We start from the raw sequence: 68,309 nt of genomic DNA on the forward strand, positions 1-68,309 counted from the left end.
TGTTCTACATATTCGTATTGAGAAAAAAAGAGATTTTTCCCCATTACTAGGAAGTGAAAAGAGTTAAGACATCGTATTTCGATGACGTTTGCTTTTCTCTTAATTTCTGGATTTGCATTCCAGGTTTTGATTTGTGCATGAAACACTGAGCCTACTTACTCTTCAACAATCTGCTTCCTCATCCTCCCCTGCCGCCCCAAACTCTCTTCCTCTACCCTACAGCCCTGCCTGACATGCAAATTCTCTATCATTGTTCTTCTTGGTTCAGATTTGCTTTGTAAAATAACATGAAAATAAAAATAGAATAGCTGATTAATATATTTCCTTTGGGGGGAAAATAAGGATGTTTTAAGAAGTGTAAAAGAGACAACCCAAAAAACAAACTGCATTCTGAAAATACCATGAAACGCCAACATAGCATTTTTGTACTTCAAAAAAAGTCTTCGACTTTTATGCCAAAATTGACTTTAAAATTGAAGCTGTTAAAAATACACGCTTTATTTAGTAGCTTTTAATTCACAGGGCTTTTTCATGGGTGGGGCTGCTAAGTGGTGAGTTGATTTTTGCCACAGAGGAGTGTACTGCCTCTGTAAAAGTCAGACTTTTTTCTAAGAATAGCCTTGTGGGCTACAGGATAATTAAAAAGTGCTTGGCATAATTGAAGTTCTGGTGAGGAAATGATTAAAGTCATGGCCTTGCATATGCTGGGTGTATACGAGCTACTTTAAAACTTGCATATTGGAATGTATGGCCTTAAAAGGATTTTATGAAGTGAAAAACACTTAAAATACCACTGATAAACATTATTTTTCATTTTTAAATAGAACTAGAACTACTAAAATTATATATTGATCTGATATGGATAGCAAAAGTTGTTATATCTATTAGAAATAAAGAAAATCATCTTTTAAAAAGTGCAATCCAAGAGACAATGGAAAATAAACTACAGGAAAGCGTGTACTTGATCATTTCAGCACCAGACATTGTTTTTAGAGTTAATAATTTCAAGCATTTTCAGTATTATTCAGTATCTCATGATTTGTGAGTTACTAAAATGTAAAGGTATTACAACTTAGTTCCTGTCACTTGAAAGAGAACTAGATTCTGTCTCTTCTCTTGACTAAATGATTTAAAGTTAAGGAATGGGCTTTCTCTTAAAGGTTAAACAGTATGGCGAGGCAACCATGAACAAGGTTAATATGGGAAATAGAGTCTGGGATGAGAAGCAGCTGAAGAAATGACTTTCCACATCTTTGGTATTGCTTGAATTTATTTTTAATGAAAATATTACTTTCACAATTAAATTGTTAGTGACAAAATGAAGTTGAAAGGCTTGTGAGATCTAAAATGATTGAAAAAAATAAAAACTAGTCACAAAAATAAGAATAGTCTGTATTGAAACTTGAAAAGTAGCTTCACATGTGCTATGAATAAATACATTTCAAAACAATAAAATCCAACCCTAGGATCTTATTAAGTGAGAACAGGAAAACTTTCAAGGATTGCATATTATTTTATGTTGTAGTTATTTTAAAAAAACCTTAAAATCAAGAACCCCAAAATTACTTCTCATTAAATACCAGTTGACTTGGAAAAAACTGGAAAAATACCTTTAACTTTCATAATGAAATCTCATTAATGTGCTTTTATTATCAGGCTCAAGAGTTCCAAGGACAGGTGTGGGCCCTTCCTATAGTTTACAGATGTGTTAAGTTTGTCAATAAAATTATGACAAATTACATATATTTCAAATTTGACTAATACCATTTACGTCTTAGTTGATTCACAGTATTTTGGAAATTTTTTTCTTGATTAACTTAGAGCCTTACCTAATTTCAAGGTTTTGATTATCCTTTAATTAAATATTAGCTTGTACACTCATTTTGAAATGTAAAAGTTGCTGATGTTCTGAGTTTTCTAATTTTTTAAATTGGCCTCCTTCTCAACAAACAAAACACAAATACACTGGAAAATAAAATGATTTACTTGAAAAATCCATCAGTTAAAAATAGGCAAAACAAAAACAAAAATGGTGTCCAAAAAGAGTCCAAAATTAAATTGGTCTCTTTCTCTCAGCCCCAATTCTTCCTCCTGTACTTTACTTGATGGCACTGACAGGTACCTGATCAGTAACGATCCTTCCCCACAAAAGCCAGTGAGTCATCAAACCACTGACTTTTACATTATAGTATTTCAGAACTTCACCTCCTTTCCCTATTCCTACCACTACTGCTCTATTATTTTACTAAACTATGACATAGTTTTTCACCAGGTCTCCCAGCCTCCAACCATCCCTTCTCCCTCCTTGCCCATTCTTACCTTTCCCTACATTGTTGTCACCAGAATGGTCTATAAAAAAATTAAAATTTGACCATATTATACACCTACTTGAAAGAATCCTGGACAAAATGATGCCAGGAGTACAGCCATGACATTTGCTCCTTCTAAAATTCAGTTTAACAAGGGAAAAACATGCATAGTGAAATATTAGGATCTTCATTCAAAGGTGGGCATCATCTAGACAGATGACTTAATGCCATTGATTTAGCAATGATACTGGGTTAAAGGGACCCCAGTTGTGGTTAGGGGAATTCATCAAAAAACGTAGGTTACCCACAAAGGAAGAAGAATCTGAAGCCTTTCAGACATCACCTCTATGAGCTAAATGTTAGAAGACAGAAAGCAAAATCTATAGAACTTTGGAGAAAACAGTTCTGACTCTGAGACTTTAACCCCACTCAAGTTTCTGCTAAGGTTCTGATTTGTGAATGATGACAGGAAGAAAATTCCGGAATGTCAGAATATATACCAAATAGGGATAATTACTGAATAAAATGCTTAAAGCATAACCTAGAAAAATTAGGTTATTTTTGATTAACCAAAAATAACAACTGGTGTTGATAATAGAAGAACTGGCTTTAAGTATGAAATCAACTACCAATAAAAATATAAAAGTAATGATTTTACATGTGACCACAAAAACTAACTTTCATAAAAACAAATAATAATTTATAATATCAGACTGGGAAGAGAGGATAGGAAAAACAACAAATTCCTTATCTTTGGAAAAGCCACTGCAACAAAAAATGAAACAGGCATAATTTACCAGGAAAATGAGAAAAATGTGGAAGTGGCAAAATTTATACTATGAAATTATAATTCAAGATAAAAAAAGCATAAAATAAGGCAATAAAGCCTATTTTAAATATTATATCTTACAATTTGTAATGATAACCTATACCTCAAATTTGTGGTGACCCACTGTTAGGGTTTTGATGTGAGGTGTCCCCCAAAAGCTCATGTGTGAGACAATGCAAGAGGGTTTAAAGGTGAAATGATTAGGTGATAAGAGCCTTAAACAAATCAGTGTGTTAATCTGCTGATAAGGATTAATTTGGTGGTAACCATAGGCAGGTAGGGTGTGGCTAGAGGAGATGGATCCCTGGGATTTATGTTTTGTCCTTGCTGAACAGGACAGACCTCTCTGTTTCCTGGCCCCATGTCCCCAGCTGCTTTCTTTCCTCTGCCACACACTTCCACCTTGATGTTCTGCCTCATCTCAGGCTCTGAGGAATGCAGTGGACCATCTATGGGATGAGACCTCTGAAACTGTGTGTCCCAAAATAAAATTTTCCTCTTCTTAATTGTACTTGTCAGGCCTTTTTGGTCACAAAAGTTCACTAAAACACTCACAAAGAATTAAAAATTGAATGGCCCCAGACATCTTTTGACAGGGGTACATAATAACCAAATAAGAGTACCAAATCATAAATAAAATGTTAACTACAGAAGGAAGCAGAAACACATTTTCAATAAGACACTAATGTACATCAGTAGTAATTTTATAATAGGAAAAGTAGACAAAATAAGATGCAAAAATAATAGATACTGAAAAATTCCCCCAAACAGAAATGAAGACCATATTTTACTATAATATAAAAAAGAAAAAGCCTTAAAATAATGTATATGAAGAAAACTATAAACCAAAACCTCAAAAAAATATGCAAACCACACAATACACACACATTCACTTAAGAGAAACAGCCAGAGCTGTATTTCAGACATGAATGACAACTTTGATTGTTAAAAATAAATTTAAAAACTACCATATTAGATTAAAGTAGGTGAATATATGTGTATGTATGTATGTACATTTTATATATTTCTGTGTTCTGTAAATATTCACAACAAAATAAAAACAAAACTCAGGTCATGTTTGAGGCTAGACATTCATTCATTATTCTGCAAATTAAGTCAAGCATTTATTCTACCATTCCCTTACAGTTTGTATGTCAAAATAACTAGTTGATAAGGAAAGTTCTTAAAGAAGAATCACAATAAATGTAGAATAAGAGAATTAGAAAAATCACCATTTTAAGATATCTTAATGAAATCTTGGCAATGATCATCAATGGCAGCTTAAAAATATCAGGTAACAAATTTTATCTAAATCTTTTAATGAATGAATCAGTCTGACGTCACCTAAATCCACAGATCCATTTTAACTTTAATGCAAGTGTGACAACCAGACATTACATTGGTCCTAATGTGATGTGATTGAAAGTGTACAGCTCCACTTATGAAGCACTTTTTCCCAAGCAGAAAAAAATATTAAACCTGAATTCAATGAAGAGTTTGGATCTAACAACTGATTTACAGGAAACAGAGAAGAGAAACATGTTAAATAAAGTCAAGAGGATACAATCAACCAAATTCAGAGTATGGGAAATTCTATAGGGCAAATGGTCTAACAAATCACTTGAAAATAAACTAGAGGAACTCTTATGGAATACAAGGAACATGTCCACCAAATGCAATGTGTGAATTTTGTTTGGAATCTCATATGAACAAATCATTTGTAAGGACATTTTATGCATGACTGATAAGTAATAACAACATAATATTAATAATATTGCCAATTAAAACATTACTTATTTAGAAAAGGCAAGTGAATCAAATGGAAAACTGACAAATAGATTAGTAATGTACCTAAATTCAAGGTAAAAATTATAGCATTATAATTATAACTATAGCATTATATCATAATAACTACTAGTTAGAAGTTAACAATGTGTATTAGTTACTTAAAGCCTCAAAATAATTAGAAATAAGTTTACAAAAAAATGTGTAAGCAGTTGGAGGAATACTGTAGAATGCGTATTGATAGGTACAAATACTTAAACTGTTTTCATATTCTCTCCCCCAATTGCCCTAAAAAGCATTAAACATCATGATTTTACTCATTTTACAGTATACCTAGTTCATTACTTTCTTACTGATCCATTAATCAATAGTATGTTATGGGAAACTAGATTATTTGTTTTGGTAAAAATCTCTTTTTACTTAGGAGCCTCAAACATCACATATTGAAGTATGTGGTCATAAGATCACCACAGTATAAGAAGTTGGAGAGTCACAAATAGATGGCCTTTAATGATTTGGAGGTTTGCTTTATTTATTTCTCCCCATTTAGGTTTAGGAAGTTGTTGAAGCCTCATAAAGTTTTATCATGGGGGTACAGCCTCTACCATTTTCTATGAGCTTTCCTCATTAAACCCCGTTCTGCTCAGTTGAACTGTGCTACTAACATACCTACAATAGCCCATCATCCAGAAGGCCTCTACCACCAGCAGCAATCTGATGACTGCAAACCAGACTAGGTAATCTTATTATCTTGGCCATTCCAATTACCCCAACTTCAGTATTTATATGATTATATTGCCTAATTATAATTTAATCCTAGCAAGAATTCTGTAATCATAATCCATGCTTTTCTCTGCATATTTATTTTACCATAAAAGGATGTCAGGTCAAAGCAAATTCTCGTGCACATATTCTGATAATCTTCTTTGTCCCTCAGCTAAGTATCAAAGTAATCTTCCCAACTTATTATCAGTTGAACATTTTACAAATACAAGACATTTGTAAGTTAGCTAAATTTACATTTTTGGATCTACCATGTCAATTTCAATAGGATATAAGAATATAGGCACAAAATATTTTGATTCATTAGTCATTCTCACTAGAACTAAGATTTTAACTATACACCAATTGCCAAGGATTGAAACCTATCATTCCTTCCTATTGCCTGAGACTATATGCAGTAGGAACAAGAATCATAATGCTCGGAAGATCTTTATTTCATGCCAACTTTCAATTCTAAGTAGGAATAAAGAGCTTTGCAGCAGTCCAGCTTTACTGCAGATTTTTAGATCATTCCTAATATCCCTCATCCCCAAATTGTCTGTTTCAGCACTGGAAGTCCTGTATCTCAGGAAGAAAACCCCTCAGTACCAGGCAAATGTGATGGCTGGTCATTCCATGATAACAAAAAGCCCAGATAAGATATTAAAATTCTTTTAAAAAGCATCTGAAACTATGGAAGAAACAAAGACTAAAGGCAGTGAATTTCAGAGGTGAGCTAAGGATTTTTAGCTGCACTTTCCCAGAAGAGGTTAGAGGCTAAGAATCTTGGCTTGGCCCAAGTGTAGGGTTGCAGCTGGGGCTCAGTATACAGACAGAGGCCTTGGAGATCTCATGTGGCTGGAGTGACAAATTAGGAGGCAGAGGAGAATCAAATGCATGACTGGTTTATCCCACAACATATTTGTCAAATTCTGATGCTAATGTAGGGTAGGAGACTAAAGAGCTAAGCAGAAAACCTCTGAAAGCAAAGGGTAATTTCATGCAGATTTAAACAGGGATGAAAGACAAAGACCTACCAAGGGGAGAAGCCCTTAAGCAAACAGGAGGCAAGAGCTGAAAGCTCAGGAGGGAGTGGTGATGATCTGCAGCCGCTTTTTCTGAGGGAAAGTTGCCAGTTCTGGACATAACTAGAAGCTGAGAATTCAGGCTTTGTCCTTGCCAGAAGGCCACTCCTGCGGGGATCAGAGAAGCTGGCAGAGGTTTTGTGGTTGGTGGGAAACAGAGAAAAAATGAGACTAGTAGGGTCTCAGAGAGACCTACAGTTTAATATTTTTTTCTTCATTTTTTTTTTTTTTTTTGTTTCCTTATCAAATAATTTCTTGAACTCTGAACAATGTCTGGGACAATTAGCCAAAACCTTAACCTGAAAACCCAAGCAAAGCAGAATTACTTGTGGTTTGTCAATGCTAAAGAGGAAAAGATTCATCTGGCCTTCATCTTAAGTGCAAAGAAATATGCCACTGGAACAGATGACCAGAGGTAGACTAACAGAGGTAGACAGTAATGACCCGGCTTCAAATCAGATGATTGAATATATTCGTTTGCTAGAGTTGTTTTAACCATCACAGGCTGGATGGTCTAAATAGAAATATATTTTCTCACAGTTCAGGAGGTCAAAAGTCCAAAATCAAGATGACAGCAGGTTTGGTTTCTCCTGAGGTCTTCCCTTATCTTACAGTTGGTTGCTTTTTCACTGTGACCTCATGTGGCCTTTTGTTTTCTTCTTCAGTATTTCCCTAGTATATCTCCCTTTTCTTATATGGACACTGTACTCTTTGTTTCCTTATATGGATACCAGATTAGATTAGGGTATACCCTGATGGCCTTAACTCATCTACTCATCTGCTCACATTTAAGCAAGATACTTAGTCTTCTGCTTCACCCCAGAAGATGTGGCTCATGCTAGACAACTTCACCATCCAAAGTTTCTCAGTTTATCAAGATCTGAGAATCCAGTGACCTTCATCGCCACACCTAGCAGGTTTTTCTTCACTTTTTTTCTTGTTCAAAAATTACTTCACCTCTGAAAATCAAATTCCAATATTTCATTCTTTGGACCATCACCTCTCACCAATCACTCTACCACTTGCTAACACTTACTGCAGATGCCCTGATCTTAATTTTTTAATTTATCTGATGAGAAAGAAGAATTACTACAAAAGTAATAAAATCTCATTAGAATAAGTGAAACAACAACAAAAGCACATAAGGAAGTTGTTACTATTTTCCCCACCCCTACCAAGGCATGTGGGATTCTATGCCTTCCTCCATGCACTTAAAAACATGTGAGCTTACATACAGAGATGTTTTTTAATTATGAAAATGAATGATACTTGGGGCTGGGGAGATAGCTCAGTCGGTAGAGTGCTTGCCTTGTAAGCACAAGGCCCTGGGTTCGATCCCCAGCACCCCCCCAAAAAAAAAAAAGAAAGAAAATGAATGATACTCAACAATTTTGACTTTTTTTCACCTAAATATAAAAACCACAAAGAAATCACAAGCGAGCAGACAAATCACTTCTTTAAACTACTACTAAAAGTTGCACTTTTTCAACTGCAGACAATCCTTGTTTCTCACCCCCAAAGAAAGACTTGCTGTTTGGTGTACCAGACTTGTGACCTGAGAAAATCCTATAGGGGTCTGATTCTCCAGTGAAGTGCTTCCCACCTTTGGAGTTGGGAAATAACTGCTGCTTCTTACTGAGGAAGCTGGGAACAAAACAGTTCCTTACTGAACCCGAGTAGATGGAATAGGTCCAGAGGTCCATGAGCACAGAAGCCATCACATCTTTCACTACTTGGTTTGCTACTGCCCAACAGATGTGCATGACAGGCTACTGGCAGGTGTTGAGGAAACCCAGAACCAAGACTAGACAAGGAAAACTGAAGCTTACTTCCAGGGCTTGGAAGGAAGGAGGGCCAGCAGAACTGAAAAGAGATGCCTACTGAAGTAGAACTAATGGAAGAGACAGGAAGACTTAATGAGAATACAATGGAATTATAGAACTAAAAAACAAAACAAAACAAACAAACAAAAAAAAACTTTCAGGAACTAAAACAAAAAACAAAAAACAAAAAAACAAAAAAACAAGAGTTTTTAATTTAAAATTTAACATTCCAACAGAAAAAGAATGCTTGTCCTTAAAAACCACATTAATGGTCAGAAAAATCAGGTGGAAGCAATACCTCACAAGAAACCCAGTGACAGATCCCCTGTTGAAAAAGGTCAAATTATATGGAGATTGGATCCAGAAAATCAAGCAGGGAGGAATAGCAGAACATTGGAAGAAGTAATAACAATTCAGTAGAAGAAAACTGTTACATAATAAAGTCCTGAGGCCCTAAATATCACAGGAAAACCATGCAAACCTGTTAGAACTGTGGGGAAACAGGCTCTGAGATGGTGGACAGCTGGGCATTGCTGATGCTGAAGTCTAAGGCTTCCCACAGGAACATTAAGCACAGAGATTGTCAAAGTTCTTCTAGGATTAGCAAATTTTTTTTGTTGTGTTGTGTCAACAGTAGCTAAAGTACCAACCTTAGGGACTCTGTGATAATTTTTTCCTCCACAGTCTACTTAAAACGCTGCAAATATTGCAGATAATACAGATACTGATATTTAAATGCCATAGACACATTATTTTGATGAATATTAAAATATGACCTCATCTTTTTTTTTTTTTTTCAGTACTGGGGATTGAACCCAGGGCCTTGTGCTTGCAAGGCAAGCACTCTACCAGCCAAACTATATCCCCAGTCCTTGAATATTAAAATATGAAAAAGGATTCATAAACATGTCAAGTGCTTTACTGTTAAAAGAAACCGCTACCTTTATTTATGAAATGGATACAAAGGTAGTATTGGTTATAGTTTAGAGCAGAGACTCTGGATGTGGAATTGTATGCCTACCACATTTGAGCTGTGTGAACAGGGACAAGTTACTTAACCTTTAAGTGTCTTTGTTTCCTGAAAAATAAATGAGTTAATATGTATATTACACTCAGAACTTCAGAACATAGCAAGTGCTTAGTAAGAATAGCAATACTACTGCTGGGCTGATACTACTCCTGTTACTACAACAGGGAGAGAACACTACATAACTACAATTTGGGGTTCAGAAGACTTGAATTCAAATGTCAACTTTAAAAATTTAAGTTTTATACTACAGCCATGGTAGTTAAACCATCTATGCTTCCACTTTTTATATCTAAAATAAGACTATGAATACCTGTCTCTTTCAACATCCATCCATCCATCCATCTGTAAACATTAATTGAGGACCTATTACATATTAAGTATTACGTAGGGCCTGAGATACAAATATAAATAAGATGCAGTTCTGCCCTTGAACTGCAGATCACAGTCTAGTGAGCAATACTTAAGAGGCTTCCTTTCTTTTCATGAATAGAGTTTCAAGGGTCAAGTATGTTTTTTAGTATCACAAGTACTATGATCAAAGGGGTGGAAGGGCAATATTTAATCTTGCTAGTAATTATTAGGCAAAAAAATGTGACCAACTTCTGACATCCTGTATTTTGCTATTTTGAGAAAAATACTATAAAGCAGTGGAATCACTAAGAAGTCAGTCCCTGTGGATGAAATGGCAGTCACAGGAGTGAGGGAGGAATGGAAAACACATCCCTGTTTCTGGTCAGAGAAGAAATACAACACCTTGGAGAGAGAGCTCTCTGTTCATAGGCTGGGACTGCCTCTGGTGATCTTTCAAGCCCCTGTGTTTCTGAATAAATAGCTTTGAAGTCATTGTCTGAGAGGAGTTTCCATCACTTGATTCCTTATGAGCCATATCTATCCACTTTTAGATCCTTTCTTGGTACAAAGGGTGTGAAATTACTGCAAGTTCTTGATTGGTATACTTCATCCCAATAATAAAAAGCTTCTCCTAAAGCTACTTGGTATTAAAAGTGTTTATTCTGATAGCCCTATGTGGCTTGGCCATGGCAAGGGTAGGACTGGGTGTTCCCCTTTACTTTGATACTTAACTCAGAGGCTTCAGGATGTCTACAATGATATCTGATAATTACTATCACAAAATGAACGAAGAGACTATGTATTCACAAGACAGCCTAAATGCCTATTCTTTATAAAGAAACAATGCATGCCAATATGCTTTCATCTGTCATTATCAGCTGGCATTTAAGAACTATGACTTAAAATTTTACATTTAAAATCTAACATTATAATAGCAACTCAGCATATACTTAAAGCAATATTAAGTATATTGAAAATTTGGTATTTTAGGAAGTCATAATTATATCATCACTAAATTTAATATTTGGAATATTTTATTATATAACATCACAATATAAGACAACTATATACATTATTTAGAATCATATATTTGGCTCATAATTGGCCTAGATTTATTACAAATCCAATTGAATGGTGGCTACAGACATCACAAAAAATGATTCTCATAGTGGGTGTTTCAGAAAAATGTTCTAAAACTAATATAGTAGTTTTAGAATTATCCAGAAAAAAGGAATACTAGCAGCTATCATGTCTTCAAGCTTCAATTAGATAATAAATTATATTTCAAATATCTATTTACAAATCATAACAACCAGTACTATTTTTTTACCTAATCACATTTTAGATTCATAGTAAAAACCTAAAGCTGATAAAAAAAAGAAATTCAATGATTTACCCAAACATTGTTACATAAGAAGTTTTAAGAAACTGTAAATAATTCTTAATACTCTCATTTTGATTCTCTGACTTCTCAAGACTATGTTGCATTTCTTTCAAACATACTTCTTGATGATGTGCTTTCTAAATAAAAACAAGAGAGAAATACAATCAATAGTGGTATTCACATAAAAGAATAAGTCACAATAAAAATACCTACATACAATAACTGAACACATTTTCAATTTTTAAAAAACATTCTTATAGCTGATGTGTCCATTAACATATCTTAAAAGTTAATGAGATGTTTTTTAACAATGTTCCCACTATTTGACTACAGCTAGCCACAAAGAATAATAATATTATGGCATTTGCAAATAAATGGATGGAATTGGAGAATATCATGCTAAGTGTAATAAGCCAAGCCCAAAAAACCAAAGGTTGAATGTTTTCCCTGATAAGTGGAGAATGATATATAATAGGGGTGGGGGGGATGGAGAATGAAAGAATGGGGAAACTTTAGAATATGAAGAAGAAAATGAGGGGGGGGTATGAAAAATGGTGGAATGAGACAGACATCATTACCCTATGTACATGTATGATTACACAAATGGTAGGAATCTACACTGTATACAGCCATAGAAAAGAAATGATGCACCCCATTTGTGTACAATGAATCAAAATGCAGTCTGTAAAAAATTAAAAGCTAAATTTTAAAAAAGCTACTAATAAATCGGTTTACTATCTAAAAATTTTCACACTAGTAAAGAAACCTATAATTTTTAACACAGATATAGAAGTAGTTGAAAAATGAGTTTTGTTCTGTGCTTTTCAGGGATAGCTGACTGATCAGTCAAGGATTTATTTTATATATATGCTTTAGCTCCAAGTGGATTGTAAACACCTGGAGAACCTTTCTCACAAGTGACCTCAGAGTCTTCTGCAGTGCCCTGTTCAGCCCACAGGTCTTTTCTTATTTTCTACCCAAGTACTCCAGTGGGGGAGGGGGGTGAATGCACAGCCTCCAGGATGGTCTCAGCTGCTTAACCCATGGTAATCCTTCTGGAGCCAGAAATGTCTCTTCATTTAGGACATACAATGTCCTAAAATCCATTCATAATTTTACATTATACCCTATGATACAAGTGCATTGTGTTACTATTTTTCTCTCAAAATTGTTGAGTAAAGTTGATTGTCCAGAAATATTTGCTGTATTTATCCAGTGACTTTGTACAGCTGTCTATCAGGCTGCACTGTTGTGAAGGAAATACATGGTCTCTCTGGAGAGACCTTGGAAATTAGATAGTATTTGCAACCTGTTTTATCTAAAGCATTTTTAGTGAACTGATCTAATTTAAAAAATTGTTTTAAACAGCAAAGGTCATTCTGATGGGATAAAATATGAATTTTTAGGCAGAAAAAATGGCAAAAATTAGTATGGACAAGGTAATGGAAATATGTTATGATGGTTTTAAATAAAACCCACTTATTAAGTAAATCTGTTAAACATATAATAATGTGGGGTTAAGTGAATTGGGTATTGCAACACCCACCACTGCCACCAGAGTACCTGGGCAGAAAGTAAGAAAAGGCCAATGGGGTGAAGAGGACACTATCGCCTGTGAGAGAGGCTCTCTGGGTGTTTCCAAACCACTTGGGGCTAAAGCATATATATAAGATAAATCTTTGACTGATCAGTGAGCTGTCCCTGAAAAGCACAGAACAAAATTCACTTTTCAGCTATTTCTAAATCTGTGCTTAGAATTTTATACATTTTTGTTGGTATAAAAATCATCACATCATAAATCTATTTATTAGTTAGTCAAATATTGGAAACATTACAACAAAACCCAATTCAGCTTAGCTTAGCTTTATTTTTTCAGAGGCTTCAATTACATAAAGAATACACACATATTTTGTAATATCAGAAACTCCTATGGTGAGTTTTAACAAGAGTTTGGAAATAAAGAAGAGGCCTGTGCTAAATTAAAAGTGATAAATGCTTATTCCTGTTAAATTGTCATATAACTTGTGAAGACAATAAGATTAAACAGTGCATGCCATAATCATTTAACTTTTAGGTTTTCTTTTAGACACTGGGAATGAAGAAAAACAGTTTTTGTGGAGTCTCCTGCTTCTGGAAAAATAAAGTTTCATTATTCTCTATGTCAATATCAAATAGATAGTTAAGCAATTTAAACACAACTAAAGCTAGCTTCAAGAGAATCTTATGCCAACTGAGTATTTCATAAATATTCAGGGAAAAACATCAGAAGACTAATTAAACACAGTCAATTTGGTATTCTCATTTCATGGCTAAGTGGATCAAAGCATTCATTTCATATGCAGATTTAACAATACTGAATATTTAACACCAAATCATATATTTCTAAAATAAAATATTCATAGACAATTATTTAAGACATATAAAAATCTAACTTACAGTCTAAATTGTGTTTATCTTTAAAAAATGAAAAATTCATACCATGAAGAAAAAATACATAGATTTTAACTCTCAGTTTCATTAAGAGGCTATTATGCAAAAGCACATGCAGGGGGAGGGCCTGATGAAACGGGCAATGCAATACAGCTGCCAAGAAGGCAGGAGAAATTCTTTGGCATAATGTTGACATTTATATTTTATGTTTTATAATATTTATTTCTAATATTATCAGTAAAACAATAGCCATGATTCCCTTCAATATGTACTTTAACAATTTAACTAAACTACATGGTATGAATGTTAAGTGCTAGTTTATTTTTTTTACAATATATTAAGTCATACTAATACTTACACTGTTTATTTTGCAAACAAGTTGGTTTTGCTCTTCATTTTTTTTTCTAAGCTCAGTTTCCAGATCTACTATTTTAACTTGTAAAGCCCTTTCTCTAGAAGACATTTTCTCTATTTCTTCAGAAACCTGCAATTTTTATTAAGAGAGTAAAATAACTAAAGGTGTTTCTTTAAAATGTGATCTAAACCCTTGACAAGGTTATACTGTACTTTTTTTTCCCAAATAGGTATCTACTGGGTGTTGGACAATATAATTAGAGAGTGGTTAAAAATATTCTATCTTGAAGAAGCACATAAGTATCTATACTTTAAAAAAATTTTATTTGTTCTAATTATATACAACAGTAGAATGCATTTATGTACTTTGATAAATCATACATAAATGAAGTATAATTTCTCATTTTTCTGATTGTACATATTGTAGGATCCCATCAATCATGCAGTTTTATATGTACATGAGATAATAATGTCTGTTTCATTGTACTATCCTTCCTACTCTCATACCTCTTCCCCTCCCTTCATTCCCCTCCACCTAATCTAACCCTATTCTCCCCACCCCTGTCGCATATTGTGAATTAGCCTCAGTCTATCAGAGAAAACATTCCACCTTTGGTTCTTTTGGTTTAGCTTATTGAGCTTAGCATGATACTCTCCAACTCCATCCATTCACCAGCAAATGCCATAATTTCATTCTTCTTTTAAGCTGAGTAATATTCCATTTATATATATCACATTTTCTTTATCCACTCATTTGTTAAAGGACACCTAGGTTGGTTGGTTGCATAGTTTAGCTATTTTGAGCTGAGCTTCTATAAACATTGACGTGGCTGTGTCACTATAGTATGCTGATTTTGCTGATTTTAAGTCCTTTGAGAATAAACTGAGGAGTGGGACAGCTGGGTCAAATGGTAGTTCCATTCCAAGTTTTCTGAGGAATCTCCATACTGCTTTCCATAATGGTTGCAATAATTTGCAATCCCCCCGGCAATGTATGAGTACAACTTTTTCCCCACGTCCTCGCCAACATTTATTATTGCTTATATTCTAGATAATTTCCATTCTGATTGGAGTGAGACAAATCTTAGTTTTGATTTACATTTCTCTAATTGTTAGAGATATTGATCACATTTTCACAAATATGTTGATTGTATATCATCTTCTGTGAAGTGCCTGCTCAGCCACTCAGTTCCTTAGCCCACTTATTGATTGGGTTATATGTATTTTTGGTGTTAAATTTTTTGAGTTCTTTATATATCCTAGAGATTAATGCTTTATCTGAGGTGAACGGGGTAAAGATTTTCTCCCAATCTGTAGATTCGCTCTTCATATTATTGTTTCTTTTGCTGAGAAGAAGCTTTTTAGTTTGAATCCAACCCATTGACTGATTTTTTTATTTAACTTCTGTGCTTCAGGGGTCCTGTTAAGGAAGTCAGATCCTAGGCCAACATGGTAAAGATTTGGGCCAACTTTTTCTTCTAGTAGGCTCAGTGTCTCTGTTCTAGTGCCTAAGTCTTTGATCTATTTTGAGTTGAGTTTTGTGCAGGATGAGAGATAAAGGTTTAATTTCATTTTGTTACATGTGGTTTTCCATTTTTCCCAGCACCATTAGCAGAATAGGCTATCTTTTTTCTATTGTTTGTTTTTGGCACCTTTGTCTAGTATGAGATAACTGTATTTATGTGAATTTGTCTGTGTCTTCTATTCTGTACCACTGGTCTGTGTTTTGGTGCCCACACCATGCCATTTTTGTTACTATGGCCGTGTTATAGTTTAAGATCTGGTATTGTGATGCCTCCTGCTTCACTCTTCTTGCTAAGGATTGCTTTCACTATTCTAGGTCTCTTATTTTTCCAAATGAACTTCATGATTGTTTTTTCTAGTTCTGTGAAGAATGCCATTGGGATTTTAATAGGAATTGCATGAAATTTGTTTAACGCTTTTGGTTGTATGACCATTTTGACAATATTAATTCTGCCTATCCAGGAGCATGGGAGGTCTTTCCATCTTCTAAGGTCTTCTTCAATTTCTTCTTTAGTGTACTGTAGTCTTCATCTTAGAGGTCTTTCAACTTTTTTGGTTAGATTGAGTCCCAAGGTTTGTTTTTTTTTGAGGCTCTTGTGAATGGGGAAGTTTTCCTAATTTCTCTTTCAGTGGATTCATTACTGATACATAGGAATGTGTTTGATTTATGGGCACTGATTTTATGTCCTCCTACTTTGCTGAATTCATTTATTCTAGAAGTTTTTTGGTGAAATTTTTTTTATCTTCTAAATATAGAATCATGTCACTGGCAAATAGTGATAGTTTGAGTTCTTCTTTTCCTATTTGTATACCTTTAATTTCTTTCTTCTAATTGCTCTGGCTAAAGTTTCAAGGACAATGTTGAACAAAAGCAATGAAAGAGGGCATCCCTGTCTTGTCTTGTTCCAGTTTTTAGAGGGAATGCTTTCAATTTTTCTCCATTTAGAATTATGTTGGCCTTGAGTTTAGCATATATAGTTTTTACGATGTTTTTCCCTAGTTTTTCTAGTGTTTTGAACATGAAGGGGTGCTGTATTTTGTCAAATGCTTTTTCTTGATCTATTGAGATGATCATATGATTCTTGTTTTTAAGTCTACTGATATGATGAATTATGCTTATTGATTTCCATATACTGAACCAACCCTGCATCCTTCGGATGAACCCCCCCTTGTCATGGTTCACTATCTTTTTAATGTTTTTGTATGTGATTTTCTAGAATTTTACCTAGAATTTTGCGTGTACGTTCATCAGAGATATTGGTCTGAAGTTTTCTTTCCTTGATATGTCTTTGTCTGGTTTTGGTATCAGGGTGATATTAGCCTCACAGAATGTGTTTGGAAGTGCTCCCTCCTTTTCTGTTTCATGGAATAATTTGAGAAGTATTGATGTTAATTCTTCATTTAAGGTCTTGCAGAACTCGGCTGAGAATCTGTCTGGCTCTGGGCTTTTCTTAATCAGTAAGCTTTTCATGGCATTTTCAATTTCATTGCTTAAAACTGATCTGTTTAAATTGTGTATGTCCTCCTGATTCAGTTTGGGTAGATCATATTCCTCTAGAAATTTGTTGATGTCTTCAAGATTTTCTATTTTGTTGGAGTATAGTTATTTAATATAGTTTCTAATTATGCTTTGTATTTCAATAGTGTCTGTTGTGGTATTTCCTTTTCCTCACATATTTTAGTAATTTGGGCTTTCTTTTTTCTTTGTGTTGGTAGGGGTTTATCAATTTTATTAATTTTTTCAAAGAACCAACTTTTTGTTTTGTTAATTTTTTTCAATTCTTTTGTTTCATTTTCATTGATTTTAGCTCTGATTTTAATTATTTCCTGTTTCCAACTGTTAATAGCTATACTTTTTACATAAATATTTGAAAACTCAGCTTGAGATGGCAAAGATTTGTGTACATTTTCACTGCTTTGCAACTAAGGTAGGTGTTTTCCCCAATAGCATATTTTTAACACTATAAGGTTAATCTCTATTTTTAATAGTATTTATATGCACCATGGTGTCTATAGCAGCAGTAGAAAATACAAAGTTCTCATGAAAAGCTGATTATATTTTTGGATGGATATTAAGAGGGGTGATGTACACACACACAAACACAAACATCACACAACTAGTTTTTTATTCATTCACCTAAGTGACCTGAATTTGAGTTTTCATATTTCTCTCATTGCTTATTTTATGAGAAGGTCTAGCTTAGCTCATCAAAAATTCAGATATATGGAAGGCTTTTTGTAGAAATGTTGGGTTGGAATCACAAGAATGAGCATGAAAGTCAGGGTCCAGTCCAGGTACAAGGAGCTAGTAGCAAGGAGTATCTTCTAACCTAATGCTGTAGACTTGGTTCTAAGTTTTTATGAAATGATTTACAAACATTTCTTCTGCACAAATGCTAAAGGCAATTTTGACTGAAGGATGTTAGCAGGATCTGAAATGGAGGTAAAGGCACTCAGAACAAATATTCATGTCCTTGGCACTATTCCCTCCATGTGGGCTATGGAGACAGGGCAGTGATGGCACTTCTCAAGTATACAGAAACTACAGCCCACCTCACATTCGGCTGTAGTAGGATAAAAAGGAGTGGGCAGACACACCTCAGGGGACTTTAAACACTTTTGGAAAGGAATTTGAGAGCACCTGAAATTTTCAATATTCACTAAGGCTGAATCCAAAATAAAGCCACCTTTTATTTTCCTAACAATGTGCTCTACACAATTTAAATTGGTTTCTCAGAGTTTAAAAAAAATCAGACTATATATGTGATACTTATAAGAGTCACATTTCAAGAATATTAGTTTTTACCTGACTTTCATGAAATCAACATTAATGGGATTGAGGAAGACCATGGGTACAAGTAAGTTTGGAGGAAATGATTCAGAATTTGGTTTAGACCTATTAAGCCTGATATGTCCATATTCAATTGAGATGCCAAGTAAGTAGTAGAAAATGTGAGTCTAGAGATACATACCTAAGAATAATCACTTTTTAGCTTCACTCATCACCACATTTTACTAGTTAAGAAAATTACAGTTCAGAGATGCGAACAATGTCAGTATACAATGTGTCAGAACCAGAATTCAAACCTAGTTCCTCTTGGAATCCAAAGTTCATCTTTGTTCTTTCAAGATCAGATTCTCAAACTAGATTTAAGTTTGAAAAACTCACCTCTCCTTTGAGATCTTTCGGAATCATGCCCCCTCACTCCTTCCAGTGTGCCCTGAACCTGCCCTCTGTTACAGTACCTACATATGAGATGGCATTCATGAGTTCATGTGTTAGTCTCTGTGATGCTGAGTGTCCTGAGAGCTGAGGCCAGGTTTTTCCACCTTTGCCTCTCAAGGACCAGCAGACTGCCTGACAGGGAAGCATTAGTTTAAGCTGAATGCTAACTTAATAGATTTAACTATAATTTAATTCTTGCATGTATTTATTTATTTATACAACAAATATTTGTCAAAAAGCACTTGAGCTTTACAAAAGTTCACCAGATCCTGACTGGAACAAAATTTTTAATTATTTGCACATTTAACTTGGTTTTATATTTTTATAAAAGGATGGGGTACAGGGTTACACCTTTGAAGCGTTTTCCAACTCAACCTGTTACCTAGCCACATAACCATTTACCTGGTGGAGTAACTCTGGACCAGTAATGTATCTGTTTTTCTCCAAAGGAAAAAAAATGGGTAAAGAACAAAAATGTAATTGTTCCCTTTACCCTGTCATCAGGATAAAGACAATGACTGCAAGTCTGGCAACAGGAAATACTAACTATTTAAAAAGAGGACTCTTAGGCAAACTAATTTAAAAGACTATAAATAAAGGACATCTGTACCTTTTGTCTTCCTTCTTCTAAAGCAGCTTCCAATTGCCTGGTTAATGCTGTATATTCTGCAGATTTCTCTTTAAGCTTCAGATTGCTGTGCTTAAGGCATTCTTCTTGGTTTGCCAGCTTCTTCTCAAGTTCTTTATTCTCTGCATCCATCTTTTCTAATTTTCTTTTTACAGAAAGCATATATTCTAAAATTACAGTGTTCAGGAAAAAAAAAAACAAAAACACCAATTCTAAGTCAATCTAATACTTACTGTTTAAGGTTTTCACACTTCAACTGAATTAGATAATTTTCCTCCTCCAAAGAAAGCTTTGTTAGAAGACTCTGATTTTCATCAATCTAGAAGGAAAAAAAAATGCTTTCTTGGTTATTTTTTTAAAAATCAACTTCCAAAGAAATCTACATATTTTATTGTTAGAACAAACAAAACAAGAAGAAATAAAATTATTATTACTTCTATACAGAAAGACATCAAGAAATGTTACATTATTAAAATACAAATTCTTGAATTCCTGGTTAAGTTAAAAAAAATGTGCATATGTTGGGGGGAAAAAAATCAACTGAAATTTTTTCTAATTGATAACAATTAAAATATTCTGAACATTGAAAAAGACATCAAGTTAAAATATGGAAAAATTACACAGTATTTATCTATTGTTACTTAGTTTCTCTTGTAGATTTATATTTCATTTAATAATACTGATTGATAAAAATTGAGTGTGAAGTTCTAACTGTAAGTAAAAATCATACTCTTCTGAGAAGGAAAGTAAACCAAAGATACACATGCCCATGCCAAGACAGAATATCCTCTAAGTTGTGGCTTAGTGGTAGACAAGCATGCCTAGCCATGTGTAAGGCCCTGATTTCCATGTCCAAAACCACAAAAATAAATAAATATAAAAAAAATTTAAAAAAATTCTTCCCATTCCTTCAAAGGCTGAAAAAGCTTTAATGAATTTTAAAAATCTTCTCTCCTAATTTCAACTAATAATTTAGGTTAAATATATATAACAACATTTTCCTAGAAAAATTTCTTCTCAGGAATTCAAACTCACAAAATGCATATTTTAATAAACAGGATGCATTTCACTTCAAAATGAAAATCTAGATTATATTTGGAAGACACAAAATAATTCTTCCCATAACTATATTGCAAGTAGAGAAAAAAGACTTGCCACCATCCTTGGATGTGCTTCTTTGGAAAAAAATTAATTCATTCAAAAATACTTGAATGCCTTCTATGTGCTAGGCATTGAGCTAGGAGATGACTGTGTGATGATAAAAAGGGAACACATGATCCCTGTTCTGAGAGGTTAAAAAGTATATATGGAAAATAAGGATTGAAAATAATCCCAATAAACATGATGCACAATTCTACTCGAATGCATTGTAATTTTTCTTGGGTAATTACAATAATTTACCTTATCCAGATAAAAAGAAACATACATAAGCATAGCTGTGCTCCTTCCCTCATGCAATTACCACATCCTCCATGTCTAAATATAGATTTGTATGAATAGCTTAAGTTACTGATTTTAATTGCCAATTTGTCACCATGAAGCACTAAAAGAACAGCCTATAAAGTAACATTATGGTAATTATGGTATCTACATGAAAATATTTTATCAACAGAGGCAGATGGAAATGAAAAAATCAACCCCTGACATGAGTGCCCTCAACTGGTGAAATCACTCCAAGTGCTCCTTTAACACATCTCGCAAAAACTCAGAACGAACGCTGGACACCTGGCCCTGAAGCTCCCTAACGGTGTGTTCCTGGTCTGCACATTTCGCCTTGCAGTGCTGCAGGCTCTCCTGACACTCCTGAAGCCTCCGTTCAGCCGCCGTCAAGGAATCACGGATATGTTCTACCTCCTTTAGATGAGACTCCATCTGGCCTCTCATCTGAGTGTGGCATTAGGGGAAATAAGTGCAAGATCACACATTCAGCATTAATATTCTTATTTTAAATGCTAGATAAATGTTATATAATTATTTTAGTCATAATGGTTTTAAACAAATAAATATGAACAAGTATTAATTTATATTCTGCTACAAAAGAACATAAAACTGAAAATTGGATTGGCCCTTTATTAATTTCCAAAAGATTTGTTCAGAAAAAAAATATGATATTAGCTTGCAGGGAAGATGTTTAAAGTACTTAGGAAAGTGAACTTTTTGACATCTGTCATTTTGTGCAAGCATAGATGTTAATATTAGTAAAGCTGGTATACTAGTTTTCTATTTTCTACCATTAGTCCTCAGGTAAGTGTCATTTTCAGTCATTCAATCTTATAACTCAGATATTTAACTAAAACAGAGCAGCCCTGGTTCACTCATCATGGCTCAAATTGGTGGGTTTACTGTATAATACTTTAAGACAATATCATCAGCTTCCACTTGACTGTACTTGATCATGGTTACAATGAACACATTTCTCTGATTTCATCTGTGTTATATTAACCCCCACCTATATTAACCTGAAAACTATAGTTCCTCTCTACAGCACTTTTGTGGACAGGTGACTCAAAACAACCTTAAAAATGCTCATACTGTTAATTATAAAAAAATAGCCAGATGTGGCATTTAGGATGTTCATAGAGAGGAAAACCAAGAGTAAGACTCCTTTCCTGAGACAGGGAACACCTATAGCCTCTATGCAGCATCTGGCAATCTTGGTTACAAAAGATGAAACTAGAAAAAAAGCACACCTCAGTATCCCCAAAACACCTAAGACCCAAGAGAAAATCAGGAAATTTACACAGTAGAAAAGGAAGATTTAATTTTAAAAAATTACTTTTGTGGTTACAGAGAAGTAAATAAACACTGATCTTACAGTAGCTGAAAAACACAGGCTCCTGCCCCCTGCGCTTTTGAACGCAGATTTTTAAAATAGGCTTCTTACAGTACTGCCTTGCTGAAAAGAAAACATTTTCATTGGAAGTATTTTCTGAAGAGACCAAAAGACTTAAGTGCTGTCTTCTCTGGTCTGCTAAAAATAAGTAAAAAATAATCCTAAGGAACTGGTAAATTGAGCATTGGACGGGTTACTATCATTACCTCTGTTTAACAGCAATGTGCCTGCTCTGGCTGACCTCTTCATCCCAGTGGTGTCTCATTCTGCCTTTTAATCCCAAGATATGGGAGCAACCCAGAGGGAGAAACCTTATTACACTCAGCTGGAACTGACCGCTAACATCCCATGACCTCTCCAACCAGGAGTCAGCATCCGACAACTTTCACAGCTTCCTTACCAAAACAACATGCAACTCCAAAAAGGGATGCAGTTTCATTTAAAAACTTAGAAATATTCACAAAAACATCTTCCCTTGCCAACCTTGGCTTTCCCCCATTCTGTTGCAATAGGGCAAATAAAAGGAAATGATGAATTTTTTTAAAGGTATCATTTTTCTTCAAAAAAAAAATGCATTTAGCAGAGAATATTTACTTTGCAATTTTTTAGACAGAAAAAAAATTCTAACCAGAAAAAAATGATGAGATTAGTTTGCATTTTAGGCTGACAAATCTCAGAGGTAGTCAGATTTTTAAGTTTAAATCAACTTCTATATCAGAAAAAATAAACATTTATGCTATTTCTTAAATAGTAAGAAAAAAAATGAAAAAAAAAATTCTCATAAACAAACAACATTTCAAGCCTGGAAGAAACATTACTTCCTCAGGAAAAAAAAAAAAAAAAAAAAAAAAAATATATATATATATATATATATATCTCAGAGATTGAGAACAGATGATTCCTAGGTATGAACTATGAACTATGACCAAAATCAAAGAACTTGTATAACATTCACAGAGAGAAAATATATATAAATATTATATTATTTTACTATTCAAAATTTCACATTTACCTTATCTAATTTTTTATTTTTGTTTTTTGTTATTAGATTATTTTCATGTAGCAAATTTTCACACCTGCTTTTCACCATTTCAGCTGCTTCTTGCAACTTTTGTACCTAAAAATAAAATTCATGATTAGAGTACCATGTGTTATTTATTAGGACTATAACATGAAATAAAAACTAAAAATCTGAATTTTCATATTAAATGAACCATCATTTCCCCAGCAATACCCTCAGTATATATATCTAATGTTATTCCTTCTTTAAATATAGAATTGCTCAATGCTCTATTCTAATCTACAAATCTTTTATGATTTACCTGTCTTCTTCCCTTAATACTTCTAGACTCTTCATTTGAACTCTGAAAACTAAAGAGATCTTCATGTAAATGCTACTTTAAGTTAATAGTCTCTGGTCCAAGACAGCATTCATTCCAATAAGTTTTCCTAACAAATGAAAATCTGCTCAAAAAATATCTGAGCACATCATACAAGGCCCAGTAGTTAGATTATAGGGTAACTCAGTCATAGTATTCTTGCTGAGGGATTAAACCTGAACAACCAAGTGGAAGACCTAGATAACATTATCAATACAGATTCACTATCCTCCACAGATTCCATTTCCTCCTACCTACAATATTCTAACTGGAGGTCTCAACTCCATTTTACCATCTAATCCATCCAGATGCATGCAGTTCCTTCAGAAGCTACTTGCATATACTTTGCCCCACCTTAACTTTCTTTCCTTTGGTTCATTATCTTTTTTCTTTTTTATTATATTTTAAAGTGGTACTGAGGACCAAACCTAGGATCTTGTACCTGATAGGCAAGTGCTCTATCACTAACCTAAACTCTCAATCCATCATTATTCTTTAACTCAAACTTTTATCCAATAAATTCAAGATCTTTATTTAGCCCCATAAAGAGGTACATGTCTGTTCTCCCAGAAGCTCAGGAAGCTGAAGCAGGAGGAATGCAATTTCAAAGTTGGTCTTGGCAATGTATTGGGGCCCTAAGCAAATTAGAGAGACCCTGTCTCAAAATAAAAAAATAAAAGGGCTAGGGATGTGGCTCAGTGGCTATCCACCATGGAAAAACCTACAAAAGTTCCATTTTTTTCCATGAAGCAGAATATTGTATTTCCAAAACATAAAGCTTTTCTGTAAATTACCATTAAATATATTGTCATAAGCTCTTTTCAAGGTCTTTCATGTGAACAAATCTGAATTATATTTTTATTAGGAAAGATGAAATGCTGGACATAAATGACTCTAGAAGGGCATCATTATTCTAAGTTGATACCATTAAGTATATAAGATGAAAAACCAAATATAATCACGATTAACAAGATTATAGATTAAAATTCACATTAGACCAATGCAATTAATTTTGTATTTACTTTTAACAATATCCAATATGTCCATAGGCAGTGTTTGAATTAGGCATTAGCAAAATCATCTATCTATAAAGGTATTTAGGTTCTTAAGAAACATTTGGGGTATATAATGTATTCCAAAATAACAGTCCCACCTTTTCATTTCTGTTTATTTAGGTCACAAACGAATATGGTGTTCTAAATTATCTACCAATTTTAACAAATTTGAAAGTAGATGCAGTGGTCACCTGAGTTTTATACACTTCAATAAGGGTTTTCTGTTCTTTTTCTAATTCTTGCAATTCTAAGAGTTCCTTTTCAACAGAAACAACCTTGTCCTTCAAAGCAGCAAGTGCACCCTGGAAGAAATATATAATAGACTTTATAAGTTATTAGAATACATTTATACTTCAGTGTTACAGAATTATAAAACACTTCATTTATCAACAAAATTAATAAAATTATTTTTATTGTATAGAATTGCCATCTAAAATTTAGGAATTTTGAGAAGTTAGTGATTAATATTTATGAAAAGATTTGAATAGAGCACATATTTTTTAAAACTTCTTAAAAATTTACTGACACAAAAAGAATGTCAACATGCAGTTATTTTCAAATTAATGTAACAATTTGTAATTTCAACAAAAAATTGGGGAAAATATGATAAAATTAATTAAAACTTACACAGAAGAATAAATAGGAAATACCAGTATAATTTTGAGAGGAAAACTAAGGGGATAATGTCAGTGCTTATTAAATATTAAAATGTGTAAAGAACTAAAATTATTGATATTACCATAAAATATAGAGGACAGTGAAAATGAAAAATACACAAAAATTACTGAGTATATGATAAAGTTGAATTTTTAAATCAACAGGGATAACAGGTCAGTAAATAAATGGTAAGAGATAATGATTATTAGGAAAAAAAATAGGTTAACTACTTGCCTCATCTCAACACTAAAGAAGCATCGAATGAATTAAAGATTAAACATATGGGCTGAGAATACAGTTCAGTTGGTAGAGTGCTTGCCTTGCAAGCACAAGGCCCTGGGTTCAATCCCCAGCACCGCAAAAAAAAAAAAAAAAAAAAAATTAAACATATAACTTAACCCCAATTTAAACATTTTCCCAAGATTCAGGCAAAAGTATTTGAGTTTTAGAATAGCCACAATCCTACTGAGCATAAAATTAAGAGAAGTTATGAAGAATTATAAAGATCTGAGATTTTACTCTCTTTGAAAGCTTACCAGGTAGCCTACCATGGTTTCATGGATGCTAGCAGAAGACACAAGACTTCTAATCACAGAGGACTTTATTATTCACAACAATACAAATGGCAAGACTGTTAGCATTTTTATCAGTTAACTGAGCTCCAAATCCCACAAGGCAAAACAAAGATGGTCAGATAAAAACTGCATATGCTGTGGAATACATTACTGGAAAACAAACCTGAATTTAGGGAACCCAAATATCATAGTAGGCAGTAAGTATGCTGGCCCTTTGTTCCAAAGAGGAACACTGTGATCTTTTAAGGCTGTGAACTACACAATATCTTTGCAAAGATAGTCTGGATTACAGAGGTCAGTAGCTCTAATTCTAGAACGTGTGAAACTATGAGATTCCTAACAGAAGTCATTATATATATATATATATATATATATATATATATATATATATATATTCTGTTTTTCCAACTATGTGTAATGAACAAGTAAAAGTTTATAACCCCTCCAAATAAACTAATATATACATAATTGTACAAAAATATGTAACCTAATATATGTATTTAAAATTTCAGAGCTTTCCAAAATGTTTAAGATGCAAACAAAATGTGAAAAATTTTAGCATATTATGATGAATTTGATATATATCATCTGTCATTTAACAGATATAACAAAGATTAGTATCTTTTATAGGGAATTCTAATATATAATAATTATGCCAAAAGATAAAATATAAAGGGTAATGACTAGGTAATTCAAAAAGGTAGAAATATAATAATCAATGAAAATATGAATAGTCACTATCAAAAAAATGCTCTAGGCACTAGCGATAAACAAAACAGATGAAACTCCCTTCCTTGATGGAGCTCATATACTACAGGTGTAGACAGACAAAAAGCAAGAATAAGAGGTAATAATATATAACACATGAAAGCAGGATAGTAATGACATATTGGGGGTGGGCCAGGGAAGGCCTCCTAAGAAAGGAACTTTTGAGTAAGAACCAAAAGAAGTGTGGCCTTTGAGGGAGAGTTTTCCTGAGAAAAACGCAATGGTGTGGCAAGAGGCCTGGCCAGTTGGGGAAAATCAGCAAGAAGGCCAGTGTGGAAGGGGTGAAGAAACGCAAAGAGGAGAGCAGAAGAAGATGGGATTAGAGAGGTAGTGGAAACCCAGATGGTGATGCCCTATAGGTGCTTGCTTTATTAACCTAGATACCATTCAGTGGGTCTCTGAGCACAACAGTGGCATGGTCTGGCAACTGCTACACTGAATGCTGCCTGCAAAGGCCAGGGCAGAAGCGGGAAGAATGGTCAGGATGTCATGGTAATGAGGATAATGATGACTTGATTCAGATAAGGGCACTGGGCTAGTGAGAAGTGACCAAATAATGGATATATCTGAAGATCTGCTGACAGACTGAAGTGGGGTGTGAGAGAAAGGATGAGATAAAGAAAGGATTGGGATAAGGAAAACCACAGGATGAATGATATGGGGAAATATCAGAGAATTCCATCTTGGACATGATAACTTTGAGACATCTATCAACTATCCAAATGGAAATGACAAGTAGGCAATAGAATTTATGTGTGGAATTCCAAGGCAAGTTCTAGGCTAGAGATATAAATTTGAGAACCCCCAGCATTTGGATGGTATTTAAAGTTACAAGACTGATATTATCTAATGATTACTAAATGAGATTAACAAATTGAGAGATTCATTTAAAAATTAGTACTTTTAATTACCTACAACTGGAAAAAGTGTATGTATTCTTTTACCGGTGGTAGAAATACTTATGATGAAATTTGGAAATGTATAACAAGAGTGCCTTCCTCTCTTTTGACCATATAATTTAATTTCTCAAAATTTATCCTAGGAAAATAGATGTGCAAAAAAAGAAAAACTCAAACTATCTACATTTTTATTTATAATAATGAAAAACTCTATTACCAAAAGTAAAGTATATAAATAATATGCAAAATTATATATGACAAAATATTAACTTCAGTTGTTTCACTTGTGAAATCACAAGTTTTTAAATTTTTTTTTTCCTTTTGTGCTATTCTGTTTTTCCAACTATGTGTAATGAACAAATAAAAGTTTATAACCCCTCCAAATAAACTCTGGTTGTTTTTAACAGAGGAGATTGCTGGACCTTGGCAGCAACATCAGTAAGTTTCTTCTTGTTTAAAATTTTGAAACCTAAAACTATTCTCAAGTAATTAATAACAAAATTAGAATAGTTGAATAGTTTTTCAAGATGGCTGAAAAGAGGAGGTCGCTTTCCTGGATGCTCCAAGGACTGAAATCAAGAAAGCAGACAGGCAGCTTCTCGGCAAGCTGGGTGAACAAAAAAAAAGAGGGGGGACTTTACTGGAATTGAAAACTGGATAGTCAAAGCAGATCGGGGATTCAGGAGGTTGGATATAATAAAATAAGGAAGAAATCCCCAGCGGCACAGCAACTGCCACGGTGGAGCAGGAAGCACCAGCCAGAGTGGTCCCTCTTTGAGCATAGTAGATGGATAAGGGAATTAAAGGGACCTGCATTTTTGGGAGGGCCTCAAGAGTATATGGTTTAGAGATCAAGGGCACTGCCTGGCAAACCAGAAAGAGATGTTGCACAATATCCGAGAGTGGGGAAAGAAGCTGCCATCTCTCTAGGTGGCACACGGGGGACTAAGGAAGGAACCATTTTGCAGCTGTGGCTTGGGGGCTGCAGATGAGGGGGCCGAGTTTGGCCAAGGTTGGCCAGAAATACAGGACCAGTAAACACACACTGTACAACATAAGAGTGTACTTAAGTAACCAGGAGAAAATCAAATGTGGAGAGAGATTTACACAAGGAACAACTGGTCATGGAAACTCACCCAGCTCTACCCCTCTCACTACAGTCCGACTGCTTGCAGGACCTGCTGGGAGAGACAAATTTGGCCTGGAACTTAGAAGTGGAAGGGTGGGAGAGACTGGAGACTCAACATGAGATCAGGAAATGTGGGGTTCAAAGGTGACATAGGGGACTAAGAATTGGGTCTCCTACCACACGAGTGGAACTCAGGGGAGATCCCTGGGGTACAGTCTTCCAGCATGGACTAGCAAGTGCTGGGCGCTGGATGTGCGCTGATTTTAAATCTCCAGACCAACTGCCATTCAGCGAAGTTCCAGGGCTCACCTAAGTCCAAACCCTGCCTCCAGGATTTCTACCTACAGGATTACCTCTCTCACTCCAGCAATCCAGAGGGTGGAGCATTATGCTTTAGAAGACTATACCTAAAACTGCTAAGAGAAACAGAATCTTTTGAACTTCAATGGAAAGAATTAACTTTTCATCAAGATCTTTATAAAAATTCTTTTTCTCCATTTAATTGTGACCTTAATGGTACATGGTTGTTTATACATATTCATATTTTTTTCTCATTTCTAGCATTTTTGAAGCCAGTTATTTTTCATACATTAGTTTTTTGTGAATTAGGATGTTTGATTAATATATTTTAGTTTTGTTTTGTATTCTTTTGTTCTTTCTAATTTTTTAAAAAATTTTTACTCTCTATATATTTTTCTTCCTGTTTCCCTTGATTCTCTTGTATTCTGCTAACAGCCAATCTCTATTGTTCTTTCACTCTTCCTCTTATTTTTTACTTCATCTTCTCTCTCCTCCCAGAATCATCACATCCTTTATCACTTCTGTTCTCTCCCTGTCCACCATTTGAAATAACCCTTTGGCAAACTAGCTGTTTTTATTGTAGGTAACAACTAATCATATCATTTGTTTATTGTGATAATTAACATTGTAGATGCCATAGTAGGAACTATTTGGGTTAATGCTGTGTATTGTTTGCACTGGTTGTTGTTATTATTTGTCTCCCCCTAAAGAATGAGGTACTAGAAACCTGCAGGGATACTACAAGTCCACAGGGTAGAAACTCTACTGCCTCAAACCCATACTGTTATATTGGCAGACACAAACAATGTGAAAGAGCAAGGGAACAAATCACCCCAAGCAAACCAAGATACTCCAATAACAGAATCGGTTGACACCAGTGGAAGAAATGTCAGAGGAGTTTAGAATGCACCATAGTTAAACTGACTTGAGAAGTAAAGGGCAGTATAAGGAATGAAATCAGAGAAAATACAGGAAATGAAAGATCACTTCAATAAAGAAGCAGAGATTCTGGAAAAAAAAAAAAAGCAAAAATCCTCGAAACCCAAATTAAAAATTCAATAGAAAGCATCACCAACAGACTAGACTACTTGGAAGACAGAACTGCAGGCAAAGAAGACAAGATATACAATCTTGAAAACAGAGTTGACCATAGAAAGATGATGTTACAAAACCATGAACAGAAATTCCAAGAATTATGGGATAATAAGACCAAATTTAAGATTTATGGGGATAGATGAAGGTGCAGAGATAAAAACCAAAGGAATGCACTCTTTTCAATGAAATAATATCACGAAATTTCCCAAACCTAAAGAATGAAATGGAAAAATCAAATACAAGAGACTTACATGACCCCAAATGTGCAAAATTACAACAAACCCACACACCAAGGCACATTATAATGAAAATGCCTAATATACAGTTTAAAGATAGAATTTTAAAGGCTGTGAGAGAAAAATATCAGATTACCTATGGGGGAAACCAGTTCTGATCTTAGCTGATTTCTCAACCCAGAACTTCAAAGCCAGAAGGTCCTAGAATAACATACCAAGCTCTAAAAAAAAAAAACCATGCCAACCAAGAATCCTATATCCAGCAAAATTAAGCTCCAGATTTGAAAATGAAATAAAAACCTTCCATGATATACAAAAGTTAAAAGAATTTACAACTAAGCCAGCACCACAGAACATTCTCAACAAAATAATCCATGAAGATGAAATGAAAAAAAAAAAAAGTGAAAACGAGCAAGGGGAGGAGCTACACTAAAGGAATAGTCAATCAAAGGAGAAAAGTTAGATATAAACCCAAATGACCAGGAAAATAAATAATAATAATAAACTTGAATGTTAATGGTATAATCTCATCAATCAAAAGACACAGGCTGGCAGATTGGATTAAAAATAAGACCCAACAATATGCTGTCTCCAAGAGATTCACCTCATAGCAAAGATGTCCACAGACTGAAGGTAAAAGGATAGGAAAAAACATATCACTCAAATGGATCATGTAAACAAGCAGGGGTTTCTAGCCTTATATCAGATAAAGTGACTTTAAGCCAAAGTTAATCAGAAGGGGCAAAGAAGGCCACTTCACACTGCTTAAAGGAATTGTACATCAACAAGACATAACAATTGTAAATATTTATGCCTTAAACAATGCAGCATTCTACATACATTAAACAAATCCTTCTCAATCTCAGGAATCAAACAAACCACAACACAATAATACTGGGTAACTTTAATATGCCTGTATCACCACTAGACAGATCCTCCAAACAAAAATAAAGAAGCTACAGAAAAAATACAGTTGATAATTTTAGACTTAACATATATAGATTATTTCATTCACCAATGACTACATATACTTCTTCTCAGTAGCACTCAGATCCTTCTCTAATACAGACCATGTTATATAAGCTATCTCACATGTTGGTATACAATTGTAATATTAATGTATTTTTAGCATCTGTAGGGTTGGTAGCACCCTTTCCATATTAATTTTTGTGTTCTTGCTTTTTTCTTGATTAGACTTGCTTGAATTTTAGCTATATTATTTCTTCTCTACTTCATATATTTCTGCTCCTACTCTTATTTTTTCCTTCCTACTACATAATTTGAAAATAGTTATCCTAGCTTCTTTCTGATACAAGTACTTTAAATTATAAATGTTCATCTGAGTACTGTTTCATCCCAGAGATCCTGATATTTGAAGCTTTAATTACCACATAGTTCAAAGCACTTTTTATTTACTTTTCTTGTGCTTTCTTCCTTGACCTCTGAGTTATATGTAAGTATGCCATTTAATTTTGAAATAGTTGACATGTGGGGATGGGGTTCTATATATCTTAAGGTGATTGATTTCTAATGTAATAAATCATGCAGGAAACAGTCTGCATGACTTCAAATTAAAAAAAAAAGCAATGGAAATGCTTTTTATTTGATTGTATTGGTTATAAACATGTCAAAACTGATAGATTGCATACTTCAAATATGTGCATTTTATTGTACTTCATCTCAGTAAAGCTATCAGGAAAAAAAATAACAAAATTAAACATATAGGCAATTTTCTATTATAACATGTCAAACATTTCTAGATCTAGTTCTCCTTAAACAAAAATCCCAAGAATAATGCACTAAAAATAGTTTCTGAATTATTAATCTGAATTAACAGAATATGCCTACATACACTTTAACTCAATGACTATTAAATTAAAATTAATTTCATTATCATGTGATTAAAATAGATTTATAATTAATGAAATTTCTCCTAGTCCTTTACCTTGGAAGGATATAATAAACATAATAAGGATAAAGCAATTTGTTTTCATTCAACAAATTGAAAACTGAGGCTAGGCACACATAAATGATAGTTTATAAGGACAGATTCATCCTCACTGAGAAGACTTCAGGAGGAAGTGGCTATTTGATCTAAGTTTTAAAGAAAAAGGTCATGTCTAAGTAAGTTAAAAAGTCAAGTCACTTAAGACTTTCAGAGATAATTCTTTCTTTTTTTTCTATCTATCCTGCTATTTGAAACTTGGCTACAATGGTTGGAGTTCTAGCAGCCATGTGGATTATGAGGATAAAAGTCACAATCTAGGGATGGCAAAACAGAGTTAAAAAAAAAAAAGTGAAGTTCTCTGATGATATAACTCTCTGAACTATCGAGTCTGGACTTCTTTACTTAATAAACATATACTCCCATCTTGTTTAAACCACTTTATTTGGTTTTCTATTAGAGACAGTGAAGTTGGATCTTAACAAATACAAGACTTGAGCTGAAATAAAGATTCTTCCCTAGAGGTGTTTATGTATTTTGTTTACTGAAGTTTCCATTATATTCTAGCAAAGTTCATGTAATTTAGAAGATGACAGAAACCAAGTTTATGATCATAAAATGTAAGCAAGCTTATGTGCACTATTTAATTCCTTCCTTCATCCAAATTCTAATCTCAGGTATTCCACTGAACTAGTTGTGTGATCTTATTGGCTAAAAGTTAGTAATGGGCTCTATTAGACAGTATGACCTAGGATTAAATAGAATTAGATCTTCTTTCAGTGACCACATTTGTTTATTTCCCTTCCTTCCCAAGACAAAGCTAATATAAAGGAATAATGTTTACAAATCCACTTGAGGAGTTTGGATTGTGGGCCATCAAAGAATAAAATATTTTTGATGCTTCTGGAAAACTGCTGACAGATTTAACAAAGCAGGAAAGAATACAGCTAAGGAGGAAGCTCATGCACCTTATAATCTAGAGAGGCACAGTGCTGAGGGCAAGAGTGGGCTGTGTGTTCAAAGGATTTATTCAAAGTCTGGGAAGAGAATGAGAACCACCACTACTACCAGTACCCCTCTGGCACATTCAGGCAGGAACGCCTGCAACTAGGTCTCTACCTCCCAAGAAATAAAGAGTGAAGGTTCTTCTCTGAAGAAACTCAATTACTTTTCTGGGGAGAACCAGAATAGAAGAATGGTGTTGGCAACCCAGAGTAAAGATGCCCATGATTGTGGCATTATTTTAGGGCCACCAGGAAAACTCCTAGTTTCTCAATGGCTGAGAAAGTGTCATCGGTCAAGGGACAAGGACTAATCACATATTCATATTGGTTTTTAGTTGTCTATTTTCTCATTAGTTTTTCTATCATCTCATTTATTAATTCTTAAGTGTCATCAGACATTTAAAGAGAGCAACAAGAGAAAGACCCCAATTTAAAAAAAAAAAACGAAACTTTTCATCCCTTATCCCAATAATTTTTTAGTTAAAAAAAAATAATGATCTAGGAAAAAACAAAGTGGGAAACTGAAAAAGCAATTCTCAAACTAAACACTCAAACTAAAAAAAAAAAAAATTCTTGAACCATGGTACTTAACTATATAGTCCTAGATACTAGAAGCTGAGGCAGGGGGTACACTTGAGCCCAGGGGTTCAAGGACAGCTTGGGCAACATGAAAAGACCCCATTTTAAAAACAAAACAAAACAAACAAAAAACTTGGAAATCAAAAATTTTTAAGAAAGATCAAAATCAAGGAAATTTCCCAAAACATTAAACAAAAAATAGAGATTGCAGAAAGAATACGATCCAGTAGAACTAACAAATCAATAGTACTATCAATAGTACATCTAGTAAAAAAGACTCAAAAAAATGGAAAGGGGTTTAGGTAAGGAATACCAATGAAATAATACAAGAATTTCCTAAAGCAAAAGGATGTTAATCTTTGGATGTACAAGATCAATAAAGTACTCTGCAATGTGGACAAGAAGACAACCATACCTAGAAAAATGTGTGTAAAATTTCAAAATATCCAGGACAAAGGGAATTTTTTGAAAATTTCAAGATAAATTAAAAGTGTCACTAACCAAGGAGTAAGAATCAGACTGTCAACAGATTTTCTCCCCCAAAAACTCTAATTGCCAGAAGATGAAAAAGCGAAGCCATTAGAGCTCTGAGTGAAAATTCCTCTCCCTCTAGGCAGAATAAAGGCATTTTTCAGACATGTAAGAACTATTTATGTTTACTTCCCATTTTCTTTTTAAGGGAAAGTTTTTAAAAGATATATTCCAGAAAAAAGTGAGGAATAACAAGAAAAACAACATCAGATCTAGGAAACTGCAGAACCAGAATAGCAGCCAAAGAAGCTGCAGCATAGCATCTGGGTGGCAGGCCTGAAGACCAACCCAGGAGCATCAAAACAGGAAGACAGAGGGTCTCAAGTAGAAGAGTCTGGGGAAAACAGGTTCTTCAGAGAACAGAAACATGACAGAGTTTCAGGAAAAAACAAGGCTATGAGAAGGGCAAAGAACACAACAAGCAGGAACTTTGGAAACTCCAGGAAAAATTTAAAAGCTGGAAAAGGAAAATAAGATAAAGATTATTTGACTGTGTAATTAAATAATAATTAGTATTCATTGTTCTTTATTCATTGTTAATTCACTGAATTAATCCATAAAAAGAGCACTTAAGGAGACTGAACAAATTGTCAAGGTTAACAGTACTGGCAACATAAAAGGAAACTGAGAAGTGAAAAGAGAAGAGACATCTGAAAGGATAAGTAGACATCAGTACCCTTATTTTACTAAATAGGAAGACACATAACCTGTTTTGTGCTTCACATCTGTCCAGTGAAGGCCCCCAATGGAAAGCAGGAGAATAATGCTAATGTAACAAAGATGTCACTTTTGCTCCAGTGCATTTTTTTCCAGCTTACAATAGTTTGCACCATCAAAAAACATGAGCTGGATACAAAATGCACAAACACAATTAAACACGCTGAACATACAGCCAATATGCCCCAGGTTTTTCCACTTCCTTCTATGGTTACAAACCCTGTCTTGGAAGTGTTTATTGTATACTGCTCTTATGTTAAGAATTTTATGTTCCTAACAATCTTTCTTTTAACTTTTTCTATCAACTTAACTTCATTATTAAAAAAAAAAAAAAAAAAAAAAAAAAAAGCCAAAGTGAAATAGCCAATCCCAAAAACCAAAGGTCAAATATTCTCTCTGATATGTGGATGATAACACACAACAAAGGGGTGGGGAGAATAGAAGTTCTGTGGAATAGACAAAAAGGGGAATGAAGTTATGGGAGAGGGGATAGGAATAAGAAAGTGGAATAAATCTAACAAGACTTTCCTAAGTCCCTGTTTACTGTTTCTATATTAGGAATTTAACATATCTTTTTAAGTTGTCTTAGTATTTATTTATTTTTGTTAGTGCCCTACTAATTAGAATGTCAAGATAGATGACTAAAACAAGTTATAAGCGAATGATTTAGAGATATGCAGATAATTATCAGAAGAGCCAAAAATAGTAACTGTTTAAGAGATTTAAAACTAGCTTCTTGAAGAACTATAAATTAAAACACTGATATCATTTTATCTGTCAAATTAGTTATCTCAACAGATTTTATTTCTAGTGCTGATGAATTATAGAGAACTAGCAACATTGTTAGTGATCTAATATTTTTGAGAAAAAATGTGGCAAAGCTATCAAGAACTTTCCAAATGTTCATTTCCTTTGATCCAGTAATCCACATATGGGAATCTAAACTAAAGAAAATATAACAACAACAAAGAAACCCTTTATGTACAAAAAAGTTAATTATTGTTTGTCAAAGTTAAAAAACTCAGAATAATGTGAAGGTGCTTAAAGGGACTAGTTAAAAGTCAATTATGCCTAAAAGGAATACATAATCACAAAGCAATTAGAAAGGTACACTTAATTAGAAAGTGTAAACTTAACACTAAGTATAAATAGATTACTCTTCTGTAATATATTTTTCCACTTTAAATTGAACAAATAAGACATTTTAGTAACGACTATGAAATAAAAACAAATGTTACAAAATATGATTATCTCTGGGGCATGTGGGATCAATAGCTATTTTGTTCTTTTCCTTCTGTGTTTCTATAGTTTCCAAGTTTGCTGTAATGAATATGCATTCTTCCCTCAGAAAATAATACTACATAACGCAGAGTCAGAAGTTAGAGGAACCATATGCACTAAATAACTGAATTTCTTTTATAAAGAAAACAAGAAATTCATATTACTTGAAGGGCTATGAACTTAACAGAATTTCCTGAAAGAAAAATGCTGAATGTAACTGCTATTTAAAAAAAAAAAAAAAAAAGTACTTATGTGAGTAGTAATTCTAATTTTTAAAAAATCTTTATCTATTGTAGCCAATATAATGATATTACTCAGTAAGTTAAAGGTGAGAAAAATAGAACCTTGCTACTTCCTGACACATGTATCAATTAGATTTCTAACTTTTCCTCCATTCATTCCCAAAGGACCACAGGCAACAGCACTGTCAAGTCCAAATCCTCCACTTCAAATTAATTACATCTCTTTACTTGGAACAAAATAGGCTTGAGCTTTATGAGCCTAGCCTTGACCACTGACATAAAGGAGACAAACTGAAAATCAAGGTTAGAAAAGTTACCAACTTTATAAACCAACATAGGGAAGGTATCTTTCTGGTTTGGGCACAGCTGCCTTTCTGTCATACACAGTAAACAACCTTTAATTACTATACACTACAGTACCTAAAAAATAGGCTGGCCCCGGGGAAAATATGCCAAAATCTACAATGGATTATATTCTCTCTCCAGTTCATGGTGTTTTTAAGACATGAAGAAAGGAAAGTTAGAAAGGATAAAAGATATTTGATGTACATCCAAATCCCTTCTGGGAAATAATTTTTTAAAATAATAATTATGAAACTTAAAATCTGGAATACCATCATTTTAGTAAAATAATTTTCTTTGGTGATAATTTTTAAATCTTCTGTATTTTTTCTCATAAACAAATTCATAAAAGCAGTCCATTGTAATTTTTATGTAATGTCTACAAAATTCTAAACAGCCAATAATTACATTTTTCCAAGAAAAAGAAATGAATACATTTACAGTGAAAAAAAAGATCATTTAGCTCTCTAAAAATATAAGATCGGCAGGCACTGTGGCACAAATCTCTAATCCCAGTGACTTGAGAGGCTAAGGCAGGAGGAACAAATTCCAGGCTAGCCTCAGCAACTTAGCAAGACCCTCTCGCAGAAAAGGGTCAGGGATGAAGCTCAGTGGTAGAGGGCCACTGGATTCAATCCCTAGTATCATAAACACACAGAAAGGTCTTAGTACTACTTCTCTTATAACATTAAAAATCTTTCCCTTCTCCAAGTACCACACAAATTACAATAAACATCTAATACACAGAATAAAATCTACATAGCTACATCTTTTAGGTAATCCTAAATGCTATAATAAAATTAAACTTATAAACACAGAAAAGCAATGTTAGATGTTCATTTTACAAATCTCTCTAAAATGTACTCATGTTATTGATATTATGTTAACATACTGTTATTTATCCTGTGCATGCAAACTTTATTTCATTGTTCAAAATTATTCTTTTCTGTTGTCCACAAGTAGTATTATGAAACTGAAAAAGGTGCTGACATCTTTAGTCAAGTCTCATCTGGTTACATGTATCTCTGGTTGACTGAAAACGCAATTTCTTTTTTCTCAGGAAAGTATAAAAACTTCTTCCCCTTCTCTTCTCTGGTACAAATACAAACCAATCACCCCTTGGATTTGACTCAGTTGGAAAATTCTTTCTGGTTATAAAGCAGCCAAGAACATACTTTCTGGTTTCAAACAGACCAGGCTTGAGATTTTATTTAATGTAACCCATGACACCTAGTAATAGTCTTACACATTTATGTAATTTTTGGATTACACTGCTAAAATTAGAGAGTAAATAAATTTTGCTAAAGCTAAGGCAAAGAGATACTCAATTTCACAAGCTTTATTTTACACTGCTGAATACAATTTAAACATGTATCTGTGTATGTAACTATAAACAAGTATATATAGATACATACACAAATATGTTGGGACTAATGACACGTTAACTAACTCAGGCTGACTCCTTACTCCCTGGTGAGTTAGATCAAAGCCTCAAAGGCGGTTTCAATAGTTAATGATGGACCACCGTCAGAGACTGGTTAACAACAGTTCCAGGAAGTGATCAGCTCGTGCTTGCCATATAGTCCTATGGGACTCTCACCTGCGTGAACCCCCCAAGCCTTGCTGACCTTTAAGCTGAATGTTTCCCACCTAGCCTCCACCCTACATAAAAGCTGTGTGATTTCCTTAATAAACGAGATGCCTGCTGTGCCTCGTGCACTGGCAGACCTCCCGGCTCTGGTGTGATTCCTTTGACGGGACACTCATCATCCTGCTCCGCCCGTATTCCCCTCAGGTGGGCCCTGAGGAGGTACATCGGATCTTGTTGCCCGACAGGGAGCAACACAAATACATGTGGATATATCTCATATATATATACACATACACACAATATATATATATATGCACAAACGTAAATTAGACAGATTTAGCAGTTGCCTATTTTAATACTATATAACCAGAGAAACAAAAAAGACAAAATGATAAAAGAGCACTACCCAAACATGCTGAATCTTCAAGTTACTTCTACTAAGTGAAGTTGTCATTACATAATACACACAGACGTACACATAGTACCTTCAATTCCTCGTTTTCAAGACTCAGAGTTTCACTTTCACATTCCATTGAGTGAAGTTTTCTAAGAATTTCTTCACATGAATTTTTTCCATGGACTTCCATTTTCTTTAGGTCTTCCAAAAGATTAGTGATTTGCCTTTATAAAACCAGCAATACAGTTTATAAAAGTTCTAAAAGTTTTCATTCAACTAGCATATCGTAAGTGTGTTTCTGAAATATATATACATAGGGTGCACTGTTTTAAACAGGAAATACACAAAAAAGTTAACAAAACTCGGAGCAAGAGAAAGAGGAAAAGGCAATCTGAAAGGTTACCAGAAGGTTATCAGTTACTTTGATTAGAATCAACTATCCATTGATGAGGCAAAAAAAAATTATAAACAATCTCTCTGCTAGTCAATAAAATGTGTAAACTATCACCCATAGTTACATGTGTCTGTTTCTCTCATTTGTACACATGTACATAAACACACACTATTTTAGGGACAAGTTGAAAGAAAGGATCAAGGAAGGCAATGACAACCAATCTTCAGAAGCAAATTATATGTTTTCAATGATAAAACTGAACAGAAAGCATAGAAAATAAATTTTTTTTTAAATTTGAGGGTTTGTTATGGTTAGGTTATCAGTAGTAAATTTCAAAGCATAAAATGTATGCATGTTTACTCACTGATTTTCTGTTATACGTTTATGTCACTTTAAGGAATAATTTTAGGATTTTCAGAGCATTTATTTGTGTATCATATTATAAAGTTTATTATATATTTTTATATGTTCTTATTTGAGAAGTACATCCATTTGAGAAAAAAAAGTATTAACATTTACTACAAATACTATCACATACTCAAATATGAAGTAATAATCTATAAGTTCAAAATTATAAAATGGGAACACCAATGCACTTTTACAATGAGTGATCATTGTTTCTTTTTCAATAAGAAAACTTTACAGAATTATAAATAACAAAAATATGTCGCTAGCACCTTTATCACATGAACTACAAAAATATCAAAGTATTAACCACTCAAAAAGGAACTAAAAATGCTTCATACTAAATAGTAAAAAGATTCTAAATTCTTTTCTTACTTTTTCATTGTTTCAATCTGAACTTCCAATTCAGTTTTTTCTATTACAGTTTTCTCATAATGACTTTTCCAGGCATTGGAAGCTGAAACTGTTTCAGACAACTTGGCTTCCTAAAAAAATGCATAAAGTATTCATCTTGTAATTTGAAAGTATTTTGTTAAGAGTCCTATTCATAAATAAATTATATACAAGTAAACAATCTTCCAATAAAGTGTGGAACTTTTATTATAGAAAATTTTAGTGTATAACTTTGAATATAGGAAAGTTTTAAAGTAAACCTTAAAAAAGTATCTATATTACCATCATTTTATTGATGGCAGTTCTAACTTAACATTTTAAAAGATGTTAATGCAACTATTTTTAAACAATCATTATAATCAAAGAAGGTAATTTCCTTTCTACTTAATAAACTTTTCATTTTGCAGTCCATATGCATAAGATGCAAACAACTAAATAAGCATCCAGATGGTATACATAGAAACTATTCCCAATTCTACAACTCTATATAGCACTTAATTATTTATCTTTGCTATAATGATGCCAAACTCTGTTTTTAGATATCATCCCTGTCGGTTGTTAAACCAGGGTTTTGCTTCTGTTAGCAAAGAGATGCAAGTGGTAGTAGTGACTAATCCATTTTAAATGTGAGCTCCATGAGGTAGGGATTTTTGTCTGTTTTGTTCATTGTGGTATTTCTATGGATTTGATAGTGCCTGGAACAGAGAAAATAATCAATAAATAACTGTTAAACAGCTCTCTACTAATTCACCCAAAGAGCTGTAGCCATTGTACCCCTGTCTACATTCTATAGAAAAACAAACTCACTAGAGTACAAGTGTTGGTAATTAGAAATCAGAAGACCCAGAAACAATGATGCCAATAGTTAATATTTATAGGTGCTTCCTTCTATTCTTTCTTCATTCATCCATTCACTACAAAAGCATTATTGAGCATCTATTATGTGCAAGGTATTGTTTGTCTACATTTTTCATGGTAATATTCCTGGTACAGTGAAAATAACAGTATTCTATTTTCATATTTTATGTAAAATTAAACTGAACATAAACTATTAAGTATGAGTTAGGTATAATATACATTATAAAGTATGATTCTATGTAATATTATAAATTAGATATTTAAAAATTATACTATAAAAAAGAAATTTATATATTAGGTATATAATTGTGACCTATAATTTGTGTGTAGTATGGTACTTAATTAGTGTGACATTCCTGGAATGCAGAAACCAGTTAATGATGAAGTCATCATTTCAGAGGACTTTTTGAGGTAGGCTTTTTTCTTTGCTTTAAAGAAATAGCAAATATAAACCACTAGGAACAAGTTAAGATTTTATAGTAATTTTCAAAAAATGAAATGGTATAATTACTCTGTATGCAAAATTACAAGACTTTTTAATACTCTGGTCTCTAGGCACTACATGTTAGGATCAGTACTTCCCAGCACTTTCAAAATCCTCCTTTCTTCTTTCATCTGCTCTTATAAACATACAGACACAAAGCAAAAGCCCATTTCACTCCTCCCTCTATTGCACTGAAACTGCTTCTGAACTGGTAACTAGTGACTTACTAATGACCAAAGACCATGGGCCCTTCCAGTTCCTCACTCTCCTTGATCTCTCTGTGCTACTTGGTAAATTTTCTAGTCATATAGTTATATATGTAAACAGGGTAATCTGTCTGACATTTTAAATAATGGTATTCTCAGGCCAATGTGATAAACAAGCTCCTGCTATCTGGGACTTATATTCTAGTAGAGGAAAACAAAAAAAGAAGAATGAGGAAGAAGAGAAGACAACCACAAAAAAATTGAGATAGCAATAAATGCAATGAAGAAACTTAAGACAATATGAGTAATTATTGTTGTATGACTTCTAAAAGAATACTCAGGAAAGGTATCTCTGAAGATTATGGTAACTTGAAAAGATACTTGAAGGATTAAAAAAAGAACTAGCTATAATGAGCTGGGGAAGAACATTAAAGCCTGAGCAAGCAGCACGCAAACCCCCACCAACTCCACGCATTAGAGGAAAAAAAAGGAGGAAGGTAAGGCAAAAATGTAGTCTAGGCATAAAATGAGTACTGTTTATGTTTTCTCATGTATCCCTCCCTACCATCACGTAAGATAAGCTGTATCATTATATAGATAAAGGAAGGAGAAGCTTAGAGAGGTTAAGTTCCTTATCTAACGTGGAAGAGCGTTTCCACACCAAGACATGAGGCATGGGTGGTGCTATTTCATAGGAAGACCTCAAGAATGTTAATGACTCAATTAGTTTTTGCCACTTAAGAATATCTTCAGGTAATCAACTAGACCTACAACCTTCTAGACTTTGAACCTTGTCTTTAATCCTTCTATCCAGTTAAATTCTAATGAATGTAAGTTTCAACATTAGAGCTTTAAAATGTTAACACTTGAACTTATAAAATATTGCTCATTTGTACAAGTCTTTATACAAGTCTGTTTTCATTTCTAAAAGCCTCTAATAATTCTATAAGCTTTAACATAAGTTCTTTAGAAGTAGGATACTGATGGTGCGTTAACAAGAAAAAATATTTTATTAGTTGGTAACTGAATAAATATAACGATTTGTCAAAAACAACAAAGTGTTAAGTTCACTTTTCTACTCTATACTATATGCAAAGATATCTTTCGCATGGTGTGTTTACGTCAGCATATGGTTTTAAATGCATTACAGAGATGAAATGAAGTGAATTACTGAATAAAATCATATGGTCTAATAACATAAATCAGCATTTCCCAAACTGATGTTTCTCAGAACCAGTTCCAAGAGCTGCTTTGTGGGTAAAAGAAGAGTTCTGTGGTTGAGTAAGTGTGGGAAACTCTTAGTTCAATACCCACATTACACTGTGTTTCTGAACGCCTTCTCAGGGCCTTTAATACCCTAATGTGCACTGTAACTTTCCAAGGGGAAACATGTGTGAAGCCTTACCCTTAGTTGGCCACAGAAGCTTTATGTGCATGTGTGTAGGATATACTTAATGTTTCCTATAAATAAAGTTCCCAAAGAAGTGCTGATATAATTCGATATGCAAATTTTGATATTTTATGTAATCTTTCACAATAAAAGATTAAAGCAAATAAGACGAGTAAAGTTTTCCTTATTTATCAGTAGCATTAAAAGAATAAAATTGTTACATATCATGGTATTAACAACATAATTAAGTACATAAATCTATGAAAAAGAATGTATATGCTTACCTGATCTCTAATTTGAGAAGTAACATGTTCAATATCTCCTGTGAAATGGTCAAGCCTTTGTTTGTAAATTTTAGATGCCTTTTTTAGAGCTATAGCTTTTTGTCTACTTGCTTCTTTCACTGCTACAGTCTCATGTTTATTTGTCCTCAGTTGCAAGTTCCATTTAGCTATCTTGATTTCTAAGCCCTAAAAAAGTATTAGCAACAATTGAATTATTTCAAAATTCTAATGTTCATGTAAACATTATAAAAACATGTACATCGCTTTCCACATATATTTTATCAAAATGACTAATCATAAGATTTATAAAACAGGAAAACAATGAAGAAAGGAAAGCACCAATGCTTCTTTATAACCAGTTAAGGAATGAAATCTTTAACTATTTAAGCCTATGTAAAACTAATACCATTATTAAAGAAACTAAACTGTGATTAAGTAGGACGCTTTTTCAGTTCATATCTAGAACATGAGACAAAGTACCAGTTTTAGAAACTAGTTTTAGAAAGCGTCAGTAAGCTGGAAATAATTCAAATAATAGCTATGCAAAAGCTCAAAAGAAATTGGTAGATTCCCAAATCTATTAATACTCTTCAGTTTGAAAGATAAAAGCATAAAGGAGATATAATCAAAATCTATGAAGGGTAAAGAGGAGATAAGCATAGTCTTATTTATAAAATTTTAATGTGCTGGAATAAGGAGGGATGTCACTAGAAAATTATATTAAAGATATAAGTTGTAAATTTATGGATGTAATGATTGATTCCAAGGCTAGACACGTTTAGATAAATTAATTACTATCAGATTCACAACATCAGTAAAGTTAAAAAGGTATCAGAGGGTGGGCTTCTATCCACTGAGTATTAACTGGCTTGACCATCTCTTTGACATCTCCTGGTAACATGAGACAGAAGATTAGCCTAGGTGGAAGAAAGAGCTTATCCAGAGTAACAACTTTCACAATTTTATTTCAAAAGTTTTAAGATATTGTATTTAAAGTTTTTGAGTTAAGTGTATGAGACTGTAAAGACAAGATTTTAATGCTTTTACATTTTGAAAACTAGGTAACATCAAAAAGAATGTGGATTTATTATTTCAATTTGGATTTCAATCTCTCCCACTCCTCAATCATTCTAATAAAAAAAATTCAGAGGAGTCACAGTAAAAGATGAGGCTTTTCAACTTAACTTCATGATCAATTTATCAATAAAAACTATGCTTCATGACTTACACTACAACGGAGATTAAGAAGTATTATCTTTAGATTTGATCCCTCTGGAGAGAGATTAGGGGAACTAAAAGACAAAGCAACACATTCTTGAACTGTTTTTAAAAACATATCTTAAACAACAACAACAAATCCCATGATAACATTGTAATAGCTGGGTAAAAACAAGGAAACACCCACAAGAAATACAATTGCCATTCCTCTAAAAAGCCACAGGGTGTCAGCATCACACCACAAAGAGCTGCAACACAAGTTAAAAAATCTTTACACATAAAAGGTGAAGTGAAATTTAAGTGGCAGCAAGTGTGTTCTCACTAGTTTTGTCAAATTTCACATGTAAGCACTATAAGGAGTATAATAAAACTATCAAATTATTTTATAGTTTCAAAATAGCACCTCAGTCATTTGCCAGATAGACACATACGTAAGCTATATACGGAGTCTATTATATAATTATACTTGATGTCTTCTAAAAATATAAAAATATCCCAACAGTAGTTGCTAAATTACAAAGATTTAGAAGGAAAAACTGATTCCAAGTATCCTTGAAATAGCTCTTGGAGAAATACAACACACATTTAAAAGACTCAATTCAACAAACTGACTTAACAGTAAAAAACTGAGATTTATGTTCAACTGAGATTTATTCCAACCTGAATTCATTGTGTTCTTACTCTTGAAAAATAAAACAAAACAAAATTTGTTAAGCCTAAAATCAAAGAACTAAATTCTGGTCGATGATTACTTAATGCTTTAAATTCCAAAGAATCAGTATGACAGGCAAGTAGAAAAATCAGTAACCTAAGGCAACTTCTTTTAATCAGTTCTTAACAGTAGCATTTTTGAAAATGAATGTGAACTCAAAGTATTAGACAGGAGAACGTCATGGCAAAATCTTTAGATTTTAGCTTTATGTTCTTTCTCCAAATGATCATGGATATAAAAAGTATTTGTTAAACTTAACTTTAAGAATGATTTAATATTTTATTTTTAAATTAACTATTTTTTAAAACCTTTCCAACCACTATTTGAGCATATGATTAAAAATCGTGTAAGATAAACTGGCATAGATAATTATCTGACATACTAGCTCACACAATTATTCTTTTGTGTTCACCATAACAGAGCACTGCAATACCAAAGCCACCTCACCTGCAGTGTCCTAGGGACATCAATGCAAAGGATACAGGGATCTATGGGGGAAGGTGCTTAAAAGAGCAAGCAGGGGGCTGGGATTCTGGCTCAGTAGCACTTGCCTAGTATGTGTGAGGCACTTGGTTTGATTCTCAGCACTGCATATAAATAAATAAAAATAAAACAACTAAAAAATATTTTCAAAAAAAGAGCATGCAGGGGGAACAAGTGACAAAATTTACATCCTCCATAAACCTGCTCAATGTCCTCTTGAAGGGCAAAAGCTTTTTGTCATTAAAGAAAACAAAATTAAAAGCCAAACACAATTCTGAAATATATGCTGCACAATTGCAGACATCTGGTATGAGTCAGGAGCCTAACTGCAATCAGACTTCTCACACTCAATGGAATTTGGGTCTGTATATTTCTCTAGAGATGGGATCATTGCTCCTTTTCCTTGGTCAAAAACAATGACAAGGAGATCTAGTAAGGTTGTGATACATGATGCAACTTGAAATAATTATTTCAAAGCGACTATAATTCCAACAGAAAAATTAAGACAAAAATTCCCTTTTAACTGTGTGGTTACAAGGTTGTATAACAAGAAAATAATTCAATTACCAGAATATTAAAACTAGATTACTTTTAAAATTATTACAATAACAAAAATGTAATGACTGCTTATTAAATATGTGTGAAAATATGTATGTACATATGTAGAGATGTAAAAAAAGACTTGAGCCATATATACCAAAAAATTAACATTGGTTTTGGTATTTTTAAGTTGTTTATATTTTTTCCCTTATCTTTTCCATATTTCATAAAATTTCTACAATAAATGTAAGTTAACTGCATCTTGAGGAAGATATTCAAAGTAATTTAATCTCTACAAATTCTTCCCAGATACTATACAGAAATGGCATTTTTCATATTGGGATTTGGATTCAAATTTTCAGAAGGGCCAAGAATCTTATGATTGAGATTTACCTTCAATATGGATTTCCCATGACAACACTCAAAATGAATTCTTTTATAATCACTATATTTCATAACTAAGGAATAGCTTTAGAGTTTTTATTAATTTTCTCTCTTAAACTTTAAAAATGGGTAATTCATAACCTTTATGTATTCTTTCAATTTATCATTCTCTGCTTCCCTTTTATGAATCTGGAGCTGTAGTCGATCATGTACTAGTTTCACTGCCTGAGAAAAACGGTTCGCTTTCAAAGCATTTGCCTATAACGGAGAAGAGAGAACAAACAAAAATGTTATTTGCTATATTCCCCAATAGCTTTAATTTTACCACAAACAGGACACTCTAAAAAGCTGATAAAAGCAAAGTCCTGCTTTACATAACGGCCACCTCATTACATTTCATGTAAAACCAGGGAGGAGTTTTCTCTTCTTTCCACATTTTATTTAATACCTCCTAATAATTATCTTTTAAAAAATTTCCATCTGTCCTAAAAAGATTACAAGTATGTCTAAAATACTACAACTAACACCAAAATTCTTTAATTTGAATTCCGAAATTCCAAATCACAATACAAATTTATAGAGTCCCTAATTTGTAGTGATTTACGCCAAGTAGCCTTACTGAAACACCAAAACAAACCTAAAAAAACAAAAAACAACAACAAAAAAACTTAATTGTATTTGATACATAAATCTTGTAAGGTATTCAAATAATCTAATAATCTGGACTGTCAAAAAGTCTTTCTTGTGTAATTTCTGAGACTATGGAACCAGGATGGGAAGAAAGAAAAAGGGAGACACAGTATTAAGAAAATATGATGAATTAAGATGAAAAGCTCAAAAGTTGTTTACCTTTTCATTCTGAAACAAACAAGAAAGTTCTTGGATATAGGCCTCCTTTTCAAGTACCTTCTTCTTAAGATTCTGCAGCAAAAATAATATAACAACTAAAAATTTCACAACTCAGTATTGCTAATTTTATAAAATCAAGCAGCATACAAATAAGAAAAAAAAAGTCAGAATGGATACAAAATGAAAAAAACTTACAATATTTTCACTTTCATTGTCAGTCAGATTCTGTAATAACTTGCTGGGTAAACTGTCTTCTGTCTGTAAAGAAAGCATTTTATCATAAATGCTAACAAACTACAATTATCTAGATAAAAAAGTAGAAATAAGTATCACTCAAAAAATTCATATGGACAAATACTATAAACTGTGCAGATTCCTAAGAGTTATCCATTGGAAATATTAAGTTTTTTAAATCATTTTTGTCCATAATTTATTAATTTACTGAAATTAATCCCAAAAGAATACCCTGGAAGTATAGGCCAATGACATATAAAAACCCCCATCAAGAAAAGCAGCTCAACACAATGCTATTTATAAACAGGAAAAAATTACACTTTAAATTCTAGAAATAAGAAATTCCTTAATAAATGACAACAAATTAGTAACAGAATTCTATCTATGCAGCTGTCTGAAATGAGACCAGAGAAAATATCTATTCATTTTTGAAAATCAGGCTTCCTGCTTGAAAATGTGAAAAAGCTATGAATTCCTTTTATCCAAAAAGCACACAAATATGTACATATAATGCAAAATTGTGCACACAATTTCACAGGGTTCAGTGAAATCTGAAATCTGTCCTTAGACTCTGTAAGAGTCCATGGAATTCAAGTTAAGATTCTGTTTTTTTTTTTTTTTTTTGGTACCCAGAATTAAATCCAGGGGCCCTTAACCAGTGAGCCATATCCCTAGCCCGAGATTACTTTTTATTCAATAAATATTTAATAAATACTGTTGAGCAAAAATAGATTGTTATAATTTAGAAATAAGGTGCCCCACAAAAGCTCATGTGTGACACAATGCAAGTGGATATAGAGGTGAAGTGATTGGGTTGTGAAAGCCTTAATCTAATCAGTGCATTCATCACCTAGGGATTAAGTGGGTGGTAAAAGAAGACAGGTAGGGTGTGACAGGAGGTAGGTCATGGGGGCATGCCTACGGGGTTTATATTTTGTAGGTGGTAGGGAGCTCTCTGCTTCTTGGTGTGATGTCTTGAGCTACCTTCTTCTGCCACATCTTGGGCCCAGAACAACAGAGCCAGCCACCTATGGTTTGAGATCTCTTAATCTGTGAGCCCTAAAATAAACTTCCTCCTCTAAAATTATTAATCAGATCTTTTGGTCACAGAAGTGAAAAAGCTAACTAAAACATTGATGATACAGTGTTAAGTATAAAAATCAAGTTTTAAAACAATGAAACAGTATGTCCTCATTTTTCTAAAACAATACACATATAACATATAGTAAAATAACAAAAGACTACATATATAAATTAATTATAAAATGAATAGTTTTTATAGTGACTATTCACTGAGGAAATTATTAGTATTTCTTTAAGTATCTAAATTTTCTATAATGAGCATGCAGCTTTGTAATTACAAAAAAACTGTTACCTAATATTAGATATTTTTTTATGATTCTGAGAAAATGTCATCATAGTAAAGAGGTAAAAGGGAGTCGAGAATAAATAATTGGTTCTATTCATAATGGCCAGGATACGGAAACCACCTCGGTGTCCATCAACCAATGAATGGATAAATAAAGTGGGTACGTAAACACAATGTAATACGATTGAACCATAAAAAAGAATAAAAGTCTATCATTCACAATAGCCAGGATGACACTGAAGCTGATGTTAAAATGAAAGAAGCTGGGCACAGAAAAACACATACCACGTGATCTCACTCCTGTGTGTGGAAATATAAGAGTTGATTTCATAGAAGTTGAGAGTGTTTACAAGACACTGCAGAGAGCAGACAGGATGGAAGATGGGGAAAAGTTGATTAGTTACGTAGGAGTAACTCTGGTGTGCTACTGCACAGTAAGGTGACTACAAATAATGATAATTTTGAGCTGTACTATTCAAAAAGCTAAAAAAAGGATTTTGAAAGTTTTTACCATAAACAAATGGTAAATGTTTGAGGAAATAGATAGGTTTAAATATTACTCAAGCCAGGCATTATGGGGTATGCCTGTAATCCCAGCAGCTCGGAAAGCTGAGGTAGGAAGATTGTGAGTTCAAAGCCAGCCTCAGCAAAACTGAGATGCTAAACAACTCAGTGAGAACATGTCCCTAAACAAAATACAAAGTAGGGCTGGGGATGCGGCTCAGTGGTTGAGTGCTCTTGAGTTCAATTCCCAGTACCCAAAAAATATATATATTATACAAAGTATAAATGAAACAAAACATTACATTGTGCCTCATTAATATGTAAAATTTTTGTTTTATATATCAGTATCTTAAAGTTTTTAATTTTAAAAGGCATGTATGTATAAATATAATGTAAGAGCTTAAATTCTAAGAATGTATATTTTATTGTAATTGAATTAATTATAAGATTTTGCATATAGAAAAAATATTTTCTATAGAAACATGCTATTTCCATGTTTATAAAATATTAAAATAGGATTCAGTTTAATTATTGTTATTCCAAACAAAAATTCAAAGAATTGCTTTCATTTCAAATATACAAATATTTTAATTTTTAGAGTTTAATAAATAACCTTCCCAGTGAGGATATAATTACTAAATGAGTGTTTAGTGTTGATGCCTTACTTGTTTGTAGTTGGTGTTTCTAAGAAGATGCTCCAAAGCTAGTTTTACCCGTTTAAATGTATCTAATTCTTTTGTTAATATTTCCTTCTGTTTAGAAATCTTCAAACTGGATGTAGAAAGATTAGCCTGATAAAATATAAGAACCAGACATAATATAAGACCAGGTACCTGACATAGTATTGAAGTAAAAATACCCTAAAATATCATATTGTTATCAAAGAACATTGTTCCCTAGTGACAAGATCATTCTAATACACATACTAATAGTAAAATTTCCTGTTTATTAACAGTAGGTAGGATGTTACAAAATACATTAAATTAAAATAAAAGGGCTTAAACTCTAAAAGTATTTCAGTATTTATTCTAATAAGTTTCAGAACACACTATTTTTCTAACATATTGAAATTTTAAAATAGTTTTCTATTCCAAATAGCACTATAGAAATACGGATACATTTCATCTCTCTGAAGATTTTGGTTTTAAATTCACTATTGTTTTAAGGGTACTAAGGTACATTTTCAAAACTAATCTCACCCATGTTAGGCAAACACTCCAGTGCTAAGTTACATCTCAGGTCTATAAAATCACTTTTGAGAAAAGCAGAATCTATAGTTCAAGGACAAGTAAGTCAAATACTGAGATATATAGTTTATAGCCTGGCCTCTTATCTGGTATATTCCTGATATTACACACACACATATTTTTTTTTTAAAGAAATGCAGTTAATGACACTGGAATAAAGAATACTGATAAACTCCATTTTTGGTATCAAATACCCATATATGAGCATACCTACTCAAAATATGAGAACTCAGTTAATGCATTAAGTACTGTACCAGTTTTTCATTTTATTAAACGTTCATAAGTCAAATACTCACATTTTCAAAACTAATCTCGTCAATGGTATCCTTAAATAATGGCAAAAGTAATTCTATGGAACAGGTTGCCAACTCAGCTTCTTTAAGTGTTGCCTCCAATTCAGTCTTTTCATCATTTAGGATGTCTTGCTCCAGGCTAATTACAAATGCATGAATAAAATTTAAGTTAAATTTATCACATAAACTGGTTATACTTTTTATATAAACAGCACAGACTAAATATTACAATCTTATAAATTGTTCCACAAAATTTAATACTAACTTGTCATTGATTATTTGTGCATTTTTTCTCTATATTTCTATACTTTTTCTACTTGCTGCATAAACAGAAAGATAATTTTTAAAATATTTAGACATGTAAAACACAAAGACCACTAATAGTTGTATTTAACTGTGCTATGTTTGATAATTATTCAAAATCCCCTTTCTGGTTTATAAAATGAAGAATGTGAATATCTTTTTTTCTTCTCCAACTTCATCCTTACTCCAAATTCAAGAGACTTGTCTTTCTAGACCTTATTGCCAAATCTTTCCATCAAATTTATTGTCCTTCATAAAAACTTCCTCCAAATGAATGAAAAAGTTAAACAAATGGGAACACAAACTACAGTTCTGCAGGTATCCAAAAATCCTCCACATTTGGCTTTAAATACATATATTTATGTATGTATATTTATGGCTATAGTATACATATATTACCACTCAAAAGTGAAATATCACTTCTTGATTATGTTTTACCTAAACACTACTGAGTGCCTTTGTAAGATTTTTCTTTTCTTTTTCTTTCTTTTCTTTTTTTCTTTTGGCCATGCTGAATTCAGGGTGCTTCTCACAATCTTCATTAGGCACAAGACAGCCTTGACCTGTCTTTATCTGCACACATCCAAAATTTATAGAATGAAGTTTACACAACTTTGCGGAACAGCCCAGAGTTAAGGATACAACACTTCTGGAACTCCAAGAAACAAAGGGTCATAAAGGTGCATTGAGGGAACTGGTTAAGTAGAAAAGTTCCAAAACCATTCTATGAAATTTAGGTGTGCACAGATAAAGACAGGTCAAGACGACTGTCTCCTGGGTACCAAGGATATCATTTAAAGATGCTCCTAAGAAATGCCATATCACCTTTACTCTTCAAGAGCAAGGAAAACTTTAAGTCAAAAAGTCTAAGAGTTAGACTTTTGGTAAGAAGCTTTGAGAAACTATTTCAATTACATTTTACTTTTATGTAAACACAACTTAGTTGGGTTAAAATTCATGTAATCAAGTTTAAGGGAGATTTCTGACATTTATGTATAAAATTCCAGGTGATATGAAAGCACTATCTTTTCTTTTTAATTGGTAGCATTTTTCTTTCTTCACAGAACATAATATAGTGACTTGTTAAAGACTTATGGCAGCTTATAGGCTACGTCACAAAGTAGATTTTCTTCTTAAGGCTTCAAAGGCCTAAGAAAATCATGGCTATAAATGATACTTGTCCCTTATTAAAATGACAGTCAAGAATTATTATACAAAACATAATGTTCTTTTAAAACAAGTTAAACTAGAAACTCAACTATCCAATGCATAATGAGAATAATGGTTATTTTAAGATTGCTATTTTGGGGAATAATGATTCATACAAATAACAAATACATTTCCCATTCTAAAGCAGTAAAATATGATAAATATTTGTTACAGAGCAATACACCAAATGACAGTGAATAAGTACTTATTAACTACATTTCCAATATTCCATCCTATTTACATTTTCATTTGTCTTAGTTAAACAATTTAATTTACAAATGTCTAATAGGTTAGGTTTTCATTTTTAATTGCTTTAAGATTCAAAAACCTAGCTAAATCCTGCTAAATGAATATATCTGTAATCAGATTAAATATATTTTAAACAATGAATACAAAATTTGGAGAAAATATTCTTAAATAATATTGCATTTGGCGCAAATAATTTACATTATGGACAAAAGATGAAACCCTGAAATCAGAAAATTAGATTTCCTCTGATAATGATGAGAATACCAGCTGAGACGACTTTCACTAGTACACCGTGATAAATGTTCTTTCTCTGATGGACTTCTAAGATCGGAAAAGAATTCTTCTGAATGACTTCCGTCATTTCTAGGCTTCTCCATAAATTCAGTAAGCAGATTTATAGATGGCTTCAATATCAACTTCACAAAAGCTGAAAGCTAGGAAACATTTTAGTTATTAAACTTATTTACTAGAAACTTTTTTGTTAATACCCTATAAGATCCTAACGATGTATAAAAGAACATTTTGAAGACATCAAAATTATAACTGCTACTCATAGTTATATTAATTCAAAATATTATCAAAATTACATAGCACAATCATTCGTCTGTTGCCGATTTCCACAGACTGTTTTCAAAAGGTCTGCTATTTTCTATATTATTATAAGTGTGTAGGAATCTTTATTAGTCTATTACTTGAAATATTACGATATTTTCATCTAACAGAACTAGAAAACATATACAAATTGGATTAACCATGTCCTCAGTTCTATTAGGCCCATCGAATAAGAAATCTGTTATGCTTAGAACTGTGAAAATTCAAAAATATTTCCGATACTCTCCAAAGTATTTGGCAATAATAGCTACAAAAAGAGACAGGATATTCTTTTGACAGGAGACCTTTCAAATTTTAATTTATTCCTATTCCCAGCTTAATCTAGGATATTCTTTGGTAATAATGAAAAGAATAAACAGATATCAGTAGTTCTAAACTTTACTAAATTATCTAATTGATTTCATTCAAAGTTGAAGAGGTCATTTAAAAAATGTAAACATTTATTAATTTCTTCAAAACTGCTCCATTTTCAGCAAAGAGAGTTTTAGCTGGTTTTGCAGCTCTAATAATACATGGTAATGTATCTCCCTGACTTAAATTTATGTTCACACAAAATTAAAAGTTACATTTAAGGTTTTCTGCATTTTGTTCACACATTTACAATTTAGTTTTATATTTCTGTATTAAAATACACTAAGAATTTTCAATACTCTAGTAGATGTGAAATTATAGGTTTAAAATTACAATATTTAATATTAGCAGTTCAGAAACCTTCTAGAGGGTATGTAAAAATGGATTTACTTTTGTCTGAAGGTTCCACATACTGCAGGAACAAATATTTAGGCCTATAAATGTATGTTTATATTTTGAAATACCAGCAACTAAAATCTAGAAAGAACTGCTAATTAACTTACAGATATTCTAAAATGATTCTTTTAGATGCTAAAAATATGCAACATTATGCAACAATATTTTGAGTTATTTATAGTCTAGAAAAATTTAAAATACACAAATCAAAAGAAAGACCAACAGCAATCAAGAGAGCCATCTTCTATAGATTTGTGCAGCTGCAATAGCTATTGTCCCTCAGAAAGGGACTGGTATTTATCTTTAAACCATTCACTTGTTTAAATGTTTATCTCTCTGTAGACTGGAATCTTAAGAAAGAATGTCTTATTTATAGCTGAATCCTAAACACCAAAAAGCCTTGTAAAATTAAGCAATAACAGGGAAGGATAGATGTTTTAGAGCCCTTAATGCATATGTTATTGATTTCCTTATTCATCCCTTGATTTTGGGGGGGTTATTAAAAGAAAAACGGTTTATAAATTTACGATAAAAGCTTAAAAAACAATATAAGAGAATAGGAATCTTAAATTTATAGAAAATATTTTATGAAATTAAATTTGTTTGGTATCAGTATTTTAAATGAACTCTTATTTTGCTTTGTGGCCATATACATGACTATCCCAAGTTTTATCACAAAATAAAATTAAAAAGCAAAAATTTTTCTGCCTCATTCTGTGTAACTGGTAACCATGTCTTATATGTTGTAAACAATAAACAAAATTAACACATTATAAGAATACTGATTTAAGAATGGCTTTTAGCTCAGCATCCTAAAATGTTATCTTCATTACTGTCTTCTCAATACAACACAGAGAAGCTAATGTCTCAAATATTTCTACAGAAATCATCATCATATTCTCCCTGATATTTTTCAGAAATTCAAGTACTCTACAATGTTTGTGTTGTGACACTATAATAGCCAAGTCTGTATACTGAATAAAAATGAAATTTTATTTGCATAAAATGCCCTACTTTTATAAAATGTGCTATCATTTAGTAGATCAAGTATATTTTTTATGATAAACAGATATTTCAATTATGTGTAAGACACTGCCAACTGACAAATGTACTTTTTGTACAACTTACTAAGGGTGAAACAGACACATATTCTGCACATCTATTTAACGCTTAAGTCCTTAAAGACTGGTGATTTTAAGACATTTTTAATAGTTTTAAGAATTAAATCTCCTATGTGGGGAAAATTTTACTTGCCGCCTACCAAAAAAGCTTTTTCCAGAAATCCCCACAGGTTATGCTGATGCAGCTATACTCATTAAAGTATGTTCCATTTAGCCAACAACACGCATTTGAGTGATGATGCTTCAAGGACAAAGACTATGCCATGGTCAGAGAAAAGAGAGATCACAGTCCATGACCCTCCTTAGTACCTAGATCAGTCCAAATACACAAACCACCTTCAGATAAATATGTTTTGAAAACTAATCTCTCTGGAGAGAAAAGCATACAAACTTACAGATTTTTATTTGTTTTTGCCAAACACTCGTTCTTGAAAAATTACTTCAGTTGGCTTCAAACAAAGCCATACACCCTCTACTGAAAAATCCACCATGAATACTCAGCAAACAACACAAAGCAGATGTAGGAATGCTGCTTTTTCTCTCATTATCCTGGATACTAGTCAAAAGAGTATAGAATTATTTATATTTAAAGGATAAAATGCAATTGAAAAATATAGAGGGTTGGGAATTGACAGCAAGAATGGCTGGTCTGTAAATACAAGGCCCAAGCTTCCTTCTCCTTCCCAAAGTATGGCCCTGATTCTTCTAAACCATCAAGATCCCTAAACAACTAACAATCTTCAAAGTCACATAGTTTAGAATTTAATTGTTCCATAAGTGCTCATGTTTTTAAACTTGATACTAACTCTCTGATGGTAAATATCATACCCACCAACCTCTGCCCTGAAATATTACCTAACACTGTGGGCAGCATAGGTTTAGGTTCTGGAATACAAGTTAGGGTGACCAAATCATTTGTTGTTCCACCTAGGACACTTTTGAAATGAAAGACGGCTGATAAAGAGCTGAAATACCAAAGAGAAGATGGGACCAAAGATGTTCAGAACACTGTCTGATCACAAATAAAGTCAGCATCCTATACCAGATGATCATTTAAATTGTTAAGCATTTTCCTTTCCATTGCTGCCATTCTCTCTCTCTCTGCTTTCTGATCATCAAGTGAGCTGCTTCCCTCCACCACACTCTTCTGCCAGATCCCCAAGGAATGAAGCCTCCTATCGATGGACTGAAATCTCTGAAACTGCAGATCTCCAAATAAACTTTTCCTCCTCTAAAATTGTTCTTGTTGGGTCTTTTAGTCACAGCAGTGAAAAAGCTGACTAAACAATGTCTAATAAAAACAGTAGTAAAAAGAGCTAGAACCACGAGGGACCATGACTTGCAAGAGGGCAAGTGGGAAGAGATGAGGCTGGATACACTGAATGGGGTAAACACATGCCAGGCTCAAGAGCTCAGATTTTTTTCTTAAAAGGTAACACAGACCATTAAGTACAGAAGTATATTTTTTTAAAAGATCTGGTGAATAGTTTGGAGAATGGACTAGGGAGATGGAGGGGAGGAAAGTGGAAGCAATGAAAATGGTTATTAGGGTCTCAGATGAAATTTCAATTTTCTTTTCCTATAAAAATTTCTGAAGAAACCAATAAGAAATTGCTTTCATAGGTGACATGAACATAAAAAATGATGGAATTAGAAAATGACTGAAGAGCAACAGACCAATACAGAGAGAAGGGATCATAGGTGAATATAATATTTCATTTACCCATGATGATCTCAATGCAGTGTTCCACATGCAGTTAATTTTCTATACACTCATAGCTCACCCCTTTAAGTACTCAAATTAACTTAGACCAGTTTGGGAAAAAAGTGTTTAGAAAACATTATTTCTTCCTTCCATTTTAAACAGAGTACAGGTATAGTATACATAATTTATTCCTTGATGATCCAAAGACAGCATATTAAAATGACAGAATACTGGGTTAGACCCATAAAAGGCCATTTTTTTGTGTTGAGGGGGTATTAGTTTTTTGATACTGGGGATTTGTGCTTTACCACTGAATTAAATTCCCAGTCCTTTTTGAGATAGGGTCTCCCTAAATTGCTGGCGTTGGTCTTGAACTGGCTATCTTCTGCTTTAACCTCCCCTGCACACAGCTCAGTTCTTAATCCTTATTAGCCACCTGACATGGACAAACCCTATCCACACTGGGCCTTGGTTTTCTCTTCTACAAGATGAGAGTAACACTTGCTAGTCACAGTTGTGGTAATATTTGAGAATTAAGTAAAAGCACTTGCAAGGCACTTTTGTTGGTTTGCTTTTTAATTTAGGGCCCCATTGGCTTACTCTGCTAAGGCTGCTTTCTATGTCTTTAAGAATATTTTATCTTTTTTTTTTTTAATAATCATACTGAGTCAATTCGCCATTCCTGAAATTAACTGCATGCTCCCCGAGTTATTTGTGTACAATCAATTATACAAAACAATTTTTTCAAGACCTACTTATTCTTCACAGAATTTTTACAAGGTAGTCACAACTTAAGTACCAAGCCAGAGCCCAAGGAAGAACAATCACTGACTTAATAAAATTACTCGCAGTGGGTAGAGTTATTTCAATTTTATTACTATATTTGCCCCCTTGAATCTAATTAATGTCTATAGATCAAGCACAATGAAAAAGAAAAAGTCATCTTCTCATATCTTGGGGTGTTTGGGACACAAAAACCAAACCACTAATATATATCAACTGTGGAATTAGCAGAAGCAGCAAAAATGGATACCTGTCTTATTTTAAAACTTACAAATATGACTGTATTACTGAGAGTACAAGAGTATCAAACTAATTTTAAAAGCAGAGAGGCATTTGGAGGTTTCTTTCTTTTGCCATAACTAACAAAATGGTGCTCCAAACTATTTCAAGATCCTCATTTATTTAAGACACTTGTAACATTATAATGCATCAAGTGAAAGAGAAAATTTGCGTTTGAAATGGCCTCTCCCCAACATCAGTCACAGTCGGATGATGGCTATTTTCAGTGAATAACACGCACCAGTCAACTAAATTGAGTGCTACCTATAAGAGACCGCGTTTACTTTTATTATTATAACCAACCCAAAAACGATCATCATGGGCCCATTTTACAGAAAAGGAAAACTGAAGCCAAGAAGGTTCGGTGACCCACCCAAGATCACACAGCTGGTTAAATGGTAGAGCTAGAACTGAATGCAAGTCTGCCTCTCGCGCTTCCCACGGCACTACGCAAAAGACACAGTAAGGGGGTCTCCCATAAAGGTTGGAGCCTAGAGGATCCTGAAGAAGGAATTATTTCCTGAGGTTACCAGGAATATGTCTCACTTTTGGAGCTTTAGAGTTTTCTGCGATCTTGCACAAAATTTGACGGCGCTTAAAAAACAATCAAATTATTTCTGAAAGAAACACGGCCATTCCCGGGGATCCGTTCTGGACAAGCCACCTCGCACCAAGACCTGCACTAATGTCACAGGGACCACCCTTCCGCTGGGAAGAGGGGAGGGTAAATGCAGAAGCAGACTAAAATCCAGCCAGAGTGAGTGCGAGGGTTTTCACTTACAGGACCCCTCTCGGCCCCCGTACATCTTAGAGCCGCCCGCAGTTACTGCCCTGGGCGGTCAAGATTCCCACACAGGGCCCACTGGCTCGCCTCGGCCGCCGCCGTTGCGTCACACGTCGCGATGACGTCATCCAGCCGCCGCTGTGAGAGGATTCACGGGGGCGGATTCTCAGCCATGAAACTGGGAAGCCCCACCGGCCTACCTGTGCTCTCCAGCTCTAGATCAGTGAGGAGGGAGCAGGATGCAGTGGATGGTAGAGTGGATGGAAGGCTAAGGAAGGAGGCGAATTCCTAAAACTACTTACAGCGGAACAGTGCCGGCAGGTCGCAAAGGCACCAAAGCAAAGCTGGTAACCGGCAAGCGGCTTCTCTGGCAACGGCCGCCCCGCCCCTTCCGTCGGGGCCGCAGCTGATTGGCCGGGGTTCGCGAGCGCCCCGCCTGCTGCTATTGGCGGGAGTGACGGGGCGGGCCCGGAGGTTCGCTGCGTTCTGCCTTTGTTTCGCGGGTGAATTTTTTTTAAAAGCTTTTGATTTATGGAAAGGACAGGACTTGTGTTTAATCACCGAAAATCTCAACTGAGCTCATATGGGAAAGGAAATAAAACCATTTTCGAATTTTCAGACACTAGGATGGAAGTGCCCAGTTTTTGCTTAAAAGCGGAGAGTCGAAGAGCTAAGGCAACTGTGTTTGACCGAAACCTCGTTTTAAATATATGGTATTCTTTGGCCAAACACCTTCCTTGGGCCTAAGGTTTTTCTCTGTTAAATGAAGGAGCTACTTTGTGTTCTTCAAAATGCCTTCCAGCTGTCACATTTTTTTATATCAGCGCTAGGGCCAGCTGGTATGATTTATAAACTCCTGAACAAACGGAACAAGGATTTATTTAGGAAAAAAAAATTCAGTGCCTCTATTTCATGTTCCGGTTATGAGCTGTAGGCCCACATATTCATAAATAGAGCAACTATCAATTGAGCTGTTTAACCATTCTACTTACTGATTTTACTAAATAGTTCCTATTGATGATTACAACAGTGCCTTCTTTTTTCCTAGCACTGTGATGTCCAGCAAAAAGTTCATAAAAGTTAAAATTTAATGTATGATTTTTCCATGTATTGCAAATGCCGAAAAGTTCTGAGGATTGTGGTTTAAATATCCACTCTTAGCAATAATGCCTGTGACCTTTGGCAAACCAACTAATTTCTCTGGGCCAATTTTCTCATCTCAGTAAAAAAGGGGAGGGGTCCAGCGGTTTTGGGATAAAGAAGGTGAACAATTCTGCTTGGCTTTCAGTGCTACCTAGGATTCTAGCTAATTTTGCTAACTTGAAAATTAACTGTAAACAACTTAAACTCCACTTGTGAAAAATGCTGAATTAAATTGCATTGATTTTAGATGTAGTCAACTTCAAAAGACATTTGAAGAGCTGGGGTTGTAGTTCAGTGGTAAAGCACTTGCCTAGCATGTGTGAAGCACTGGGTTTGATCCTCAGCACCACATCAAAGTAAGTAAATAAAAATAAAGGTATTGTGTCCATCAGAAACTAAATTTTTTTTTAAAAAATGACATTTGAGAGGAAATATTCACAAAAATATAAAGTCAAACTTCTTAAATGAGTACCTAAGAGTGGCAAATTGACTGCTTTAACTAAATTCTCCAGGCTAAATAAATGTGGCATCCTTGGTCATCTAAATCAGTTCTTAAAAATCTGATTGGATAGTGAATTTGGAGGATGATTTCTTATTCTGCTATTACTTAAACAGAAAAAAATTGATTCCAGCCCATTCCAAATATTATTCAATACCCTTGACCCCCTTTCAAAAAAAATATGGAAATGTCAGGCCAGCATACTTTTCTGTAAAGGGCCAAATAGTAAATATTATAGGTTTTGAAGGTCAGATAGTTCCTATCATACTATTTAACAGTACATTGTTGCACAAAAAAAGTCATAGAGAATACATAAACATATGAGCTTAGCTGTGTTCCAATAAAATTTTAATCCCAAAAATAGTGGACTACATTTGACCCAAATGATGTAGCTTGCCAACCCCTGATATAAAGCATCAAGTATTAATAAACATTGAACCCATTAGTCATCTATTTGAGTGTAGGATTCAACAATACATCCTATTGGATGGAAATTGTGATTTCCCTCCTGATGACAACTGTTATTAGATTTTTTGTTGATGTGACTGAAAGACCTGACCAGAACAATTGTAGAGGAGAAAAAGTTTATTTGGGGGGCTCAGAATTTCAGAGGTCTCAATTCATAGCCAGCCAGCTCCATTCCTCTAGGCTTGAGGTGAGGCAGAAGAATGTGGTAGAGAGAAGCGCCCACATGATGATCAGAAAGCAGAGAAAGACTACACTCACCAAATACAAATATATACACCAAAGGCATGCCCCTCATTGCCCACCTCCTCCATTTACACCCTGTCCTACTTTAGTTACCACTCAGTTCATCCAGTCAGGGGATCAATTCACTGGGTTAAGTCTCATAACCCAATCATTTCTCTTCTAAACCCTCTTGCATTATCTCACACGTGAGTGTTCAAATAAGTAGAAATAGCAAATTTGTTAAAATATTTGATGAATGCAATAATACTTAAGCAAAATAAAAAAGCAATTTAAAAACGGTAATTTGACAAACTTTCAAAAGATGGCTTTCAAAAGAACAATTTCAGTCATTTCTACATGTACATTTCCCTTTGCTTTGTAATTGCCAATAGAATATAGTGAAAGTGATATTAGACTAATTATAGATGCAGGTATTAAGAAGCCTAGCTGGTTCTGCTTTTTTCTCTTGGAAACCAGTTACCAGGTAAGAAATCCAGTTACCCTGCTGTGGAGCAAAACCAGATTCCACCTATTACAGTCACCCACCAGAATTGCGAGGCATGTGAATCATAGACATTCAAGGCACAGCCATGTTCTCGGCTGAATGAAACAATATGAGTCACCCTGGCCAACACCATGGTCTAAAGGGAAGCAAGGTGAAACAACTTTCATTTTGAGGAGATAACCCAATACATCCCAGACCACTTAACCCTAGAAAATTCATTTGAGCACTGCCATGCATTTTCATAAAGTTTCTCACTTTCTGAATTGCATATACTCTTTCCAAAACCTTTTTGGTTTTCATTTGTTGTTAACAAACTTAGTAGTTTCAAACAATGACCATTTTATTTGTTCGTGATTCTGTATTTCCAAAGTCCAGGCAGGGCTCAGCTAGACGTTTTTTTACCCTCTTGGTACTGATAACTGGGTCTCATCATCAAATTGCAACCAGATTGCAGCTGAGACTGAAATAACAAAGATGACTTTACTCATGTCTGATGACTTGGTGGGATCAATCAGGAGTCACAAACCTCTCCCATCCTATCCGTGTGACTTTTTTTTTTTTTTTTTTTTTAATTGTAAACAAATGGGATACATGTTGTTTCTCTGTACATGGCGTAAAGGCATACCATTTGTGTAATCATAAATTTACATAGAGCAATGTTGTTTGATTCATTCTGTTATTTTTTTCCCTTCCCCCCACCCCTCCCACCCCTCTTTACCCTCTATACAGTAGTTCCTTCCTCCATACTTGCACCCCTCCCTAACCCTAACTCTAACCCTTCCCTCCCCCCCATTATGTGTCAACCTCCACTTATTAGCGATATCATTCGTCCTTTGGCTTTTTGAGATTGGCTTATCTCACTTAGCATGATATTCTCCAATTTCATCCATTTGCCTGCAAATGTCATAATTTTATCATTCTTTATGGCTGAGTAATATTCCATAGTATATATATACCACAGTTTCTTTATCCACTCATCAATTGAAGGGCATCTAGGTTGGTTCCACAGTCTGGCTATTGTGAATTGAGCAGCTATGAACATTGATGTGGCTGTATTTCTGTAGTATGCAGATTTTAAGTCCTTTGGGTATAGGCCAAGGAGTGGGATAGCTGGGTCAAATGGTGGTTCCATTCCAAGTTTTCTAAGGAATCTCCACACTGCTTTCCATAGCGGCTGCACTAATTTGCAGCCCCACCAGCAGTGTATGAGTGTACCTTTCTCCCCACATCCTCGCCAACACCTGTTGTTGCTCGTATTCTTGATAATCGCCATTCTAATTGGGGTGAGATGGAACCTTAGGGTGGTTTTGATTTGCATTTCTCTTATTACTAGAGATGTTGAACATTTTTCCATATGTTTGTTGATTGCTTGTAGATCTTCTTCTGTGAAGTGTCTATTCATTTCCTTAGCCCATTTGTTGACTGGACTGTTTGAATTCTTGGAGTAGAGTTTTTTGAGTTCTTTATAGATTCTGGAGATTAGTGCTCTATCTGAAGTATGATTGGCAAAGATATTCTCCCACTCTGTAGGCTCTTTCTTCGCGTTGCTGATAGTTTCCTTTGCTGAGAGAAAGCTTTTTAGTTTGAATCTATCCCAGTGGTTGATTCTAGCTTTTATTTCTTGTGCTATGGGAGTCCTGTTAAGGAAGTCTGGTCCTATACCAACAAGATGAAGATTTGGACCTACTTTTTCTTCTATAATCTGCAGGGTCTCTGGTCTGATTCCGAGGTCCTTAATCCATTTTGAGTTTAGTTTCGTGCATGGTGAGAGATATGGGTTTAGTTTCATTCTGTTGCATATGGATTTCCAATTCTCCCAGCACGATTTGTTGAAGAGGCTATCTTTTCTCCATTGCATATTTTTGGCCCCTTTGTCTAGTATGAGAAAATTGTATTTATTTGGGTTTGTGTCTGTGTCCTCTATTCTGTACCATTGATCTACCTTTCTATTTTGGTACCAATACCATGCCGTTTTTGTTACTATTGCTTTGTAGTAGAGTTGAAGATCTGGTATTGCAATACCCCCTGTTTCACTCTTCCTGCTAAGGATTGCTTTAGCTATTCTGGGTTTCTTATTCTTCCAGATGAATTTCATAATTGCCTGCTCTATTTCTGTAAGGTACGTCATTGGGATTTTAATTGGAATTGCATTGAATTTGTATAGCACTTTAGGTAGTATGGCCATTTTGACAATATTAATTCTTCCTATCCAAGAACATGGAAGATCTTTCCATCTTCTAAGGTGTTCTTTAATTTCTTTCTTTAGTGTTGTATAGTTCTCATTGTAGAGGTCTTTCACCTCTTTTGTGAGATTGATTCCCAAGTATTTTATTTTTTTCGAGGCTATTGTGAATGGGGTAGTTTTCCTAATTTCTCTTTCTGAAGATTCATCACTTATGTATAAAAATGCATTGGATTTATGGGCATTGATCTTGTAACCTGCTACTTTACTGAAATCACTTATGAGTTCTAAGAGTTTTCTGGTGGAATTTCCAGGTTCCTCTAAATATATAATCATGTCATCAGCGAACAGGGATAGTTTGAGTTCTTCTTTTCCAATTCGTATCCCTTTAATTTCTTTGGTTTGTCTAATTGCTCTGGCCAGAGTCTCAAGAACGATGTTGAATAGAAGTGGTGAAAGAGGGCATCCCTGCCTTGTTCCAGTTTTTAGGGGGAATGCTTTCAGTTTTTCACCATTTAGAATGATATTAGCCATGGGCTTAGCATAAATGGCCTTTACAATATTAAGGAATGTTCCCACTATCCCTATTTTTTCTAGTGTTTTGAGCATGAAGGGGTGCTGTATTTTATCAAATGCTTTTTCTGCATCTATTGAAATAATCATGTGATTCTTGATTTTAAGTCTATTAATATGGTGAATTACGTTTATTGATTTCCTGATGTTGAACCAACCTTGCATCCCTGGGATGAAACCCACTTGATCATGGTGCACTATCTTTTTAATATGTTTTTGTATGCGATTTGCTAAAATTTTGTTGAGAATTTTTGCATCGATGTTCATTAAGGATATTGGTCTGAAATTTTCTTTCCTTGATGAGTCTCTGTCTGGTTTAGGTATCAGTGTGATATTGGCTTCATAGAATGAGTTTGGGAGGGTTCCCTCCTCTTCTATTTTATGGAATACTTTGAGAAGTATTGGAATGAGCTCTTCCTTAAAGGTTTTGTAGAACTCGGCTGAGAACCCATCTGGTCCCGGACTTTTCTTTGTTGGTAGGCTTTTGATGACTTCTTCTATTTCAGTACTTGAAATTGGTCTATTTAAATTGTTTATGTCCTCCTCATTCAGTTTAGGCAATTCATATGTCTCTAGAAACCTGTTGATGTCTTCGAAATTTTCTATTTTGTTGGAGTATAGATTTTCAAAATAGCTTCTAATTATGTTTTGTATTTCCATCCTGTCTGTAGTGATATTTCCTTGTTCATTCCGAATTTTAGTGATTTGGGTTTTCTCTCGTCTTCTCTTTGTTAGTGTGGCTAAAGGTTTATCAATTTTGTTTATTTTTTCGAAGAACCAACTATTTATTTTGTCAATTTTTTGTATTGTTTCTTTTGTTTCAATTTCATTGATTTCAGCTCTGAGTTTAACAATTTCCTGTCTTCTACTACTTTTGGTGCTGTTCTGTTCTTCTTTTTCTAAGGCTTTGAGCTGTAGTGTTAGGTTGTTTATTTGTTGAGTTTTACTTCTTTTATTAAATGCGCTCCATGAAATAAATTTCCCTCTAAGTACTGCTTTCATAGTGTCCCAGAGGTTTTGATATGATGTTTCTTTGTTCTCATTTACCTCTAAGAATCTTTTAATTTCCTTCCTAATATCTTCTGTTATCCATTCATCATATAATAGCATATTGTTTAATCTCCAGATGTTGGAATAGTTTCTGTGTTTTACTCTTTCATTTATTTCTAACTTCAATCCATTATGATCTGATAGAATACATGCTAGTGTCTCTATCTTCTTGTATTTGCTAACATTAGCTTTGTGGCATAATATATGGTCTATTTTAGAGAAGGATCCATGTGCTGCTGAGAAGAAAGTATTCACTCTTGGTTGGATGGAATATTCTATAAATGTCCGTTAAGTCTAAATTATTGATTGTGTTGTTGAGATCTATGGTTTCTTTGCTCAATTTTTGTCTGGAAGATCTGTCCAGTGGTGAGAGCGGCGTGTTAAAATCACCTAGTATTATTGTGTTATGGTCTATTTGGTTTCTGAAATTGAGAAGGATTTGTTTGACATACATAGATGAGCCACTGTTTGGGGCATAGATGTTTATGATTGTTATATCTTGCTGATTTATGCTTCCCTTAAGCAGTATGAAATGACCTTCTTTATCCCTTCTGACTAACTTTGGCTTGAAGTCCACATTATCGGAAATGAGGATGGATACTCCAGCTTTTTTGCTGAGTCCATGTGCATGGTATGTTTTTCCCCATCCTTTCACCTTTAATCTATGGGTATCTTTTTCTATGAGGTGAGTCTCTTGCAGGCAACATATTGTTGGATCTTTCTTTTTAATCCAGTCTGCCAGTCTATGTCTTTTGATTGATGAATTCAGGCCATTAACGTTCAGGGTTATTATAGAGAAATGATTTGGTTTCCCGGTCATTTGGTTCATTTTTAAAATTTTGTTTATTTATTTGTTTGACACAACTTGTTTCCTCCTTTATTTGACAATTCCTTTAGGATAATTCCTCCCTTTGTTGATTTGCTTCTTTGTTTTTCATCTCTTCCTCATGGAATATTTTGTTGAGAATGTTCTGTAATGCTGGCTTTCTTTTTGTAAATTCTTTTAGCTTTTGTTTATCATGGAAGGATTTTATTTCATCGTCAAATTTGAAGGTAAGTTTTGCTGGGTATAAGATTCTTGGTTGGCATCCATTTTCTTTCAGGGCTTGAAAAATGTTGTTCCAGGACCTTCTAGCTTTTAGGGTCTGGATTGAAAAATCTGCTGATATGCGTATTGGTTTCCCCCTGAATGTAATTTGGTTCTTTTCTCTCACAGCCTTTAAAATTCTGTCTTTATTTTGTATGTTAGGTATTTTCATTATAATGTGCCTTGGTGTGGGTCTGTTGTAATTTTGTGTATTTGGAGTCCTGTAAGCCTCTTGAACTTGATTTTCCATTTCATTCTTCAGATTTGGGAAATTTTCTGATATTATTTCATTGAATAGGTTGTTCATTCCTTTGGCTTGTTTCTCTAGGCCTTCCTCAATCCCAATAATTCTTACATTTGGCCTTTTCATGATATCCCATAGTTCTTGTAGATTCTGTTCATGATTTCTTACCATCTTCTCTGTTTGTTCAGCTTTGTTTTCAAGGTTAAATATTTTGTCTTCAATGTCTGAGGTTCTGTCTTCCAGGTGTTCTATCCTATTGGATATGCTTTCTATGGAGTTCTTAATTTGGTTTATTGTTTCCTTCATGTCAAGGATTTCTGTTTGGTTTTTTTTCAATATCTCTAACTCTTTATTGAAATGATCTTTTGCTTCCTGTATTTGCTCTTTTAACTGTCGATTGGTGCGATCAATCAATGCTTGCATTTGCTCTTTCATCTCATCATTCAATGCTTGCATTTGCTCTTTCATCTCCTCGTTTGCTTCTCTGATCATTTTAATTATGTACATTCTGAACTCCTTTTCTGTCATTTCTTCTGCCATGCTGTCATTGGGTTTTATTGATGTAACATCTAGATTTGTTTGCAGCATTTTCTTTCCTTGTTTTCTCATGTTGTTCAGATATCAGTGGACCGCTGAGATTTGCAGATTTCCTCTGTTGATTTACAATGACCCTGAAGATTTCTATATATATCCCCTCTTAGCCTTCAGTAGGCTGAAGTCTTGGAGGAGGTTGATAATGCGGTGCTCCACAAGGAAGCTGCCTCTCTAGGAGTGGTGGCCTTCAGGTGGGGTATATTCCCTGCTAGTGGGCAGAGGTGCCTCCACTTGTTGACCAATGGTCATCCAAAGGGGACCTAGGCTGTGGGCTGAGGCAAGGCCTGTTTGGGCCTGAGCCTCTGGTTTTACCGTCCTTGTGGGAAACCTCACCCAGCAGGGAAGACTCACCCGGTGGGGAGGTCTCGCTGGTCAGTTTCCTCCTAGAGGTTCCCCTCAATTTACAGCTACTGCCTGGGCTGGGCTGCCTTCCTCTGCAAAGTTTCCAGGGGCCCGGCCCTACCTCCTGGGACTGGGAGCCTCACCCTTCGCAGATGAATCTCCTTAGGCTGCCCCTCCTCAGAGAATTTGCCCATAGGCCTGGAACCTTCGCTCTGCCCTAAGCCTGTCTCTGTGCGGCTCTTCCACCCAGAAGCCTCCTAGATCCTGGGACCCTGTTCTGCACCTA

At 34.0% G+C, this 68,309-nt stretch overlaps 1 protein-coding gene across 10 annotated transcripts; it reads right to left on the reverse strand.

The window, feature by feature from the left end:
- Nucleotides 1-10,776: 10,776 nt before the first annotated feature.
- Nucleotides 10,777-59,525, reverse strand: ODF2L (outer dense fiber of sperm tails 2 like). Of its 10 annotated transcripts, none has more exons than XM_079153361.1 (17): nucleotides 59,417-59,525; nucleotides 53,348-53,517; nucleotides 51,326-51,461; nucleotides 50,448-50,573; nucleotides 47,871-47,933; nucleotides 47,676-47,747; nucleotides 46,968-47,084; nucleotides 43,490-43,675; nucleotides 40,250-40,359; nucleotides 39,164-39,299; nucleotides 24,979-25,089; nucleotides 23,366-23,470; nucleotides 21,246-21,404; nucleotides 19,754-19,839; nucleotides 19,503-19,665; nucleotides 14,147-14,272; nucleotides 10,777-11,495 (listed from the first exon to the last, which is right to left on the reverse strand). In XM_079153361.1, exons 2-17 carry the CDS (start codon nucleotides 53,458-53,460, stop codon nucleotides 11,367-11,369), a joined length of 1,938 nt encoding a protein of 645 aa, XP_079009487.1. In that variant the 5' UTR covers nucleotides 53,461-53,517; nucleotides 59,417-59,525; the 3' UTR covers nucleotides 10,777-11,366. The 10 variants fall into 10 exon arrangements, with proteins under 10 accessions (XP_079009487.1, XP_079009494.1, XP_079009488.1 ...); XM_079153368.1 differs by having other exon boundaries at nucleotides 53,282-53,517; XM_079153362.1 differs by having other exon boundaries at nucleotides 53,282-53,517; nucleotides 59,315-59,453.
- Between the last annotated feature and the right edge of the window lie 8,784 nt (nucleotides 59,526-68,309).

The sequence above is a fragment of the Sciurus vulgaris genome (genome assembly GCF_902686455.1).
Source record: "Sciurus vulgaris genome assembly, chromosome: 1".
In the NCBI taxonomy this organism is placed as follows: Eukaryota; Metazoa; Chordata; class Mammalia; order Rodentia; family Sciuridae; genus Sciurus; species Sciurus vulgaris.

Excerpts from the sequence above, each read along its gene's own strand:
- ODF2L (XM_079153368.1), bottom strand. The coding sequence starts at position 53,460 with ATGGAGAAGCCTAGAAATGACGGAAGTCATTCAGAAGAATTCTTTTCC. Across the intron at positions 47,085-47,675 it reads GTTTGTTTCAGAATGAAAAG|GCAAATGCTTTGAAAGCGAA; the intron begins GTAAACAACTTT and ends TCTCCGTTATAG. Across the intron at positions 19,840-21,245 it reads TTAGGGAGCTTCAGGGCCAG|ATTGATGAAAATCAGAGTCT; the intron begins GTGTCCAGCGTT and ends TTTTCCTTCTAG.